At 39.8% G+C, this 72089-nt stretch overlaps 2 protein-coding genes and 1 long non-coding RNA gene across 3 annotated transcripts; all 3 read right to left on the reverse strand.

Moving 5' to 3' along the window:
• Positions 1–11467: 11467 nt before the first annotated feature.
• On the reverse strand, positions 11468–24136 carry LOC108414564. The gene is made up of 6 exons (XM_037540936.1): positions 24000–24136; positions 18176–18481; positions 17889–17915; positions 15225–15332; positions 14949–14989; positions 11468–14594 (listed from the first exon to the last, which is right to left on the reverse strand). The coding sequence occupies exons 1-6, from the start codon at positions 24040–24042 to the stop codon at positions 14382–14384; spliced, it is 738 nt and encodes a 245-aa protein (XP_037396833.1). The 5' UTR covers positions 24043–24136; the 3' UTR covers positions 11468–14381.
• On the reverse strand, positions 24069–33201 carry LOC108414563 (polymeric immunoglobulin receptor-like). The gene is made up of 5 exons (XM_037541228.1): positions 33126–33201; positions 30904–31104; positions 27173–27511; positions 24956–25258; positions 24069–24293 (listed from the first exon to the last, which is right to left on the reverse strand). The coding sequence occupies exons 1-5, from the start codon at positions 33199–33201 to the stop codon at positions 24133–24135; spliced, it is 1080 nt and encodes a 359-aa protein (XP_037397125.1). The 3' UTR covers positions 24069–24132.
• A 2774-nt stretch (positions 33202–35975) lies between these two features.
• Positions 35976–36771, reverse strand: LOC119263997. The gene is made up of 3 exons (XR_005130691.1): positions 36729–36771; positions 36452–36492; positions 35976–36061 (listed from the first exon to the last, which is right to left on the reverse strand). It is a non-coding gene; the product is annotated as an uncharacterized LOC119263997 (long non-coding RNA).
• Between the last annotated feature and the right edge of the window lie 35318 nt (positions 36772–72089).

The following is a 72089-nucleotide window of genomic DNA, read 5'->3' on the forward strand; positions in this document are numbered from 1 at the left end:
TTTTGTGTGTTTAATAGCGATTGAGAAGTTTTGAACCGAAGTATCAGTTTTTATTATATCTGAAAAATGATCCCATCCCGATTCCAAAAATGTTGGAACACTGTGTAAAATGTAAATAAAAACAGAATGCAATGATTTGCAAATCTTGTAGCACCATATCTTGTTCGCAATAGATCATACAGCACATAACAAATGTTGAAAATGAGACCATTCCATGAACAACTTTAACTCATTTAGAACTTGATGGCAGCAACGCTTAAAAAGTTTGTAGCATCCCCTCTTCTTTTAACAATTTAAACACATCAGATGTTGAAAGTGAGAGATTTTACCGTTTTCTGAAATATATTAACTCATTTAGAGCTTGATGGATCTCAGAAAAGTTGGCACAGTCTACCATTGTGTAGCATCCCCTCTTCTTTTTCTTGTGAAGTGAGGAGACCAATTACTGTAGTTCTAGGAGAGGAATGTTGTCCCATTCTTGTCTGATGTAGGATTCTAGCTGCTCAGTTCCGGGTCTATTTTACTGGATTTTTCACACATGTTGCATTGATAGAATCTTTCCAGATGTGTAAGCTGCCCACACCATAGCCACTAATGGAACCCCAGACCATCAGAGATGCAGGTTTTTGAACTGTGGGCTGATAACAAGCTGGATGGTCCCTCTCCTCTTGAGTCTGAAGGACACGACGTCCATCAGAATTTTACATTTTGATTCATCTGACCACAGAACAGTTTTCCATTTTGTCTCAGTACATTTTACATGACCTTCACCCCAGAGAAGACGGCAGCGTTTTTGCATCATGTTGACATTTGGCTTCTTCTTTGCATGATACAGCTTTAAATCGCGTTTGTGGATTAAATGGTGAACTGTGTTTACATTGATTTCTGGAAGCGTTTTTGAGCCCATGCAGTGAATTCCAGTACAGAATCATGCCCGTTTTCAGTGCAGTGCTGCCTGAGGGCCCAAAGATCACAGGCATCCAATATTGACCGCCACCTTGTCCCTTTAATACAGGGCTTTCTCCAGATTCTCTGAATGTTTTGATGATGTTATGCACTGTAGATGGTGGGATATCCAAATTCTTCATTTTTCTGAAATTGTTCCACAATTTTTAGATGCAATTCATCACAGGTTGGCGAGCCTCTGCCCATCTTAGCCTAAGAGAGACTCTGCCTCTCTAAAATGTTCTTTTATACCCAGCTATGTGAGTTAGTTGCAAACTGCTCCTCCAGCTGTTTTTTTGTCAGTACCACTTACTTTTCCAGTCTTTTGTTGCCACTGTCCCAACTTTTTAAAGATGTGTTGCTGCCATCAAGTTCTAAATGAGTTAATGTTTTTCATGAAATGGTAAAATGTCTCACTTTCATCATCTATGTTGCAGATATGTGTTCTATGTTCTATTGTGAATAAAATATGGGTCTATGAGATTTGCAAATAATTGCATTCTGTTTTTATTTACACTTATTGACATTTTACAAAGCATCTTAACTTTTATGGAATTGGGGATGTATTTGGACTATTTTGACAAATTTAATTTGGTGATTACAAAGCTGGCCAGGATAGCTTCATTTTATGATCTAATTGGTCAGTGCATGCTGCTTTAAGGTCTGTACACACTGAAAGTGATGCAAAAAGAAAAGTCAAAACATTTAGTAAGTTTTTTGGTACTAGAAAAGAAGCGTGCCTGAATTTGAGTGCATTGCCAAGGATGTGGTTTTAAGGATGTGACTCAGAGGGCAAGGATAGCCTGGCTGTATTACTAACTAGGCTACTGTAACTAATGTTAACTAAAACAATGAAAACATATTTATCTGACAAATATCTTGTTGGCACATCGTCCACTGAGAAGAAAATATCTTGTGACATAATGTCCTCTTCAGCATCCAACATGATGCCTGTTAGCTCTGTTGGCTTATTAGCTCATCTGAAGAGGCAGCAACTGTTGCTTATCCAACATGAAAACCCACCTCACTTCCCTCTGCTGTTTTTGAACAGTAAAATATCTTCCTCTCTGTGCTGCTGTATTTTTGTGCATCATTAGTGCTCCCACCTAAAAAGATGAGTCTACATCCTTACACTAGTTACAGCTAGCCATTGTTTTTCCATGTGATTAACTGGATATCCATTCATGAACTCATACACACGATACTTGAATATCAAAATTAATCAGAATCATTACTGCTCACAAACCCAAACCAAGCTTCAAGGTTTTTTGCCATATGCAAACAGCACTGTCATACATTGAATTCATACTTGAAGCACTTCCCCAATTAAGAGTCAGCATAGCCCACCAACAGACACCGACTCCGAGGCAGCACTGCGTCCAGACTACACACAATATTACAGAGAGAAACTGTAGTGTTACCAAAAGGGAAACACATATATGTACACAAATATCCATCTACATACACCTCACCTTACATCTCCTTTTTGGAGCTCTTCTCTGGATCCTAAACTTCTTGGCATGTGGTGAATTTGGTTGCACTTCAAGAGTTGCTTAATTAATACGACATAGCTTAATTATATCACACACTCAGTGGTCAACCAAAAACACAACAGTCTCCCTGGACAAAACAAAGTCACATTCATCATTTCTTTTCTAATACTCAGTTAAGCGTTTAATTGCCTTAATGGTAGCGCCAGTCCTGTCAGGTAAGTATTGCACCAGTCTCCTGTTGACTTTATTGCATATTCCACTCTTTTAGCGCCCACTCCTCAACAAACTTTGTCTTTAATGGCAGAAAAGAGCACAGCACTGTCATTCTCACAATCCAGGATGACAGCTGTAGGGTAGAGCAGGGTATTTGTGACATGGCAATAGTTTCAGATGCGAGCAGATCATAGTTTAAAAGCAATCTCCAAAAGCAAAAGGGGCAAGACAAAATCGTAAACGTGAAATGGGCCAAAAGTCAAAACACGGACCCAAAAAGACAGGCAAAGGTACAAAAAAGGGATAAAACAGTCGTAATCAGGTAAACAAAGCAGGGGACAAAAACACGAAACCATGGCAGTCAGAATGAAACGTTCAGTAGTTCTCAAGAAAACAATATATATACTATATATACTAAATCTGTGAGTCACATGACAGTCTACACAGGTGAACCCGGTTAGAATTCCGGGGATTGAGAGTGCTGATAGGAGCGCAGACATTAGTCAGAAGACACGTGAGTTCCCATAGAATCCTGGGCAATGGAGTTTGTGTCAGAGTCCAACTCCGATTGTGACTGAACAGTCAAATGACCTCACGTTGAGCTCTGGGAAAAGGAGTCTGCTTAGGAGTTTGCTGGAGGCATGACAGTATCGAGACCCAGTACTAAATAGGTACCAGTTCCTGATTGGTCTGTACCGAAGTGTGGACTGGACAAAAGGTGCTGTGATCAATATTTATGTAACGTTAGTTCAACCATAGCATCCATACGATTCGGATTGGCTAATCCTAACGTTAACCATATCGAAAGCTGAGCATTACTCTGTGCCGTCCTGTCATAAAGGATAACGTTTCAAAAGTGTGGGCTCACATTACTGAATTCAATAAACCTGCAGCTAAATGCAATATATGTAAAAAGGCTGTTGGGTGTAGAGGGGGTAACATCGGTAACCTCATGAAACACAAACATAATAATCTATAAATCTGAAGCAGGGCAGAGTGTTTGACTGCTTTAGCAAAGCAGCTGCTTGTCCTGCATCCTCAGTGCAGCCTCTCGGCTCCGATGCTGATGGGATCTTGTCAAGTCGAGGTAACACTCACTATCATCATAAAAAAGGTCTGAAGTCATTAACTCAGGACACAGTCAGCGTCTGTTTTAAGTACTTCTAATTTATGTTCCTACATAATAAAGAGTCAAGCAGCAGCGTGAACCACTGAGGGTCCACACAGGATCCCTAAATTACAGGCACACTCCACTGTGTAAATGTAGACCAACTAAGAATTATTATTTTTGCAATAAAATGTAATAATAAAGTAACTTCTGAATCACTTTACATATTTTCATGTGATATCTTTATTTTTTGCAAAAAAAAAAAAAATATATATATATATATATATATATATATATATATGGCAGCAGGAGTATTGATAATACTGGTATGATTAAGCATTATCGATATCAGTATCGGAACCTGCTGTAGGGTGTCTATGCGACTGGATCAGCGGACATAATGGACCACTGGGACAGTTTGAGTGACCATCAAAATCAACATGGACCAGCAGGTTAAGCATGTAAATAAACTCATACAATCTCTGAAATGTGCACCCAGGCCATGGTAGAGTGGACTAGAATGGACAGGAACACTTTACCTGTGCAGTGCGGTCAGTACTGAAACTGTATGAGTTTTTTATTTGAGTGACTGACCTGTGACCTCCAGCTGGACATATGGCATGTCCTCATCAGCTCTGCAGGTGTATTTTCCACTGTCCTCTTTAGTCAGACCTGAGATGAGGAGAGAGAAATTTCTGGAATGCTTTTGGTCGAACATCCAGACTCTGCCTCTGTAGGATTCTGTATCATTAGACACTGCAGTCTGATCTTTAGTCCATGTGACTCTGTCAGGGTTGATCCTGTGTTGGTCTGGGGGACAGGGACAGGGCAGCAGAAAAGACTCTCCTGGAGATCTGACGAACGTTCTCTCACTGTCACTCAGCACAGCACAGCCTGCAGACCCACAAATACAGACACACACATCACCACCATCTCAACACCAACAGCACAGTAACCAGTTCTCTCAGTGGTCTTTACCACTGTTACCCCCTCTGTTCACATCAGCTGGATGTGATTCTGTCACACCGTCTCTCGTTTAGTGTTATTTAATTGGCTGGTTTGATGAAGTTTATCAGTCAGGGTTCTGCTTCGTTCCTGTCATTATAATTCAGCCTCAAAGCTTTTATTGATCTAACATCACAGTAATGATGGAAGCTTGGCTACATTAAAAAACATATTTTTGTAATATTTCTGTATCAGACAGACGGGTAACGCTTTACATTAAGGGTTAATTATTAACTGTTATTACTCATTATTAAAATATCACTGCTTAGTTTATTTCATTTCATCACAATTTTCTTGAACTCTCTACATAACACTGACATAACCATGCCTTAAACATGTCATGTTGCTGGTAATTACCCTCACAGATGCTATAATCATATTATATTATATCATATTATATCATGTTTATGTCACATGATAATTTCTAAAGTCAGGTCATAAAAGATTATGTCATGTGTCATAATGACATTATTAACAGTGATGGTAACATGACACTGTTATTAGGGATGCACTGATATGGGAATTGTGGGCCGATGCCGATATGAAATATCATTCATATTCATCTCTGCTGATGATGATTCAGAAACATTTACAGTCTGAAGGACATTTTCAGTCAACACTGTGGAGTTTACATTACAGAGAAATCTAATATTCAGTTCTGTAGAGTTTGTAACGCAGTTTGTTCCCAGTTATTGAGTAAATAAGCTGGAACTAACGACTGAACGCCGATCAGTAAAGCTTTACAGGAACTGCATGTATATGAAGTGTTCATGGCTCATTCATAAACAGTACAGTAAGGATTCATTACAGTTACGTCCTTTAGAAACATTCATTAATGAGTGATGAACATTTCATGTTATGAACTGGAAACACAGTCAGTGATGCTCAGTGTGACCTTCATGATAATCTATTGAGAACATGAACAGTTTACTGAGTTCACTGTGAGAGAAATCCAGACTACATTCATTATTAATCAGTGTTTATTGACTTTAATGACTAAAATGAAATCCAAACAAACTTCAACATCTACTCTTACATTAAATTCTCCTGTAGCATCTTTTATTAAGTGTGCAGTAATATTACACATCCAGGCTCATCACCTTATGAAATATTAGTGAATATCATCATTGAATTATGTATATAAATGTGAAATGTCATTCATTTGTGTGTCATGTTTTTAAAGAAACATCATTAATAGATCAGTAATAAATGCAACATGGATCTCTTGAATATCATGTGCTTCACATCATTTGTTACCTGAGAATAAGTGATGTGTATTTTAATGGAGTTCATGCTCCACATCACTGAGTGCGTATTCGATTCATCACATTATGGATTCATTATTCATTAATTCATCAATTTAATGTGGGTTTCAAAATGCTGATGTCATTGTAATGGACTGTTAATGTACTGGTTATGAACATATCATGAATGTGTTGTGTACATGTAGTTACTGTACAGCATTACTCAAATATCAGTTAACAGACTCAATTACTTTAAACTCTTAATGAGGCACTATGTATTAACATATCGATATAAAAATAATGATATATAAATAATGTTTAAGGAACACTTAACTAATGCACCAATTCTTTTCACCATAATTAATCATTTGTGACCCAACTTCAGCAGCTCTACTGATCTACAGGACATTCATCTACTGTCAAACATCCACATAAACTGGAGAAACATGTTTACTTTATAAATAAAAGGTTACAAATACATGACGATTAAATTTCACATACCTTCTCATACTTGACCCCCATCAAACAGAAATCCTGATTAATCCTGTTAGACTTACCTGTGGAGACTTGGAGAAAGACGGCCCTGTTATATCTCCCGTTGTTCCCGCACAGATACGCTCCTTCATCTTCCTCAGTGAGGTGGGAGATGATTAGAGCTACAGTTCCTGGTTGATTCTGACTCAGTATCTGAACTCTGCCTCTGTAGCGCCGATTCTGACTGCCGTCCTCTGGAAACACTGAGTGATCAGCTCTGTAGTCGCCTTGTATGAACTTTTTCTTAAATCCCCACTGAACTGTCTGAGGATCTTCCTTTGTTTGTTGTGTGCAGGAGCACGGCAGCTCCACAGAATCTCCAGCAGATCTGGTGATTGTGCCTCCAAAACCTCGCTCTACAGTGCAGCCTGCAGAAACACCACATCACCAAGAACTTGGATTAAGCATTTTTCATCATATTTTAGAATATAAACTCAAGAACAACCACAGTGAACCACATAAAGTGCGCATGCGTGCAGGCTGCCTGTTACAGCAGCTCCCGTTTGTGTTTTTTTTTTTTTCATTTTTCTTATTAACTTTTATCTTTTTAATAGTTTATTTATTTGATGAGGCAAGTTACTGAAGCTGTCCCCTTTTGAAACGCGCTGAAAGTCTTGGTCTGTTTTTTCACCGTGAAAGTGCTTCTTTCACTCTCCTGGTCCGCTGGCCGCTTTGTTTACACATGGGATCAGCTGATCGCGCTGAAGCCGGTCGGCATGGCAACCAGGACAAGTGTGATGAGGATGAGTTCATGGTGACGGTGAAGGACTTTTTCGCATGGTGCGAGCGGAACCACCTGCAGCTCATTGTGACAAAGACAAAGGAACTGGTGGTGGACCTGAGGAGGGACAAGGCACTGGTGACCCCTGTGTCCATCAGCGGGGTCAGTGTGGACACTGTGGAGGATTACAAATATCTGGGTGTGTATATTGACAATAAACTGGACTGGGCTAAGAACACTGACGCCCTCTACAGGAAGGGCTAAAGTCGTCTTTATTTTCTGAGGTGCCTGAGGTCCTTTAATGTCTGCCGGACTATGCTGAGGATCTTCTGTGAGTCTGTGGTGGCGAGTGCTATCCTCTATGCTGCTGCATGCTGGGGAAGCAGGCTGAGGGTGTCAGAGATGCGGACGCTGACTAAGCTGCAGGCCATTATGGACAATGGCTACGACACGGTGATGAGACACAGGAGCGAAATGACCACAGGAGGTCATTCTTACCTGTGGCCATCAAACTCTACAACTCCTCCTTCAGTGTGTGATTCACAAAGTGTGGTTCATCTGCGCAAAACTCAATACCAAACTGTTCATATGTGTAATAATAATCATAATTGTGCGCAAAAGGTACAACTGCGCTCAGAGGTACAATAACTTGAATTGCTTTATACTGGATGTTTCATATTTACTATCACAGTCTTTACTATATTCATAAAAACTTAAATCTCATGCACATATTGCAAATTTCTCTTCATCTTTTTTTTAAATTATTAAAGTGTTTGTTCTTTTACATAAATGTTTGCAACTGTAACAACTGCAATTTCCCTCTGGGATCAATAAAGGATTCTGATTCTGATTCTGATTCTGAATGTGTCAAAACGAGCTATAATGTGTTGAGATACGACAATATATACACACACAACCAGTTCTCTAACTCTACATAGACGCTCCCTTTTTGTCACGTGTGTTTAGTGACAGTGACTGATGTTGAGAAGTGTCTCGGCTCACTGCGGTGAAGATTCAGTGTTAAAGTAAACAGAGTAGCTACTGCAGATTTCTATAAATGAAATATTCGAAAAAATAAAAATGGAAAATGTCCACTTTAAAACAAGCACACAAGGTTCTTTACTGCACTCTACACTGATCAGGCGTAACATTGTGACATGGCTGATCCAAGACCTACAAATGGCATTTTTAAAGCATATAAAGAGAAACGACAGAACTTCTCAGACAAAATTCAAAAATCTCAAAATAGACTTTACAACAAAGCTGAGAGTGAATCTCGCTCAAGACAGGCACAGCAAGCATGAGAGAAAGGGAGCTAATAGAGTTCAGGGGTATCACTTCAGAATAAGAGGACTCTCATCACGGGTTTTACAAATGGCTCAGGTTCTTTAGAGCCGGGTTTCTCAGCCACTGGGCCGTGGACCAAAAGTGGGCCAGAAAGCACACTGTGGTGGTCCTCGGGCCTATACTGATGTGACATGGTCTGCAGTGGACCATCAGTGGCATTTCGTAATAAACGTAAAGTAAAAATGTTTCCACATGGTGAACGATATTAATACAAGTCCTGCAACAGCAGTAAACAAAGGCGCTTCATAGTTTTTTGGCCCAGAAACTAAATACACTCTTCCTGAAGCTTCACTCGTCCGCTTGTGAGCGACTGGTGTAAATTGCATAGCATGAAAATTCAGCTTAATTTACCAGTGTATAGTTACCACTATAAAACAAGCTTACGTCAGTCCAACGGGTTGATATTTCATATTGAGTGAGACATTGTTGCGTATTGCAGGGTAGACAGTCAAGCATTGCTATGTGTGTAAATAGGTGAGTATAGGGAAGAATTTGTGCCACATTACAGTGAAAACTACAGAGAAAAGCATGAAATGCGATGCTTTTCTGTGGTGACGCGCAGAATTTCTGCCAAAATGAAAAGCAAAACCTTTATTATATTATCAGAGCTTTTTATTTACGTTTGATTTCACAAAATGCTGAATTGGTGTCTGAATTGAATACAGTCCACCTTGACGTGTGATCAATACAAGACAAGATCAGAGGAGAAAGAGTCAATAAAGACACGATGATAACAGCATATCTAGAACCTGAACTCTTCTACAGTTCACTGTCTACAGTTCACTACAGTGCAGCAGTGATACACATGAAGAAGAACTCACACAGTCGTGTGGACTCACCTGAAGATTCCTGCAGCACAGAGTAGAGCAGAAACACACAGAGCCACATCTTTACTGAGAGAACGCCGCTGTTCATCTCTCTCTCTCTCTCTGGTTTAGCAGTGTCCACTCTAAGAGAGAGAGAAGTGACACAGACATTTTTAGTCTCCAGCCTACTGACCACATCCTGAGTAAACCTCTGCTTCTTTTTCTGCTGAGAGGCTGAAATAAAGAATCTGCTCATCACAATACAAAGTTATCCAGCAGATGTTATGTGCTGTCATGATAGATTATGTCTAATAATATAACAAACTTTAAAATATAGTAAAATATATTCATTGTTGTAGTTTTTCTCTGTAAAGAAAGTATTTAATGTTAATGAATGTAAAACATTCAAGTAAGTCTCCCTCCTTTAACTCCATATTATCAGTGCATCTATCTATCTATCTATCTATCTATCTATCTATCTATCTATCTATCTATCTATCTATTCTGTTCATTTTCCTAACCTTAAGTTTGTGATATGTCGCCATCTACTGGTCCCTTTTGGAACTTTTTAATTGGACATTTTTAAGATTAAGATTAAGATTAAATGACCCTTATTAGTCCCACGACGGGGAAATTTCACCTCCGCATTTAACCCATCCGTGAAGTGAAACACCACATACACACTAGTGAGCACACTTGCCCGGAGCGGTGGGCAGCCCGATCCGCAGCGCCTGGGGAGCAGTTGGGGGTCAGTCATGTGCTGTCGGCTCTGGGGATCGAACCGGCGACCTTCCGGTCACGAGGCTGGTTCCCTAACCTCCAGCCCATGACTGCCCATTTTTGGACCCTACCTTGATTGTGTAAGGAGTTAATTAACATCTCATCACTCAAATTCCAAAGAAATTCCATTCATTAAAATTTCCATTCAATCAAATACAGCAGAACGAGTATACTCCAAGTACCCATCCATCCATCCATCCATCCATCCATCCATCCATCCATCCATTTTCTCAGCCGCTTCTCCGTCAGGCTCGCGGGGGGTGCTGGAGCCTATCCCAGCTGTCATCGGGAGGAAGGCAGGATACACCCTGGACAGGTTGGCAGTCCATCGCAGGGCAGACAGACAGACACAGAAAGTCATTCACACCCAGGGGCAGTTTAGCACGTCCAGTTGGCCTGACTGCATGTCTTTGGACTGTGGGAGGACCCGGAGGAAACCCACGCAGACACGGGGAGAACATGCAAACTCCACACAGAGAGGACCCCGGTCACCTGGCTGGAGAATCGAACCCCGGCCCTCCTTGCTGCGAAGCGACAGCGCTACCCACCACGCCACCGTGACGCCCTATACTCCAAGTAATTTCTCTTTATTTTGTGATCCTAATTACTGTGTAGTTACATGTTAACAATGCGTGCAACAATAATGTAACTGCTGGTGATGCGTTCACTGTTACAGATGGATTACAGTTGCCCAGCTTATGTAATTATACCAGTTGATCTTATTATATAAGTGTATCTGTTGCAATCAGAAAAGTCTTATTGGAAAAAAAAATCTTTAAATAAGGTCTTATTTACCTTTTAGACTTGTGTAATTACATAAGATAATATATGTTATTATAACTACATGTGCTGTTGCACTTGTGAGTAAAATACATGTGTATTTGCAGAAGCTGTCCTCACCCTCACTCGGGCTGAAGTGACAAAGCTGAAAAAAGCCTGCTGTGAAAGAGTACATTTATGGGCGGAGCTGGGATGGGTCCATTTTGGCTTCGTGTCAAGTCTGTTTACATCAGTATTTCTCAGAAAGTCTAAAGGACTGAAGCCACACCCTTAATATAACTATACCACATTATCATGATTCAGCATTTCTCTGCCAAAACATTCAGTACAGTTACTGCTGAATCTTGAGCAGCCCAGGAGATAGAATGAGGAGTAATGTTGGTGGAACAGACTGTTGTGAAATATGTGAAGGTTTGGATGATGTTTTGTTGACATGGACATGTTACTGGTATAGAGAATTCCACATGAGAAGAACGAGACATGACAACGAGTTTAAGGAAAGTAATGAAAGTGAATATATTGTCTGATCAACAACCACATACAAATAAAAATACATCGCAAACAAATAGTTACAGTTGTGTTCAAGACCTCTTCAGTGCTATAAGGCTGTACTCTGGGCTAGGTGCCTTATTTTTCTCTTTGAATTTTCTTCACTGCAGGTGTTTGAGACCAGGAATGCACTCGACAGGAGCAAGTCACAATGGAGTTTTCTTTCTGGACCATCTGAAGAAAAAACCTTCACCACATAAACAATAAAGAATCAATCATCAATTTCCTTTATAATGTCATTAACTGATGCACAGAAAAACCTGTGGTGTCATTTTTAGTACAATTATACACGTGGACCATAGTGGATGGACATGTTCTCACCACTTCACCTCATCTTCCTCTTGAAGCGTTTCCAGCATTACAAATAGAGTACTACTGAAACGTTCCATGGGACTTCCACATGGTAAGGAGTTGTTCTTATCTTCTTTATTACTAACAAAAAATATTACAGCAGACTCATAATCATGACCTTGGTCACTATGAAGATGCTCAGGTATGGCGTAATGCACAAAGAAGTTACTCCACAGTATTTTGCCAACTGTGTTTGCTTTCTGATGGAACTGCAATGGCATATATTAAGACCTCAGAATAAGGCAGTTCACCAGCATTAAAGATGGCAATGACACAGCTGATAATCAGATCATTTGCCTGCTGTCTTGCTGTGACATTCTAGGAAGAGTGGTTGAGCCAGGGAGTAGATCAGTAGATAGATTCATCTGGGATGACATTGACTTTGAGGGCTAAGTATTCAAGAGTGGCAGGTAGGCTGAAGTCTTCTTCAGGGTAGGTACGTCCAGAAACCTGGTGTTTTTCTGTTACAGTCCACTTTAATGCTGGAAACTCTAGCTTATGTGTTGGTAACATTTGTCACGTTTGGACAGTCTTCTGCGCACGCATGCAGTTACCCACATGTGACCATCTTGCTCTTGGTACAGGGCTGCACCAAGGCCTTGGAGTCCATAACAGAAAACCACTTCAATCCAGTTGGTGCTAAAAATGTCTCTTCCATGTTAGGAAGCGCATATGCATCTTTAATGGTCTGATTGTTAAGCTTTCTGTAATCAACGCAGAGAGGGATTGTACCATTTTTCTCCTTCACAACAACTATTGGTGAGGCTGTCGTGGAAATGTATTGAATTGTGTTGAAATACGCCTTTTGAGCTATTATGCTTAAGGATGATTCTAAATGTCAAAGTGGCCGAGATGTAGCGGGATTGTTTTGTGCCTCAGGAGATAAGTGGAAGTGACCTCACTATGAGAACAGAAACAGAGTGTGAAGATAAGAGGCAGCGAGAGAGGCGTAGCGCCCAGCCACAAGGCTACGGGTCGGATCTGGATGTTCTCGCTGGCTGTTCGCAGTAAACAGGTCGTATAAGATAAACATGGTGTACAATTGAGAATAATGCTGACTAAAGCTTACTGCCATGAAAGGAACGTAAGGGCGGGGGAATGACAGAAGGGTATAAGAAGCACAACACACAGCTAGAAAAGGATATAGGAAAGATATAGGAAAGATATAGGAAAGGAAGAGAGAATCCATTTTTTGTCATGTTCACTTTTTAATAAACTTGTTACTCACTTTGATAGAGACTCAGAGGCTCAAATTCATTTTTTTGTCACGATTTTCCACCACAAACACCACAAAAAGGAACTTTGGGATGCATGGATGGTGTTTGCATTGCAAAGTTCTTTAGGGTGAAGTCTGACTGCTTCAAAAAGGGAATGATGGAAGGGACTTGCCTTCTGTTAAAAGCAGTGGAATCTGAAATATGATTTCTGTGCTTAATCACTGTGGTTTGATCATAGTCAAGATCTCAAACAGGAAAGACTTCAGGAATCTGAAAAATCTAATGTCCTCTTGTTCTCAGCGTTTAAAGGTCAGACTGCATTGCATCCAACAGGCACAGATAGTGGGGAAACTAAGGATTCATCCTCCATACCAGAACTAATTTTCAGTGGGGAAATAGATGAAGCAATGTAAAGCTCTGCTAACCAGTAGTTGGCAGGAAGGTTGATATCATGAGCTGCCTCATTCTTGACAAACCTTGAATTGTGTTCTTCTTGGACTTGTGAGAACATAAAAGCCTGATGCCTGGGACCACTTAAACAGGTGGAATAAGGTGTCCTCCTGCTTGCTTGGGTTAAAAACCTACAGCAACGTTAACCCTTTGTGGATAAGACTGGACACTCCTGGTCTACACTTTAATAGAATTATTTTAATAATCTGGCAAGACTCAACTGTCGCAGATCTACTCCGGTTGACTTTTATTTGGATGTAGGCTCTAGCAAGCAGAATCTGATTGGTTGGTGTTGGGGGTAAGATTCTGGTAGACTGAATCAAATTGGTTGGTCTTGGGGTTTAGGAACTGAATCTGACTAGTTGGATTTAAGTTCTGGCAGGCTGAATCTGATTGGTTGGTGTTGGGGTTTAGCCTCTGATAGACCAATTCGGATTGGTTGGTTTTGGGTTCAGGCTCTGGTAGACTGAATCTGATTGGTTTATGTTGGGGATTAAGCTCTGGTAGACTGAATCTTTTTATTTGGTTTTGGGGTCCAGGCTCTGGTAGACAGAATCTGATTAGTTGGTGTTTGGGTTTAGGCTCTGGTAGACTGATTCCGATTGGGTGGTGTTGGGGGTAAGATTCTGGTAGACTGAATCAAATTGGTTGGTCTTGGGGTTTAGGAACTGAATCTGACTAGTTGGATTTAAGTTCTGGCAGGCTGAATCTGATTGGTTGGTGTTGGGGTTTAGCCTCTGATAGACCAATTCTGATTGGTTGGTTTTGGGTTCAGGCTCTGGTAGACTGAATCTGATTGGTTTATGTTGGGGATTAAGCTCTGGTAGATTGAATCTTTTTATTTGGTTTTGGGGTCCAGGCTCTGGTAGACAGAATCTGATTGGTTGGTGTTTGGGTTTAGGCTCTGGTAGACTGAATCTGATTGGGTGGTGTTGGAGTTTAAGCTCTGGTAGACTGAATCTGATTGGTTGGTGTTGGGGATCAGGCTCTGGTAGACTGGACCCATGCTGATGTTCTGTTTTTCAAGAGGATCTTCATAATCACCATTGGCCTGCAACCAAAGTAACATACACAGGAGAAAATAACTCGCACTTTAGTCATCACATCACATTCATTCATTCATGCAGAATAATTCCTAATGTGTCCAAGACTTGTTTGCTAAATTTCCTTCGGGATCAATAAAGTATCTACCTATCTATCTATCTATCTATCTATCTATCTATCTATCTATGGCATCAAGACTTCCCAACTCTGACTCTGAATGTCTACTGATTTGGAGATTTAATATTAACCACACCTGGCTCTTGGCCTTATAGAATGCTACTGACTTAAGCTGTTACAGTTTAAAACAGTTCGTATTTGGTTATAATGGGAAACAGTTTTAAGACTTTGTTTTTTCTCTCACTTTGTTCTGTGATCTTCTCTCAGTGTTTGTAGATGGAGACCCTGCAAAACAATTCAAGATGGTAATCAAAAAGCTGTTTTCCACAAGACTGGTAGATTTAATTTGGAATAGAGGAAATCTTTCATAACTTAGATGTAATTTATGTTGTTATTAAAGCATTACATTCATATCAAATCTACTTTAATGAGCACAGTTTTCCAGGTCTGAAATAGAGCCTGAACTTGGACTGATACATACAATAATTATGAACTGTGTATATTGTTGTGTGTTAAGTACCTCGTGTCCTATTGTGGATCAGTTTGTAGATCAGTGCTGATTCTCCAATCACTACAATCAGCAGCAGAGCCACGCAGACACTCAACGTGATGAGCAAACCTGAGCAATCTGTAGAAAAGCGAAAGAGATGAAACATAACGGTTACATTAAGAACACATTCAAAGCACGTTCAGGAAGACAAAGAATAAAAGCAGACTTCAGAAAAATCTACAACACACATGTAGCACGCGTATATGTAACACAGTAACTACATTAGCTAATTCACAGTCTTTGTGTAACAGTATATCACAATGGCTCTCACTATGGGGAAATGAAACCCATAGATTTTCTGAGTGTTAAATCTCAGGGGTTGGACCAGTATAAATCTTGTTCTAGGTACGCTAAGAGGAGGGCTTGGACAGAACTGCAATAAAACACAAAGTATTGAGGTAAAGATACAATTATAAATTTATTAACAATTGATTTGGTGTGTGTAATTGTGCGTGTAGTTAGAAAAATAAAACAAAATAAAATAAATAAAATATTAGAGTAAGTGCGGGGGTATGAAATGAGGAGGAACAGTAACAACAATTCAACAGAACCCAACAGTTCAACAGTTTTCCTTCTTTCTTTCTTTAAAAGTCAATGTTCTGTTTCTTAGTCTTCGTTTCCTTTCTTTTGTGTGTAAAATTGTCCCAATGCGTCAGTTGCATGTGGTTTTATCTTCACTACGCGGGTAGGCTGGTGTTTTTTTTTATGTGCGTGCGTGTGTCAAAGGTTTGCTCCTCTTATCTGGGGTCTGTCTCTCTCTCTCTCAACGCTGCGGCTTGTGTGCTCACGCAGCTTACGTCACTCGCACCGTATTCTGGGACATGTAGTCTCGGGGTGGCTCGCCATCTGGGACTCAGAGTTCGCGCGTTTTTCCCAGCAATAAAAAAAAACAACCTGTACGACACAGTACTAACTTCAGTAAAACTGTTTGGAAACCACATGAATCTTAACTCGACTCTGACTCAATAAACAGCAGTATTTTACACTTTATATCGTATATTTACACATCTAAACCAATCGCTAATGCTAATCGCCAGTCGCTAGCGCTAATCGCTACTAGCCTCTGCCTGTTAGCCTGCAACTCAGTTAAACGAACTCCTTAACATCTTATAACTCACACATCTGATACTCCGATTGCTATAATAACCTCTTAACTCTGTTATCAACATTTTAAACATTTTATAACACAAAAATATACACTTTATCACTCCTAATCTCTCTTTATCTGGCACTGTCAGAACTCACCGGAGTTTCTCTTCACAATAGAGCAGCACAGACGAGAGTTTATCCAACTCACGGCTCATATACACTGGAAAACACTGAAATAAGGGCTCTTTATGTCCCTTTTGGAAGGTTTAACAGCATTTTTAACTTTTAATCGGCTCTAGAAACTGGCGACTCTGCACGAGCTCAGAACACACACTCAGTCTGGAAGAGTGCAAGGTAGGGAGTGAGAGGGGGGCGGGGAGAGGGAAATGTGGGAGGAGTCAATGCACAGGCTCTACAGAATGGCTCAGCAAAAGATGCTAATTTCTACAGGGTTACACACACATGAAAAATGGTAAAACTTCACGTTAAGGTCCTTCAGTGACATAGTAACAATGCACCAATGACTGGATGAATATAGCAATTATCAGATATGAATGTTTTCTGTTTTATTACAAATGAAGGAACGTGAGAAAGAATTGGTTGGTTCTGCAAAGTTCACATCAGATAAAATACATTTACTGAATGAACAGACAGATTAAATAAAACTGTAACTAAAATTCATTAATACAGTGACTAAGATGAACTAATATAGTAACTAAGGTTACCTATATTTATTTGGGCAATGCTCTTATCCAGAGTGACTTACAATTTGGTCTTATTTAACAGGCATTAGGAGTCTTTCCCAAGGACTCATTGTTATAGCGTGGGGTGCTGGCCTAGGCAGAGATCAAACCCTACTCTATAATACATTGACTCTTATGTTAATTGATATAATCATTAATATGAACTAATATGGTAACTAGAAGCTGATATATATATATATATATATATATATATGATGTATTAACTTGATTGACCGATTTAAAGGAAAACTAAAATGTTTACATTAAAATTGAAAATAATTTAAATAATAAATTATTTCCACTATAATAGTTAGTTTTCCCTCAGTGATTATTAGTTATTACTAGTGAATAATTTTTCAGCTAACCTTATAGGTAAAATATTAAGTAAAATTAGTTATAGAAGCTACACTTAAAATAGTTAAAAGTTGATATTACATTTAACATGTAAGTTAATCTGAGTTACTGTGTTAATCATAGTTACTATATTGCTTAGTCTTGTTTACTTTATTAGTTAATATTAGTTCTATTAATATTATGTCTGTTCATTCTGTAAATGTATTTTATCTGATGTGAACTCCTGCAGGAACAACCAATTCCTTCCCATGTTCCCTCATTAGTAATAAATCATTAGACATTATTCATTACTGTTAAATGCTATATTCATTAATGAATTGTTGGTGCATTGTTACTGGGTTACCAAGGAACCTTAATGTAAAGTTATCCAAAATGTACATGCACTCACACACACAACACATTTTAAAATGCTTTGAAAAGTCTATATTGCTGTGTTGTAACATCTCACCAGACTGATGCGTGATTTCTGTCTTTTCTGTTGTTGGTTTCATTTAGAAAAACAGAAAAAAGAGGGGTGTGAAATACATATTTCCACATTTCCATAATATTTAAGTTAAAATAATTGTATATCACAAAGTTAAAACATTTCTGAGAATTATCAAAGCAATCTTGCCTGTAAATAAGACCATTATTATTGTTATTATTATTATTATCAGAAAATAGCAGAAATGGTTAATATCAAACACAAACTGTTGCTGTTTTAATGTCTTTACAGTTGACGATAAGAGAACCTACCTTTAAGGCTGAGTCTGATGTTGATGGACTGGTTGTTGTTGATTGAACATCTGTATGTTCCCTGGTCCTGTTCAGTCAGGTTGGAGATCAGCAGAGAGAGATTTGCTGGAAGGTTCTTATTAAACATCTGGACTCTGCCTGTGTAGTTTGCCATCTCATTGGATACCTCAGTCCCTCCTGAGTCTACATGCTCCCATTTCACATTTATAGGTTTGGTGTGTTGGTCAGTGCAGGAGCAGGGCAAGAGAACAGAATCTCCTGGATATTTGTGAATGACCTTCTCCTGAGTCTCTGACAGTTTGCAGTCTGCAGGAACATAAAGCAGCACAGTGTTTCTGTTCTGTTCATTACTATTACATTGTGTGTTTTTATGTGATCGACAGTGATTGAGAAGTTTTTAACTGAAGTATCATTTTATTATTATTTTTATTATTATCTGTAAAATTACACCTTGATCTGCAAAATTCACAGATCTATTATTACAGATTTCAACGCTGGCTTAGTTAGCTTCATGTAATGATCTAATTGGCCAGTGACTTAAGAGCTTTACACATTGAAAATGTTGCAAAAACCAGTCAAAATATCAAATAGATTTTTTGCTACTCTAAATCATGAGTGGCTGAATGTAACTGCACTGCCAAGGAAGTGTTGTTAAGGATGTGACTAAGAAAGCAAAGTTAGCTTGGCTGTATCACTAACAAGACTATCTTCCTTAGTTAATGTTAACTTGGTCCAAAACAATGAAAATATATTTTTCTGACAAATAACCTCCTGGCACACTGAGGAGAAAAAAACTCATCAGCATTCAACCCGATGTTTGGTAGCTCTGTTAACTTATCAGCTCATCTGAAGAGGCAGCCTCAGTAACTATTCCAACATGACAAGCTCAGTTAATTTACAATTAACAATTTCGGTTAATTCCTCCTTAAATTTGGGTGGTGGATCATTCTCAGCACTGCAGTAACAATGACGTGGTGGTGGTGTGTTAGTGTGTGTTGCGCTGGTCTGAGTGGATCAGACACAGCAGTGCTGCTGGAATTTTTAAACCCCTCAGTGTCGCTGCTGGACTGAGAATAGTCCACCAACCGAAAATATCCAGCCAACAGCGCCTAATAGAGTGGACACTGAGTGGACACAGTGTTTAAAAAATCCAGCAGCACTGCTGTGTCTGATCCACTCATACATGCACATATTTCTTTCACACACACACATATATATATATATATATATATATATATATATATATATGTGAATTATGATTTACATAATTCAAATGACCTCTCCATAGATCACCACCTTATCGTGGTGGAGAGGTTTGTGTGCTTGAATGATCCTAGGAGCTATGTTGTCTGGAGCAGCAGCTCCTAGGTGACAGGCCAGACAAAGTGTGAGCCATAATCACTCCTATAAATACAAGAAAACAGGACTTGTGTACCCTGCCCGGATCAGGGTTACTGGGGCCCCACCCTGAAGACAGGCCTGGGGGAGAGGCTCGCCAGCGAGTGTCTGGTGGCCGGGCATTTACTCATGGTGCCAAGCCGGGCCCAGCCAGAAGGAGCTACATGAGTCCCCCCTCCCATCGAACCACCACCGATGGGAGGGGCAGTAGTAGGGGTCGGTGCATTGTGGATCGGGCAGTGTCCGAAGGCGAGGGCCTTGGCATTCTGATCCTCGGTTGCTGAAACTGGCTTTTGGAACTTGGAACATTACCTCACTGGCGGGGAAGGAGCCTGAGTTGGTGCGCGAGGTTGAGAGATACCGGCTAGATATAGTCGGTCTCACCTCAACACACAGCTTGGGCTCTGGGTCCAATCTCCTTGAGAGGGGCTGGACTTTATTCTTTTCTGGAGTTGCCCATGGTGAGAGGCGGCGGGCAGGTGTGGGCTTTCTTATAGACCCTCGACTCGGCGCCTGTATTTTGGGGTTTTTCCCGGTGGACGAGAGGGTAGCTTCCCTACGCCTTCGGGTTGGGGAACAGGTCCTGACTGTTGTCTGTGCTTATGCACCAAACAGCAGTTCAGAGTACCCAGCCTTCCCAGAGTCCTTGGGAGGGGTGCTTGAAAGTGCTCCTCCTGGAGACTCGATTGTCCTACTGGGGGACTTCAACGCTCACGTGAGCAATGACAGTAAGACCTGGAGGGGTGTGATTGGGAGGACTGGCCTCTCTGATCTGAACCCGAGTGGTGTTCAGTTTTTGGACTTATGTGCAAACCACAGTTTGTCCATAACGAACACCATGTTTGAACACAAGGATGTCCATAAGTGCACATGGCACCAGGACACCCTAGGCCGCAGTTCAATGATTGACTTTGTAGTCGTGTCATCAGACTTGCAGCCATGTGTTTTGGACACTCGGGTAAAGAGAGGAGCTGAGCTGTCAACTGATCACCACGTGGTGGTGAGTTGGATCAGGTGGTGGGGGAAGATGCCGGTCAGACTAGGCAAACCCAAACATATAGTGAGGGTTTGCTGGGAACGTCTGGCAGAAGAACCTGTCAGATTGATCTTCAACTCACACCTCTGTCAGAACTTTGACCAGATATCGGGGGAGGTGAGGGACATTGAGTCAGAATGGGCCATGTTCCGCTCCTCCATTGTTGAAGTGGCTGACTGTAGCTGTGGTCGCAAGGTAGTTGGTGCCTGTCGGGGCGGTAATCCTCGAACCCGGTGGTGGACACCCCAGGTGAGAGATGCCGTCAAGCTGAAGGAGACTTACCGGGCATGGTTGGCCTGTAGGACACCAGAGGCAGCTGGCAGGTATCTACAGGCCAAGTGATCTGCGGCTTCAGTCGTTGCCACGGCAAAAACCCGGGTGTGGGAAGAGTTCGGTGAGGCCTTGGAAAGTGACTTTAAGTCGGCTCCGAAAAGATTCTGGCAAACCGTCAGGTGACTCAGAAGGGGAAAGCAGTGTGCCACTAGCACTGTATATAGTGGAGATGGTGTGCTGCTGACTTTGACTGAAGACGTCATTGGGCGGTGGAAGGAATACTTTGAGGACCTTCTCAATCCCACCAACATGTTCTCCAATGAGGAGGCAGAGTCTGGGGACATGGGAATAGGCTTGTCCATTACTGAGGCCGAAGTCGCTAAGGTAGTTAAAAAGCTCCTTGGCGGCAGGGCTCCAGGGGTGGATGAGATCTGTCCCGAGTTCCTCAAGGCTCTGGATCTTGTGGGGCTGTCTTGGCTGACACACCTTTTCAACATTGTGTGGACATTGGGCGTGGTGCCACTGGATTGGCAGACTGGGGTGGTGGTGCCTCTTTTTTAAAAAGGGGGACCGGAGGGTGTGTTCCAACTACAGGGGAATCACACTCCTAGGCCTCCCTGGTAAGGTCTATGCAGGGGTACTGGAGAAGAGAGTCCGGCTTATAGTCGAACCTCGGATTTTGCTCAACCAGTCCACATGTGCTTTGTGGATTTGGAGAAGGCATTCCACTGTGTTCCCCGGGGTATTCTGTGGGAGGTGCTTCGGGAGTACGGGGTACATGGCTCTTTGCTTCGAGCCATTCAGGCCCTGTACAAACAAAGCAGGAGTTTGGTTCGCATGGCCGGCAGTAAGTCAGACTCGTTCCCAGTGAGAGATGGACTCCATCAGGGCTGCCCTTTGTCACCGATTCTATTCATAATTTTTATGGATAGAATTTCTAGGCGCAGTCAGTGGATGGAGTGTGTCCAGTTTGGTGACGTCAAGGTCATATCGCTGCTGTTTGCAGATGAGGATCAGTACCTCCATATCCGAGGCCATAGTTCTCAGGCGGAAAAGGGTGGAGAGCCCTCTCTGGGTCTGGGATGAGCGCTTGCCTCAAGTGGAGGAGTTTAAGTATCTCGGGGTCTTGTTCACGAGTAATGGTACAAGGGAGCGGGAGATCGACAGGCGGATTGGTGCTGGGTCAGCAGTGATGCAGGCTCTTTACCAGTCTGTTGTGGTAAAGAAAGAGCTGAGCCATAAGGCAAGGCTCTCGATTTACTGGTCGATCTACATTTCCACCCTCACCTATGGTCATGAGCTTTGGGTAATGACCGAAAGAACGAGATCGCGAATACAAGCGGCCGAAATGAGTTTCCTCCGCAGGGTGAATGGACTCTCCCTTAGAGATAGGGTGAGAAGTTCGGTCATCTGGGAGGGACTCGGAGTAGAGCCGCTGCTTCTCCACGTCGAGAGGAGCCAGTCCACCCGGGAGGAGACCCCGGGGAAGACCCAGGACACGCTGGCGTGACTATATCGCCCAGCTGGCCTGGGAGCGCCTTGGAATCCCCCCCAGGGAGCTAGTGTAAGTGGCTGGGGAAAGGGAGGTCTGGGCCTCATTGCTTAGGATGCTGCCCCCGTGACCCGAACCCCGGAGAAGAGGAAGATGATGGATGGATGGATGGATGGATGGATGGATGGATGGATGGATGGATGGATAATTCAAATGATTTAAATCATGCAGAATTTTTAGGATCATTAACAATAAACAGTGATTCAGAGTATTCTAGTGTAAAATTCTCAATTAACAAAATTTATAATCACAAAAAACAACCATAAAAAGCAGCATGTCGGCGTCAGGCAGTGAATCCATAACCATTTCATGCAATAACTTTCTATGAGGGAGCTTTTAGAGGTCAATGTCTTGTTTCCATCACCACCACTGTGACCAGTTCTGACTTGTCAAGTTTTTCTACAGGGTGGGCCATTTATATGGATACACCCAAATAAAATGGGAATGGTTGGTGATATGAACTTCCTGTTTGTGGCACATTAGTTTACGGTAGGGGGAAAACTTTTCAAGATGGGTGGTGACCTTGGCGGCCATTTTGAAGTTGGTCATTTTGGATCCAACTTTAGTTTTTTTTCAATGGGAAGAGCGTTGTGTGACCCATCAAACTTACTGAGAATTTCACAAGAAAAAAAATGGTATGCTTAGTAACTTTATTTTTTCATGAGTTTCTAATCCACTTTGGAAGCTGGCACGTTCCCTGAGTTTTTCCAGCAAGATGGTGCACCACCACATTATGGTTGTCAGGTCCGAGCATTCCTAGATGAACAGTTTCCTGGAAAGTGGATTGGTCATCGTGGGCTAAACTAAAGCTGGATCCAAAATGGCCAACTTCAAAATGACCACCATGGTCACCACCCCTCTTGAAAAGTTTTCCCCCTCCCATAAACTAATGAGCCACAAACAGGAAGTTCATATCACCAACCATTCCCATTTTATTTGGGTGTATTCATATAAATGGCCCACCCCGTATTTCTACTGTAATAAATCATTATGATTAAAGAAACAAACTAAACACTGACATCTACTTTTTAACTGCAACCTTTCATAAAGCACTCAAGAGCATAACTAAATACATTTAAAATGAATCAGAGACTAAATAAAGTCTAAATATACTTAAACTGTCATAAGTTGTAACAAAATAATATGTTTAGTATACATTACAGTGTGTTTATGTCAGACAGATATATTAAATACACTTTTGAAAAGTAAACTTTAATGCAAAGTCTTTTTGTGGTCACTGCTTGGAACATTGTTGCAGCTGCCTCGAGCTGTTAGGAACCGATGTGTTGATCTTCATTAGTGATACATGATAACAGCAGCAATGCTGTACAATGTGAACTAAACAGGGCTCAAGATTTATTTACACGCTGTATCATGACTACCATAAATAAAGACGTATAGAGGGCTCAGTCCAAGCCTCTGAACACATTAAAACCTATTTATCAATTCTCATCCAGTCATAACACAGCAGGTGAGCATATCACACAGTATAATCTGAAAACTAACAGTTTTAACAGAAACAGTGTTTCTGTAGTAATACAGTAAGTTTAAATTCAGCAGTTTACCTTTAACAGTGAGGCTGAAGTTCCTGTACTGATTCTGGTTCATCCAACATGAATATGTTCCTCCATCCTCTTCAGTCAGGTCTGAGATCAGTACAGAGAGATTTCCTGGAGAGCTCTGGTCAAACGTCTGAACTCAGCCGCTGTAGCGCTGAAGGAGATCTTCATGGTTTGGTGTTCTCCACTGAACTCGCACAGGTCTGTCCTGCTGGTCAGTGCAGGTGCAGGACAGAAGAACAGACTCTCCTGAGGATCTACTGACTGGAACAGTCTGTTTATTCTCTGACAGAGTGCAGCCTAAAACAACAACAACAACAGAAATAACAACATACACTCTTTAAATGACCATAAACAATAATAATAATCATCATCATCATCATCATTATTATATGCATTACATATTTTTACATAAACAGTAAATTATATATGAATTGCATTTGAAGAGCTTCATTCCAACAATTCTAATATAGCAAGTTTTGTAAAAGAATAACAGATGTGCACATTTTATTTTACTCATAAAGGAGATATTAATCATAACACAGCACTGATATTTCCTATATGCATAAAACTCACAACAACTTATATGAGGAAAAAAAAGGAAAATTATTCAAAGCAGTCTTTATGCATTGGCAACATTTTGCATTATATTGTATTCATAATACTATTATAAATGATATAATATTGTATTTATATTATAGGAAAATATTGCAAAGTTTCTCTGAAATGTAAAAAGATATTTGAAGGTTTTTCTGAGGAAACAGCATCTTTTCCTTCATCTGATTAAAATGAAAATATCAGCTCTTCACTCAAAACCACTTCACATTCCAGAGCTCCAGCTACTGTTACTGTTCTCTTCAGTCTTACAGAGAGAAGCTTCTGGAAACAGATTGGGTGCTGAGTCAGTTACGCTGGTGCAGTGCGGTCAGTACTGAAACTGTATGATGATTTGACCGACTGACCTGTGACATCCAGCTGGACATATGGCATGTCCTTCTCATCAGCTCTGCAGGTGTAGAGTCCAGAGTCCTCTTTAGTCAGATCTGAGATGAGGAGAGAGAAATTTCTGGAATGGTTCTGGTTGAACATCCAGACTCTGCCTCTGTAGGATTCTGTATCATTAGTCACTGCAGTCTGATCTTTAGTCCATGTGACTCTTTCAGGGTTGATCCTGTGTTGGTCTGGGGGACAGGGACAGGGCAGCAGAACAGACTCTCCTGAAGATCTGGAGAACGTTCTCTCACTGACAAACAGCACCTCACAGCCTGCAGACCCACAAATACAGACACACACATCACCACCATCTCAACACCAACAGCACAGTAACCAGTTCTCTCAGTGGTCTTTACCACTGTTACCCCCTCTGTTCACATCAGCTGGATGTGATTCTGTCACACCGTCTCTCGTTTAGTGTTATTTAATTGGCTGGTTTGATGAAGTTTATCAGTCAGGGTTCTGCTTCGTTCCTGTCATTATAATTCAGCCTCAAAGCTTTTATTGGTCTAACATCACAGTAATGATGGAAGCTTGGCTACATTAAAAAACATATTTTTGTAATATTTCTGTATCAGACAGACGGGTAACGCTTTACATTAAGGGTTAATTATTAACTGTTATTACTCATTATTAAAATATCAGTGCTTAGTTTATTTCATTTCATCACAATTTTCTTGAACTCTCTACATAACACTGACATAACCATGCCTTAAACATGTCATGTTGCTGGTAATTACCCTCACAGATGCTATAATCATATTATATTATATCATATTATATCATGTTTATGTCACATGATAATTTCTGATGTCAGATCATAAAAGATTATGTCATGTGTCATAATGACATTATTAACAGTGATGGTAACATGACACTGTTATTAGGGATGCACTGATATGGGAATTGTGGGCCAATGCTGATATTAAATATCATTCATATTCATCTCTGCTGATGATGATTCATAAACATTTACAGTTTGAAGGACATTTTCAGTGAACGCTGTGGAGTTTACATTACAGAGAAGTCTAATATTCATTTCTGTAGAGTTTGTAACGCAGTTTGTTCCCAGTTATTGAGTAAATAAGCTGGAACTAACGACTGAACGCCGATCAGTAAAGCTTTACAGGAACTGCATGTATATGAAGTGTTCATGGCTCATTCATAAACAGTACAGTAAGGATTCATTACAGTTACGTCCTTTAGAAACATTCATTAATGAGTGATGAACATTTCATGTTATGAACTGGAAACACAGTCAGTGATGCTCAGTGTGACCTTCATGATAATCTATTGAGAACATGAACAGTTTACTGAGCTCACTGTGAGAGAAATCCAGACTACATTCATTATTAATCAGTGTTTATTGGCTTTAATGACTAAAATGAAATCCAAACAAACTTCAACATCTACTCTTACATTAAATTCTCCTGTAGCATCTTTTATTAAGTGTGCAGTAATATTACACATCCCGGCTCATCACCTCATGAAATATTAGTGAATATCATCATTGAATTATGTATATAAATGTGAAATGTCATTCATTTGTGTGTCATGTTTTTAAAGAAATATCATTAATAGATCAGTAATAAATGCAACATGGATCTCTTGAATATCATGTGCTTCACATCATTTGTTACCTGAGAATAAGTGATGTGTATTTTAATGAAGTTCATGCTCCACATCACTGAGTGCGTATTCGATTCATCACATTATGGATTCATTATACATTAATTCATCAATTTAATGTGGGTTTCAAAATGCTGATGTCATTGTAATGGACTGTTAATGTACTGGTTATGAACATATCATGAATGTGTTGTGTACATGTAGTTACTGTACAGCATTACTCAAATATCAGTTAACAGACTCAATTACTTTAACCTCTTAATGAGGCGCTATGTATTAACATATAGATATAAAAATAATGATATATAAATAATGTTTAAGGAACACTTAACTAATGCACGAATTCTTTTCACCATAATTAATCATTTGTGACCCAACTTCAGCAGCTCTACTGATCTACAGAACATTCATCTACTGTCAAACATCCACATAAACTGCAGGAACATGTTTACTTTATAAATAAAAGGTTACAAATACATGATGATTAAATTTCACATACCTTCTCAAACTTCACCCCCATCAAACAGAAACCCTGATTAATCCTCTGTTAGACTTACCTGTGGAGACTAGGAGAGGGATGGCTCTGTTATATTTCCCGTTGTTCCCACACAGATACGCTCCTTCATCTTCCTCAGTGAGATGGGAGATGATTAGAGCTACAGTTCCTGGTTTATTCACTATCTGAACTCTGCCTTTGTAGCGCTGATTCTGTCTGCCGTCCTCTGGAAACACTGAGTGATCAGCATTGTAGACGCCTCCTACGAACTTTCTCTTAAATCCCCACTGAACTGTCTGAGGAACAACCTTTGTTTGTTGTGTGCAGGAGCACGGCAGCTCCACAGAATCTCCAGCAGATTTGGTGATAGTGTCTCCAGAACCTCGCTCTACAGTGCAGCCTGCAGAAACACCACATCACCAAGAACTTGGATGAAGCATTTTTCATCATATTTTAGAACATAAACTCAAGAACAACCACAGTGAACCTCATAAAGTGCGCGTGCGTTCATGCTGCCTGTTCCAGCAGCTCCCGTTCGTGTTTTTTTCATTTTTCTTCTTAACTTTTATCTTTTTAATATTTTATTTATTTGATGAGGCAAGTTAGTGAAGCTGTCCCCTTTTGAAACACGCTGAAAGTCTTGGTCTGTTTTTTCACCATGAAAGTGCTTCTTTCACTCTCCTGGTCCGCTGGCCGCTTTGTTTACACATGGCATCAGCTGATCGCGTGAAGCCGGTCGGCATGGCGACCAGGACAATGAACACCCCTGAAGGGTTTTGGAGACGGATGCACAGGGGATGCAGAGGGGGAATAAACCAGTGCACGGGGAAAGCGAGGGAGAGACGGCGGAGGCTTATGGAGAAGAGGGGATATCCCTCCGTCTCCCCTCCGTCATCATGGGCAACGTGAGGTCGCTGGGTAATAAGATGAACGAGCTGACAGCACTAGCCAGGAGTCAGAGGGAGTACCGGGAGTGTCGTCTAATGTGCTTTTCGGAGACATGGCTACACCAGGACATCCCGGATGACAGTGTTTCAATCGTCAGCGTGTGACGTCATTTATTCAACTACAGCACGTCTCCAAACTCAACACCTGAGTTTCTTTATCACAATATCAGGTGACTTTAACCACGTCGCTATGGCCAAAGCATTACCACACTTCACTCAGTATGTGGCCTGTCCCACCAGAGAGGAAAGAACACTGGACCTGCTGTATGCAGGACGCATACCGCTGCTCCCCCCTCCCCCCTCTGGGTAGGTCAGACCACAACTTGATGAACCTCAGCTCCTGTTATGTGCCGCTGGTGAAGAGTCAGCCTGTGACCAAGCGGACAGTGAGTAGATGGTCTGGGGAGACTTACGAGGCACTGCAGGATTACTATGAGGCTAATGATTGGTCTGCACTCTGAGCCACACAGAGAGGACATCGACGGGCTCACAGAGTGCATCACGGACTACATTAACTTCTGTGTGGACTCCACTGTCCCAACCAGGACTGTTAAATGTTACCCAAACAACAAGCCATGGGTAAGAAAGGACATTAAGGCTCTCCTCAACAAGAAGAAGAGGGCCTTCAGAGTGGGAGACAGGGTGGAGGTGAGACTGATCCAGAGGGAACTGAGGACAGCTATCAAGGAGGCGAAGGACAAATATAGACTGATCCACAAGGCCAGTGATGTTGTGGGTGTGGAGCTCAAGACTCATTCTACCGAAATGACCACAGAGCAGCACAGGAGGTCATTCTTACCTGTGGCCATCAAACTCTACAACTCCTCTCTCAGTGTGTGATTCACAAAGTGTGGTTCATCTGCACAAAACTCAATACCAAACTGTTCATATGTGTAATAATAATCATAATTGTGCGTAAAAGGTACAACTGAGCTCAGAGGTACAATAACTTGAACTGCTTTATACTGGATGTTTCATATTTACTATCACAGTCTTTACTATATTCATAAAAACTTAAATCTCATGCACATATTGCAAATTTCTCTTCATCTTTGTTTTAAATTATTAAAGTGTTTATTCTTTTACATAAATGTTTGCAACTGTAACAACTGCAATTTCCCTCTGGGATCAATAAAGGATTCTGATTCTGATTCTGATTCTGATTGTGTCAAAACGAGCTATAATGTGTTGAGATACGACAATATATACACACACAACCAGGCCTCTAACTCTACATAGACGCTCCCTTTTTGTCACGTGTGTTTAGTGACAGTGACAGATGTTGAGAAGTGTCTCGGCTCACTGCGGTGAAGATTCAGTGTTAAAGTAAACAGTGTAGCTACTGCAGATTTCTATAAATGAAATATTTGAAAAAATAAAAATGGAAAATGTCCACATTAAAACAAGCCCACAAGGTTCTTTACTGCACTCTACAGTGATCAGGTGTAACATTGTGACCGCCTCCTTGTTTCTGCGCTCATCGTCTGGATTGATATCCAGTTTTAATTACTTTAATGTTTACCTTAAAAAAAAAAAGTTCATTACAGAAATGTCCTGTGCTTAATGGCCAAGCGCTGAGCTGTTAGATCCTATTGTTTTGAACTAAATATCTCCCAAAATATAAAACTCAGCACTGAACATTAAGAATCATCACTACTGAAACACATTCCGCTTAAAATTAGCTGAAAGCGTCACTGCTAGGCTCAGTCAAAGCCACAGGAGTTTAGTCTAAATTTGAATCAGTCTGGTAAAGAGATTCATATCCAGCTCTGTGAAAAGTCAGCGTTAGAAACTAAGACGGCCAATGTTTTTCTGAGTTATACATCACGGCTGATCCATATAGCATATAAAGAAAAACGACTGAACTTCTCAGACAAAATTCAAAAATCTCAAAATAGACTTTACAACAAAGCTGAGAGTGAATCTCGCTCAAGACAGGCACAGCAAGCATGACAGAAAGGGAGCTAATAGAGTTCAGGGGTATCACTTCAGAATAAGAGGACTCTCATCACGGGTTTTACAAATGGCTCAGGTTCTTTAGAGCCGGGTTTCTCAGCCACTGGGCCGGGGACCAAAAGTGGGCCAGAAAGCACACTGTGGTGGTCCTCGGGCCTATACGGATGTGACATGGTCTGCAGTGGACCATCAGTGGCATTTCGTAATAAATGTAAAGTAAAAAATGTTTCCACATGGTGAACGATATTAATACAAGTCCTGCAACAGCAGAAAACAAAGGCGCTTCATAGTTTTTGGCCCAGAAACTAAATACACTCTTCCTGAAGCTTCACTCGTCCGCTTGTGAGCGACTGGTGTAAATTGCATAGCATGAAAATTCAGCTTAATTTACCAGTGTATAGTTACCACTATAAAACAAGCTCACGTCAGTCCAATGGGTTGATATTTCATATTGAGTGAGACATTGTTGCGTATTGCAGGGCAGACAGTCAAGCATTGCTATGTGTGTAAATAGGTGAGTATAGGGAAGAATTTGTGCCACATTACAGTGAAAACTACAGAGAAAAGCATGAAATGCGATGCTTTTCTGTAGTGACGCGCAGAATTTCTGCCAAAATGAAAAGCAAAACCTTTATTATATTATCAGAGCTTTTTATTTACGTTTGATTTCACAAAATGCTGAATTGGTGTCTGAATTGAATACAGTCCACCTTGACGTGTGATCAATACAAGACAAGATCAGAGGAGAAAGAGTCAATAAAGACACGATGATAACAGCATATCTAGAACCTGAACTCTTCTACAGTTCACTACAGTTCACTGTCTACAGTTCACTACAGTGCAGCAGTGATGCACATGAAGAAGAACTCACACAGTCGTGTGGACTCACCTGAAGATTCCTGCAGCACAGAGTAGAGCAGAAACACACAGAGCCACATCTTTACTGAGAGAACGCCGCTGTTCATCTCTCTCTCTCTCTCTGGTTTAGGAGTGTCCACTCTAAGAGAGTGAGAAGTGACACAGACATTTTTAGTCTCCAGCCTACTGACCACATCCTGAGAAAACCTCTGCTTCTTTTTCTGCTGAGAGGCTGAAATAAAGAATCTGCTCATCACAATACAAAGTTATCCAGCAGATGTTATGAGCTGTCATGATAGATTATGTCTAATAATATAACAAACTTTAAAATATAGTAAAATATATTCATTGTTGTAGTTTTTCTCTGAAAAGAAAGTATTTAATGTTAATGAATGTAAAACATCACTAAGTGTGCCTAAGCTCTGTTATACTATACGCTCACTGATCATTAATGAATACGTAAAATGGACTTTTCAAATTGATGATGGAGTCATAATGGTGTATCTATCTATCTATCTATCTATCTATCTATTCTGTTCATTTTCCTAACCTTAAGTTTGTGATATGTCGCCATCTACTGGTCCCTTTTGGAACTTCTTAATTGGACATTTTTGGATCCTAGCTTGATTGTGTAAGGAGTTAATAAACATCTCATCACTCAAATTCCAAAGAAATTCCATTCATTAAAATTTCCATTCAGTCAAATACAGCAGAACGAGTATATTCCAAGAATCCATCAATCCATCCATCCATCATCTAAGCCGCTTCTCCGTCAGGGTCGCGGGGGGTGCTGGAGCCTATCCCAGCAGTCATCGGGCGGAAGGCAGGATGTCTTAGGACTGTGGGAGGAAACCGGAGAACCCGGAGGAAACCCACGCAGACACGGGGAGAACATGCAAACTCCCCACAGAGAGGACCCCAGTCACCCAGCCGGGGAATCGAACCCAGGCCCTCCTCGCTGTGAGGTGACAGCGCTACCCACCACGCCACCGTGCCGCCCTCTACTCCAAGTAATTTCTCTTTATTTTGTGTCCCTAATTACTGTGTAGTTACATGTTAACAATGCGTGCAACAATAATGTAACTGCTGGTGATGCGTTCACTGTTACAGATGGATTACAGTTGCCCAGCTTATGTAATTATACCAGTTGATCTTATTATACAAGTGTATCTTTTACAATCAGAAAAGTCTTATTGAAAAAAAAAACGTCTTTAAATAAGGTCTTATTTACCTTTTACACTTGTGGAATTACATAAGATAATATATGTTATTATAACTACATGTGCTGTTGCACTTGTGAGTAAAATACATGTGTATTTACAGAAGCTGTCCTCACCCTCACTCGGGGCTGAAGTGACAAAGCTGAAAAAAGCCTGCTGTGAAAGAGTACATTTATGGGCGGAGCTTGGATGGGTCCATTTTGGCTTCGTGTCAAGTCTGTTTACGCCAGTATTTCTCAGAAAGTCTAAAGGACTGAAGCCACACCCTTAATATAACTATACCACATTATCATGATTCAGCATTTCTCTGCCAAAACATTCAGTACAGTTACTGCTGAATCTTAAGCAGCCCAGGAGATAGAATGAGGAGTAATGTTGGTGGAACAGACTGTTGTGAAATATGTGAAGGTTTGGATGATGTTTTGTTGACACGGACGTGTTACTGGTATAGAGAATTCCACATGAGAAGAACGAGACATGACAACGAGTTTAAGGAAAGTAATGAAAGTGAATATATTGTCTGATCAACAACCACATACATATAAAAATACATTGCAAACAAATAGTTACAGTTGTGTTCAAGACCTCTTCAGTGCTATAAGGCTGTACTCTGGGCTAAGACCTTCACCACATAAACAATAAAGAATCATCAATTTCCTTTATAATGTCATTAACTGATGAGCAGGAAAACCTGTGGTGTCATTTTTAGTACAATTATACACGTGGACCATAGTGGCTGGACATGTTCTCACCACTTCACCTCATCTTCCTCTTGAAGCGTTTCCAGCATTACAAATAGAGCACTACTGAAACGTTCCATGGGACTTCCACATGGTAAGGAGTTGTTCTTATCTTCTTTAGTACTAACAAAAAATATTACAGCAGACTCATAATCATGACCTTGGTCACTATGAAGATGCTCAGGTGTGGCGTAATGCACAAAGAAGTTACTCCACAGTATTTTGCCAACTGTCTTTGCTTTCTGATGGAACTGCAATGACATATATTGAGACCTCAGAATAAGGCAGTTCACCAGCATTGAAGATGTCGATGACACAGCTGATAATCAGATCATTTGCCTGCTCTTCAGCCTGGTCATGCTTTGACATTCTAGGAAGTGTGGTTGAGCCAGGGAGTAAATCAGTAGATAGATTCACCTGGGATGACATTGACTTTGATGGCTAAGTATTCAAGAGTGGCAGGTAGGCTGAAGTCTTCTTCAGAGTAGGTACGTCCAGAAACCTGGTGTTTTTGACATCTGTTACAGTCCACTTTAATGCTAGAAACTCCAGCTTATGTGTTGGTAACATTTGTCACGTTTGGACAGTCTTCTGCGCACGCATGCAGTTACCCACATGTGACCATCTTGCTCTTGGTACAGGGCTGCACCAAGGCCTTGGAGACTAGCGTCTCTATGCAGAATGTAGAGTATCTGAGGATTGGAAAACCTGTACACTGGGGCAGTAGTTAATTTCTCAATGAGTGTGTGGAAAGCTTCACATTGGTGTGTCCACTTTCCATCCAAAGGCTTCTTGAGATCAGCAGAGGAAGCTGGTTTGGATGCTCATGTTTTTCAGTGGAATACAGCCAGCTGCCAGGTCATTGAGAGGCTCTGCAATTTTAGGATAATCTCTGACAAATCATCTGTAATATCCTGTTAATGCCAAATAGGACTCTGTGCACATTGTTATTTATCAGCTTTGGCAAGGTTATCAGCACAGAGATCTTCCCTGGGTCAGTTTTTAGTACATCCATAGAGACAATGTGTCCCATATATTTGACTGATTTCATGAAAAATTAATCTGCAGAGAATTTTAAACCAAACTCATATAAAAATTTCAAGAGGCACTCGAAAAAACCAACGAGGTCATCAAGAAACGCAATAACTTCTTTGAGCTGCCTGCTGCATATACATTTTCCATGATGCGCTGAAATGTACTAGGTATGTTAGCATTCTCCCAGAATTTCCATTGGTGTTAGGAATGCTGTTTTAGGCTTGTCCTTCTCTTCAACCTCATCCTGATAGTAGCCAGATTTTAAGTCCATAACAGAAAACCACTTCAATCCAGTTGGTGCTAAAAATGTCTCTTCCATGTTAGGAAGCTCATATGCATCTTTAGTGGTCTGATTGTTAAGCTTTCCGTAATCAACGCAGAGAGGGATTGTACCATTTTTCTCCTTCACAACAACTATTGGTGAGGCTGTCGTGGAAATGTATTTAATTGTGTTGAAATACGCCTTTTGAGCAATTATGCTTAAGGATGATTCTAAATGTCACAGTGGCCGAGAGGTAGCGGGATTTTTTGTGTCTCATGAGATAAGAGGAAGTGACCTCGCTATGAGAACAGAAAGAGAGTGTGAAGATAAGAGGCAGCGAGAGAGGCGTAGCGCCTAGCCAGAAGGCTACGGGTCGGATCTGGATGTTCTCGCTGGCTGTTCGCAGTAAACAGGTCGTATAAGATAAACATGTAAGCGAATGGTGTACAATTGAGAATAATGCTGACTAATGCTTACTGCCAGGAAAGGAACGTAAGGGCGGGGGAATGACAGAAGGGTATAAGAAGCACAACACACAGCTAGAGAAGGATATAGGAAAGATATAGGAAAGATCTAGGAAAGGGAGAGAGAATCCATCTTTTGTCATGTTCACTTTTTAATAAACTTGTTACTCACTTTGATAGAGACTCAGAGGCTCAAATTCATTTTTTTGTCACAATTTTCCACCACAAACACCACAAAAAGGAACTTTGGGATTCATGGATGGTGTTTGCATTGCAAAGTTCTTTAGGGTGAAGTCTGACTGCTTCAAAAAGGGAATGATGGAAGGGACTTGCCTTCTGTTAAAAGCAGTGGAATCCGAAATATGAATTCTGTGCTTAATCACTGTGTTTTGATCATAGTCAAGATCTCAAACAGGAAAGACTTCAGGAATCTGAAAAATCTAATGTCCTCTTGTTCTCAGAGTTTAAAGGTCAGACTGCATTGCATCCAACAGGAACAGATAGTGGGGAAACTAAGGACTCATCCTCCATACCAGAACTAGTTTTCAGTGGGGAAATAGATGAAGCAATGTAAAGCTCTGCTAACCAGTAGTTGGCAGGAAGGTTGATATCATGAGCCGCCTCATTCTTGACAAACCTTGAATTGTGTTCTTCTTGGACTTGTGAGAACATAAAAGCCTGATGCCTGGGACCACTTAAACAGGTGGAATAAGGTGTCCTCCTGCTTGCTTGGGTTAAAAACCTACAGCAACGTTAACCCTTTGTGGATAAGACTGGACAGACCTGGTCTACACTTTAATAGGATTATTTTAATTATCTGGCAAGACTCAACTGTCGCAGATCTACTCCGGTTGACTTTTATTTGGATGTAGGCTCTAGCAAGCGGAATCTGATTGGTTGGTGTTGGGGGTAAGATTCTGGTAGACTGAATCAAATTGGTTGGTCTTGGGGTTTAGGAACTGAATCTGACTAGTTGGATTTAAGTTCTGGCAGGCTGAATCTGATTGGTTGGTGTTGGGGTTTAGCCTCTGATAGACCAATTCTGATTGGTTGGTTTTGGGTTCAGGCTCTGGTAGACTGAATCTGATTGGTTTATGTTGGGGATTAAGCTCTGATAGACTGAATCTTTTTATTTGGTTTTGGGGTCCAGGCTCTGGTAGACAGAATCTGATTGGTTGGTGTTTGGGTTTAGGCTCTGGTAGACTGAATCTGATTGGTTTATGTTGGGGATTAAGCTCTGGTAGACTGAATCTTTTTATTTGGTTTTGGGGTCCAGGCTCTGGTAGACAGAATCTGATTGGTTGGTGTTTGGGTTTAGGCTCTGGTAGACTGAATCTGATTGGTTGGTGTTGGGGTTCAGGCTCTGGTAGACTGAATCTGATTGGTTGGTGTTGGGGTTCAGGCTCTGGTAGACTGGACCCATGCTGATGTTCTGTTTTTCAAGAGGATCTTCATAATCACCATTGGCCTGCAACCAAAGTAACATACACAGGAGAAAATAACTCGCACTTTAGTCATCACATCACATTCATTCATTCATGCAGAATAATTCCTAATGTGTCCATGACTTGTTTGCTAAATTTCCTTCGGGATCAATAAAGTATCTATCTATCTATCTATCTATCTATCTATCTATCTATCTATCTATCTATCTATCTATCTATCTATCTATCTATCTATCTATGACATCAAGACTTCCCAACTCTGACTCTGAATGTCTACTGCTTTGGAGATTTAATGTTAACCACATCTGGCTCTTGGCCTTATAGAATGCTACTGACTTAAGCTGTTACAGTTTAAAACAGTTCATATTTGGTTATAATGGGAAACAGTTTTAAGACTTTGTTTTTTCACTCACTTTGTTCTGTGATCTTCTCTCAGTGTTTGTAGATACAGACCCTGCTAAATCAATTCAAGATGGTAATCAAAAAGCTGTTTTCCACAAGACTGGTAGATTTAATTTGGAATAGAGGAAATCTTTCATAACTTAGATGTAATTTATGTTCTTATTAAAGTATTACATTCATATCAAATCTACTTTAATGAGCACAGTTTTCCAGGTCTGAAATAGAGCCTGAACTTGGACTGATACATACAGTAATTATGAACTGTGTCTATGGTTGTGTGTTAAGTACCTCGTGTCCTGTTGTGGATCAGTTTGTAGATCAGTGCTGATTCTCCAGTCACTACAATCAGCAGCAGAGCCACGCAGACACTCAACGTGATGAGCAAACCTGAGCAATCTGTAGAAAAGCGAAAGAGATGAAACATAACGGTTACATTAAGAACACATTCAAAGCACTTTCAGGAAGACAAAGAATAAAAGACTTCAGAAAAATCTACAACACACACATGAAAAATGGTAAAACTTCACGTTAAGGTCCTTCAGTGACATAGTAACAATGCACCAATGACTGGATGAATATAGCAATTATCAGATATGAATGTGTTCTGTTTTATTACAAATGAAGGAACGTGAGAAAGAATTGGTTGGTTCTGCAAAGTTCACATCAGATAAAATACATTTACTGAATGAACAGACAGATTAAATAAAACTGTAACTAAAATTCATTAATACAGTGACTAAGATGAACTAATATAGTGACTAAGGTTATCTATATTTATTTGGGCAATGCTCTTATCCAGAGTGACTTACAATTTGGTCTTATTTAACAGGCATTAGGAGTCTTTCCCAAGGACTCATTGTTATAGCGTGGGGTGCTGGCCTAGGCAGAGATCAAACCCTACTTTATAATACATTAACTTTTATGTCAATTGATATAATCATTAATATGAACTAATATGGTAACTAGAAGCTGATATATAGAAACTGATATAACTTATATTAACTGATGTCTTAACTTGATTGACTGATATAAAGGAAAACTATAAAATAATTTGAATATTAATTTAAAACGTTTACATTAAAATTGAAAATAATTTAAATAATAAATTATTTCCACTATATATATATACATAGTTAGTTATTACTAGTGAATAATATTTATTTTTTCAGCTAACCTTATAGTTAAAATATTAAGTAAAACTAGTTATAGAAGTTAAACTTAAAATAGTTAAAGGTTGATATTACAGTTAACATGTAAGTTAATCTGAGTTACTGTGTTAATCATAGTTAGTATATTGCTTAGTCTTGTTTACTTTATTAGTTAATATTAGTTCTATTAATATTATGTCTGTTCATTCTGTAAATGTATTTTATCTGATGTGAACTCCTGCAGGAACAACCAATTCCTTCCCATATTTCCTTCATTAGTAATAAAGCCTTAGACATTATTCATTACTGTTAAATGCTATATTCATTAATGAGTTGTTGGTGCATTGTTACTGGGTTACCAAGGAACCTTAATGTAAAGTTATCCAAAATGTACATGCACTCACACACACAACACATTTTAAAATGCTTTGAAAAGTCTATATTGCTGTGTTGTAACATCTCACCAGACTGATGCCTGATTTCTGTCTTTTCTGTTGTTGGTTTCATTTAGAAAAACAGAAAAAAGAGGGGTGTGAAATACATATTTCCACATTTCCATAATATTTAAGTTAAAATAATTGTATATCACAAAGTTAAAACATTTCTGAGAATTATCAAAGCAATCTTACCTGTAAATAAGACCATTATTATTATTATTATTATTATTATTATTATTATTATTATTGTTATTATTATTATTATTATCAGAAAAAAGCAGAAATGGTTAATATCAAACACAAACTGTTGCTGTTTTAATGTCTTTACAGTTGACAATAAGAGAACCTACCTTTAAGGCTGAGTCTGATGTTGATGGACTGTTTGTTGTTGATTGAACATCTGTATGTTCCCTGGTCTTGTTCAGTCAGGTTGGAGATCAGTAGAGAGAGATTTGCTGGAAGGTTCTTATTAAACATCTGCCTGTGTAGTTTGCCGTCTCATTGGATACCTCAGTCCCTCCTGAGTCTACATGCTCCCATTTCACATTTACAGGTTTGGTGTGTTGGTCAGAGCAGGAGCAGGACAGGAGAACAGACTCTCCTGGATGTCTTTCTCCTGAGTCTCTGACAGTTTGCAGTCTGCAGGAACATAAAGCAGCACAGTGTTTCTGTTCTGTTTATTACTATTACATTGTGTGTTTTTATGTGATCGACAGTGATTGAGAAGTTTTATTATTATTTTTATTATTATCTGTAAAATTACACCTTGATCTGCAAAATTCACAGATCTATTATTACAGATTTCAACGCTGGCCAAGTTAGCTTCTTTTATTGATCTAATTGGCCAGTGACTTAAGAGCTTTACACATTGAAAATGTTGCAAAAACCAGTCAAAATATCAAATAGATTTTTTGCTACTCTAAATCATGAGTGGCTGAATGTAACTGCACTGCCAAGGAAGTGTTGTTAAGGATGTGACTAAGAAGGCAAAGTTAGCTTGGCTGTATCACTAACAAGACTAGCTACCTTAGTTAATGTTAACTTGGTCCAAAACAATGAAAATATATTTTTCTGACAAATAACCTACTGGCACACTGAGGAGAAAAAACCTCATCAGCATTCAACTCGATGTTTGGTAGCTCTGTTAGCTTATCAGCTCATCTGAAGAGGCAGCCTCATTAACTATTCCAACATGACAACCTACCTCATTTCCCTGTTTTTTATTTATTTATTGCACTCTATTCAGTTTTGACAATCATCCATTTTAATCTCACACATCAGGCCAACATACATGAGATTTTAAGAAGGATTCTCTACGTCCACAGGGGGGTCCAAAGTTTCCAGAATTTATCCATTTGGTGACGTAGATCGTAGGTCAGTTTTTCCAGAGGAAGCAGAGTTGTAGCTTGGGAAAGCCACTGCTCAACAGATGGTGGAGAGGAGCCGGCCCATCGAATTAGGATACATATTTTTGCCAGAAATGAAAACATTAGAAACAAAAATTTGCTATCAGTATCAAAAATACGCTCCGCTCCTGTTCCCGAAAGAGACAGGGCAGGGGACTTCTGAAATCGCGTTTGAAAGATTTTTTCTACCGTCATATGTACTCTTTTCCAGAAAATGCCATTTTTTTACACTGCCAAAAAGCATGAAAAAAAGTCCTTTTTTAGTTACCATTTAAAAGTTAGATCTGTCTGGAAGCATCTTCTGCAAGGTGTAAAGTTTATCCTATTCATACATTTAAAATGAAGATTGTGAACACCAGAACAATGGGGACACAGATCTTTACAAATATTGCACCAGTCCTCTTCTGTGATTGGTTGGCCTAAGTCCTTCTCCCAAACTCCTCTCAGACTGTCTGATGATGGTTTAACATGCTTTAGCAAAATGCCATGGATTAGTGAAATCAACCCTCTAGCCTGGTCTTTCTTAACTAGCAACCCTTCAAGGTCAGTTAATTCCTTTCTTAATCTCCCATCCTTAATGGCTGAGGTGACCAGGTGATGAACCTGAAGATATTTGAAAAAGTCTGACCTGGGTAACTCGTATTCTTCTTGCAGTTGTGTGAACAATTTGAGCAAACTACCAGAAAACATGTTACAAATGTTTTTGATCCCTCTGTCAAGCCAAGCTGAGAGTCCAGAGTTATTCAGCTCAGAAGGTAAATCTGGGTTGTGGGCCAGGGGGCACAATGGTGAAAGACGGTAAGCAATCAGGAGGAATAGGGCTACATGCTTCAATTTCCATAGAGACCCAGCGAGAGTCCAGCCCATTTGTACACCAGCTGATCATATGCTTAATTTGAGATGACTAACTATAAAATTGCGTATTAGGCACACAAGCATCCCCTTCCTCCTTCGCTCTCATATCTCTGGAGAATTTACGTCTTGGCCTTTTATTATTCCATACAAATTTTGAAAAAAGAATTCTCTAAATCGTTGAAGAGCATTGTGCATGAATTGCAAGGGATTGACTGAAATAAATAAAGTAAGCGAGGGAGGATATTCATTCTTATAACATTCACCCTGCCAAATAAGGAAAAAGGAAGTAAGTTCCATAATTTAAGATCCCGTTTTATATTATGGATAAGTGGAAAATGATTTTTGTCAATAAGATTATTGTGGTCTGAACTAATATGAGTACGTAAGTATTTAAAACCCTCTAGTGCTAATTGAAAGGGGGATGTGTCACGCCTTGGGCGTGAAGAAGCGAACACTAAGTTTTACATTAGTGATATGAACTTCCTGTTTGTGGCACATTAGTTTATGGGAGGGGGAAAACTTTTCAAGATGGGTGGTGACCATGGAGGCCATTTTGAAGTTTTTTTCAATGGGAAGAGCGTCATGTGACCCATCAAAGTTACTGAGAATTTCACAAGAAAAAAAATGTGCTTGGTTTTAATGTAACTTTATTCTTTCATGAGTTTCCAATCCACTTTCCCTGAGTTTTTCCAGCAAAATGGTGCACCACCACATTATGGGTGTCAGGTCCGAGCATTCCTAGATGAACAGTTTCCTGGAAAGTGGATTGGTTGTCGTGGGCTAAACTAAAGCTTGATCCAAAATGGCCAACTTCAAAATGATCGCCATGGTCACCACCCCTCTTGAAAAGTTTTCCCCCTCCCATAAACTAATGAGCCACAAACAGGAAGTTCATATCACCAACCATTCCCATTTTATTTGGGTGTATCCATATAAATGGCCCACTCTGTATTTCTACTGTAATAAATCATTATGATTAAAGAAACAAACTAAACACTGACATCTACTTTTTAACTGCAACCTTTGATAAAGCACTCAAGAGCATAACTAAATACATTTAATATGAATCAGAGCCTAAATAAAGTCTAAATATCCTTAAACTGTCATAAGTTGTAACACAATAATATGTTTAGTATACATTACAGTGTGTTTATGTCAGACAGATATATTAAATACACTTTTGAAATGTAAACTTTAATGCAAAGTCTTTTTGTGGTCACTGCTTGGAACATTGTTGCAGCTGCCTCGAGCTGTTAGGAACTGATGTGTTGATCTTCATTAGTGATGCATGATAACAGCAGCAATGCTGTACAATGTGAACTAAACAGGGCTCAAGATTTATTTACACGCTGTATCATGACTACCATAAATAAAGACGTATGGAGGGCTCAGTTCAAGCCTCTGACCAAATTAAAACCTAGTTATCAATTCTGATCAGTCATAACACAGCAGGTGAGCATATCACACAGTAAAATCTGAAAACTATCAGTTTTAACAGAAACAGTGTTTCTGTAGTAATACAGTAAGTTTAAGAACAGACTCTCCTGAAGATCTGGAGAACGATCTCTCACTGTAACTCAGCACCTCACAGCCTGCAGACCCACAAATACAGACACACACATCACCACCATCTCAACACCAACAGCACAGTAACCAGTTCTCTCAGTGGTCTTTACCACTGTTACCCCCTCTGTTCACATCAGCTGGATGTGATTCTGTCACACCGTCTCTCGTTTAGTGTTATTTAATTGGCTGGTTTGATGAAGTTTATCAGTCAGGGTTCTGCTTCGTTCCTGTCATTATAATTCAGCCTCAAAGCTTTTATTGATCTAACATCACAGTAATGATGGAAGCTTGGCTGCATTAAAAAACATATTTTTGTAATATTTCTGTATCAGACAGACGGGTAACACTTTACATTAAGGGTTAATTATTAACTGTTATTACTCATTATTAAAATATCAGTGCTTAGTTTATTTCATTTCAGTAGTTACAGTTTCAGTTTCCTTTATTAAATTAAAAAGATTTACAATATCTGCCCTGCGATGGACGGGCGATCTGTCCAGGGTGTGTCCTGCCTTCTGCCCGATGACTGCTGGGATAGGCTCCAGCACCCCCCGCGATCCTGACGGAGAAGCGGCTTAGAAAATGGATGGATGGATGGATTTACAATATGACAAATTAAGAAGATCCAATTCATACAAGTTCATACAAGCTCAACTATTTAAAATACATTCAGAGAAATACAAAAGCACATCATTTATCACAAACACAGAACTGAATGCTGAAAAATTACACTCACACAATTACACAACACTTCTGCATCCAACTGACATTCATTTCAAATACATATATTCATTAAACATGCGTACATAACATTCAGAGAACCAGTATTACAGTAAATAAGCACATCATGACTTATGCAAAGACTGAAATGTAACTTAAGCTCTAGCAAGAAACACATTAATTATGAAATAAAGTTATTTTTAAATAAGTTCACCAAATATTCTTGAAAGCAATAATCTATATCTTAACTTGATTTAATGCATAGATAAAGTTTACAGAACTGAAGTTGAGTTAAACAGGTTTCTTCAGATTTCCTAACATGGATTAGAATGAAAAGGCAGTGTCTAATATTTTCATCATGATCATCGCAAAATATAACTGCAATTTATTGCTGCAGTATTTTGAAGGGTTTAGACACATGAATCTGGGTTTAGCTCTGTAAGTATTGGGATTTCAGCTCTGGTTGGGATTTCAGCTCTGGTTGGGATTTCAGCTCTGGTAAACTGAATCTGATTGGTTGGTGTTGGGGTTTAGGCTCTGGTAGACTGAATCTGATTGGTTGGTGTTGGGGTTTAGGCTCTGGTAAACTGAATCTGATTGGCTGGTGTTTGGGTTTAGGCTCTGGTAGACTGAATCTGATTGGTTTATGTTTGGGTTTAGGCTCTGATAAACTTAATCTGATTGGATGGTGTTGGGGTTTAGGCTCATGTAGACTGGCTCATCTGATCAGTTGGTGTTGGGGTTTAGGCTCTGGTAGACTGAATCTGATTGGCTGGTGTTTGGGTTTAGGCTCTGGTAAACTGAATCTGATTGGTTGGTGTTTGGGTTTAGGCTCTGGTAAACTGAATCTGATTGGCTGGTGTTTGGGTTTAGGCTCTGGTAAACTGAATCTGATTGGCTGGTGTTGGGGTTTAGGCTCTGGTAAACTGAATCTGATTGGTTGGTGTTGGGGTTTAGGCTCTGGTAGACTGAATCTGATTGGTTGGTGTTGGGGTTTAGGCTCTGGTAAACTGAATCTGATTGGCTGGTGTTTGGGTTTAGGCTCTGGTAGACTGAATCTGATTGGTTTATGTTTGGGTTTAGGCTCTGATAAACTTAATCTGATTGGATGGTGTTGGGGTTTAGGCTCATGTAGACTGGCTCATCTGATCAGTTGGTGTTGGGGTTTAGGCTCTGGTAGACTGAATCTGATTGGCTGGTGTTTGGGTTTAGGCTCTGGTAAACTGAATCTGATTGGTTGGTGTTTGGGTTTAGGCTCTGGTAAACTGAATCTGATTGGCTGGTGTTTGGGTTTAGGCTCTGGTAAACTGAATCTGATTGGCTGGTGTTGGGGTTTAGGCTCTGGTAAACTGAATCTGATTGGTTGGTGTTTGGGTTTAGGCTCTGGTAAACTGAATCTGATTGGCTGGTGTTTGGGTTTAGGCTCTGGTAAACTGAATCTGATTGGCTGGTGTTTGGGTTTAGGCTCTGGTAAACTGAATCTGATTGGTTGGTGTTTGGGTCCAGGCTCTGGTAGATTGCAGCCATGCTGATCTTGTTCCGGGCTCCAGAAGGATTATTTTCATAATCATCATCAGCCTGCAACCACAGTAAGAAACACAGGAGAAAAAAAACAAACCTTAGTCTTCACATTATGTTCATTTATTCATACAGAATAATTGCCAATGCCATCATTAAGCCAAAGGTTTCCATCTCTGGCCCTGAAGATCTACTGACATGGAGATTGTAGGATAAATACACTTGACTCTAATAATCAGATGCTACTAAAGTCCTTGGTTGTCTGGATCGTGTGTGTTAGATTATGGTTGTATCTAAACTTTTCAGGGGAGGATTTTACCAGAAACAGAGTTGGGAACCTCTATATTACACCTACAATAAACCAACTGGTTTAAATAAACCTCCATCTATCAGAACACCATCTATCAGACCTCCACTATACTGTAGAGTAGTTAATATATAAGCCTGGGCTTTTCGGTTAGAGGTTTCATTTGCCTTTTTGGATTGTTTTGGATTTGATCTGTGCCTGTTTTCTGACAATGAGCTTGGATCACGTTTCAAACAGTAAAAGTTTCAAACAGTAAAGTGTTCTTCATTATTGCAGCAGGGTTATGGGTTTTCACAGCCTTGCATTAAAGCCCACACACCTTACATGGCTTGGCAAACCTTGTATTTCAAAACCCAGAGTGCTTCATTGTTCTGCTGAACATGATCTGGGCAAGTCTTTAGTGCTGCACTATTACAGTTAAGCTTCAAGAACATTTAGACACCAACACTGAAAACGTTCAGGAATGTACAGATACCTGGTTTTCTGGTCGTTTGCCGCTTCCACGCTGGATTACAGTTGAGGATATTATGTCATCCTGAAGAAAGCCATGAGTTGGCACATGTTAGTAAAATAATAAACATTTTATTTTCAACTTCTAATAATAAATAATGTTTAGACCTGACATTTCCATACCTCGTTTCTTCTCTGTCTTGTTTCTTTTTCCTTACTCTTTTTTCTTCCTGTGGAATTTGAACATAAGCTGTGTAAAGGCTGCATATGTGTGGTACATTTTCCTGTGTGTGTTAGTGCATCCGCACTTATTCATACCTTTTCCATATTTACAGTAGATCCAAGCAGCTCCTCCCAGCAGTAAGAGCAGGATCAGTAAGAGCGCACAGACGATGATGATTAGCGTCCAGGATTCCAGTTTTACGGTTTCCCCAGTGTCTTCTGGAAATACAGCATGTTTGGGCTTGTTTACTTAAAAAAACAGGGTTGTGCTGTAATTTCACAGTAATTCTCTCGTTGAAAAGTGGAGAAAGTTGCAGAAAGTGCGGCTGTATACCGTATGTGTGTGAGAGGAGATACTTTAGCACGATGTGAATTTGATAAGAAAAAGGTATTGTAGGGCTTATTTTGCTTTGTGGAAAGAAAATAATAAAAGAGATGGAGAGATTTCCTTATGTAACTAAACCCTGTAATTACATTTGAAATAGTGCAGTCAGTGAATTTCTAACTTCTGTAACATGCAAATAATCAGCCTGCATATTTGGTATGAATGCTGAATTGTCGTACCTTTGATTTAGGAACACTATGTGTTGTACTGCATGGAGCTTGTGTGTAATTACTTATTTGTGGCAGAATATTTTAAATGAAATAATGAGTTATACTGTTGTAAGTACTATGTGAGGACCTATTCTCTCATTCATTATTCTTAAGGGTCTATCTCGAAAAACCTAAGTTTTTTAAAATAAAGGACTGTAAATATGTTCAAGGTTTATTCTTATTATTTCAGTACAATGTCAATTATTTCATAAAACATCTTATGTCAGGTTGCGAGAACCGACATAAGCACTTAATAAATGTTCAAGTAGTGCTTCATAAACAAATTATTCAGTGCTTATGAATGCGTAATGAAGTCCTTATGTAGGTAGCCTTCAAATAAAGTGTTACCAAACAATGTATAAAGGCTCTGAAATGATGGAACATTAATGTATTGAACCTGGTGCAGATATGCATACATGGTCACTCACAGTCATTCCATATAAACTGCATTTTGATGAACTATTTAAATATTAATATTTAGATAATGTAGGCTGTGATAGAACAGGATCTGCCAGACTAATACTTAATCTTATTGCTCTATTTGTCGTCTTACACAACACACACACACATTCTGTCTGTTTTAGCAACCCTTACTCCTAAATCTCTTTGTTTCAGTTACATGCTAGCTTGGATATTTTACACACTATCAGTTTAATCTCGTCACAACACTGAAAATATTGCTTTGATAAAAAGTAGGATTTTAGAAGAAATTATCTACATTTTTGCACTTTTTTGCACATTTCCACTGCACCAATAATTCATCTTGCACTGAACATGCTATTTTGGTTTACCCATACTCTTTGGATAGCTACAGCCTTGTGACAGTCTACACTATCCTCACTAGAGCTAGGTATGACAGACGGTGATTCCTCTTTCTAAACGCAAAGTGATGGTGAGGTACAGAAGAGTATTGGTGCAGGACTGGACTTCAGTCCTAGAAGGCAAGGTTTCCCAAAGAGATATCAGTAACATATGAAAAAGAAGGACAGGGGTACACAAAGGAGTCAGGGGAGGAGTATTCCCAGCCCGGTGCATGTGCTGGTTTCTCTACAGCTCCAGAGGGTCAGTCCAGGGTGTCCATGCTAATGTCAGTTCTTGGCCGGTTTGAATGAGGAATGAGAGGAGAAACTGTTTCAAGAGCTTTGGAATCTAAGAACCTCCCTTACAAGATACAGTCTAGCTGAAGCAAGCATTGAACAGGATGCATCAGCCACACCTGGAACACCAGGTTTCCTGAAATCTGATAACCACAGCCGTAGTGTACCCTCAAGTCCTTCAAGACCAGGTTACTCAAATTGCCCAGATGTCAGTGCAGGCAGAGTCCACTACACCTGAACGAAGAACCAGGGATGTATCAATCTGAGCCACTGACTCCAGTGTTCTGAGGAGAGGATATTGAGAACTACCTGCTTGGCTACCTGAGCGACTGGCAAAAACCTGGGCCTACAGACTGATGCCTTTGCTGACAGGCAAAGCATTAGAGGCTTACACAGGCATGGACGAAGAGCTTTCCATATTCATATCCAGGCCTGATTAAAGCTCTTCTGGAAAAGTTCAACATCGTTGCTGAGACCAACCATTGACAATTCAGAGGAACAGCAATACATGCAGGTGAAATGCCAAAAGAAACCTATCACTGAGTGAAAGTCCTTTATCGCCACTGTATGAAACCAGAGTCATGCAGCAAGGAGGAGATTGGACAGTTTACCAAGTGATGTTCACACCTGGGTCCAGGAGCATGAGCCAGCCAATGGACTAGAGGCTGCACAGGTAGCCCAACAGTACCTCAACTCTTGTTGTGGACCAGCCCAATCTTCAACAGCCTCACTCATGCAGTCACAGCAATCTTGCTCATTCAGAGAAAGGCCATGATAAACCAGATGTACCAGATGATGGGTGGAAGGACGCACAACCATGTTTGCTGGTGGGAAGAGAGACTGTGTCCAACAAGTCGTAGACACTGATGGACAGAACCTCCAGAGACTTTATGGAACTAACTATTGGTAAACGACCAACCTTTGCATAGCCATGGTGGACACAGGGAGTGCTATTTCATTGGCCAAAAGGGATTTTGTGCCAATTAGACTTACAAACGTTTAGGGTATACATGGTGATGTGAAAGTGTATCCTACTGCTGATATCACGCTTACAATTTCTGATAATGTTTCTTTTGTGCAAGTTGTTGCTGAGCTACCAAAAGACATTACATAGGGAATTGCAAGCAATTGCATCCATCCACATTTATTTGAGCAGGTGAAGAACAATAAGCATTGCTAAGCTGTAAGGATAGATACATTGTTGAGAAGGTCATCTTTCATTTACTAGATTCCTGTGATAATTGTTTGGTTGTACCTTCCAAGTGTAGGTCCCTCATTCTGCCCCTAGCACACACCATCACATGGGCAGACCTGTGTCAACAGAAAAGGTTACTTCAGGGTTAGCCATGAGTTTTACTGGCCTTCAATGTATGTAGGTGTCAAGAAGTATTGTAGTTCTTGTCCAGAATGTCAGAAAACCAGTTATAACCACCACTCAGACCAGAATATCAGTTCAGAATATCTAATATCTAAAAATTTGTGCCAGACACAGGGAAGGACTGGAACACATGGTTACCGTTTATTCTCTTTGTTTACCAAGAGGTACTGCAGGTGTCTGGATTTTCCTCTTTTGAACTTGTGTATGGATGGTCAGTATAAAGACCCCTGGACTGATTATGTCATCAATGGGAGGCCAAACCTTAGGATGGTCATACCCAGGGTACAGTTACATCTTGCAAATGAGAGACTGCCGGAAATCATACAGGGACAAGGCCTGTCTGCATCTGTAGAAAGCCCAAATAAAGCAGAAGAGTTGATATGACCTGAAGGCATGAATTAAAGTGTTCAAGCCAGGTCAGAAAGTCCTCCTACTACTTCCAACATCCACAAACAAACTTCTAGCTAAATGGCAAAGGCCATTTGAAGTTTTGACAAAGCACAGTCCTGTGATGTATGAGGTCCTCCGTCCTAAAAAGGTAAGAAGACACAGATTTATCATGTGAACCTCATCAAGGAGTGGAAGAAGTGAGGGGATCCATAGATGGCAGTGATGGTCCAGCATGTAGAAGGAAACACCAATCTGGAAGAGGCCTTACAGGGTTCCAGAGATTGGTGAAAACCCCTTAAGGCAAAGATCCATACAATGCTGGATTTGGGTGTCATAGATCCTTAAGGAAGTAAATGGTGCAGTCTGACTGTCAGTGTTCTAATGTATTGCTATCTTAGCCATAAGTTGCTACCATGGGAGTAAGGTATTCTAGAGTGGAGAAGGAAGCTCTTGTCATTAAGTGGGCCTTGGACAGTCTCCAGTATTGCCTGTTAGGTAGAGAATTCAAAGCACTAACATGGATGAATACTATGAAGGACTACAACTTGTGGATCACAAGGTGGTAATGTTTGTCTTCCATCTCCATCACAGGAAAGGAACTCGGAACGCCCTGGCAGATTTTCTTTCGCATTTGCCCCACTTTAGCAATCCAGGAGAGGTGATGTGATAGATCGGGTCTGCCAGACTAATACTTCATCTTATTTCTTTAGTTATTGTCTTACACACTACTCACACACATTCTGTCTCTGTTTTAGCAACCCTTACTCCTAAACAGCCTCCTTATTTCAGTTACATGCCAGCTTGGTTATTTTCCGCAGTATCAGTTTAATTTTGTCATACAACTGGGTTTGTTATTCAGAAGACAGATATTTCTAATACCACATGCAAAGGTTGATACAAGGCCGCAAAAGGGGTTACTCTCTCATTCCTTGAGCAGAGAGAGAGGGTGATATTGTGGACCACTCACTGAGAATACTGCTTTGACAAAGAAAAGGATTTTAGGAGAAATCCTCTAAAAACTATATATACACTTTGTAAACAGCATAATTTTCCATTCATTTTTCTATTTTGTTAAAGTTTTGCATTTTTTGCACATTTGCATTGCACCAGTAAGCACTCCTGAATGTGCTTTTGGTCCACCCAAATTCCTTAGATACCTACAGCCATTTGATAGCCTACATTATCCTTGCTAGAGCTAGGTGTGACATAGGCCTTTTTCCCTCTTTGAACAGCTGTCTAAATATTAAATTGGTTTAGGATGGTTACTTATAAAATTTAATATCATGGTATTTTCAAACATTTTACAGGTATGTTATAAGATGACAAAGTTAAAAATGTTAAAATGAATGAATTAATGGTTTCTTCATGTCCTTATTTTTATGACTCTTAAGTAAATTAGTTACATGTAAACCATCAAGGACTGAATACCATGAGTAAAATACAGAAAATTAAATATTACTAAAACAGGAAATGGTATGTCAGTATCACAGTATAGATGATATATCACCCAGCACTATGCCAAATAATTGGCTTGGAAATTTAATGTTGTGTCTGGGAAAGATCATGGAATAATCACAAAATTCCATTGTTTAAAAAAGTGTACAAACTCAGATTAAAGCAAAAGTAAACTTTAGGTACCACTTTTTTAGTATGAAACATCTCATGAAGTTCAGGGGTCTCTGCTTCACTTGTGATTAGCTGGTTAATGTGTGGTATTTCTAGTCTCCCATCCAAAAATGACAGATGGCAATTACAACATGAGAAACGCAGTGAAAGACTTTAAAGAAGTTAAAGGCTTCAAAGAAGAACATTATATATATATAAACAAAAAAGTCTGTATAAAAAGAAGATGGACATTAAGAAATATTTACAGTGTGTTCTCTGTAGAGGGTGTTAACTTATTTTCACTTACAAAGTCAAGAAAACATTACATTTGATGTTGTGCTAAATCGATATCTTGTGTTTGGTCACAGTGATTTTTAACAAATGTTAAACCATGTGTCAGATGCATTGCACCATAATTCAGGCATATCAGGCATCTCTTCAGCTTTAGTGACAAAAAAATACTGCAAAATCACCAAATGATGGTAGTTATCAGTTTAAGGAATGCTGCAGCATGAAAGAGTAGGGAAAAGTTAAGCTGCAAAGTCTTTAACAGTCTAAGTCAGTTTACCTGTAATATTGAGTGTGATGTTGATGGACTGGTTGTTGTTAATTGAACATCTGTATGTTCCCTGGTCTTTTTGAGTCAGGTTGGAGATCAGTAGAGAGAGATTTGCTGGAAGGTTCTTATTAAACATCTGGACTCTGCCTGTGTTGTTTGTCGTCAATACCTCAGTCCCTCCTGAGTCTAAACGCTCCCATTTCACATTTCTAGGTTTGGTTTGTTGGTCAGTGCAGGAGCAGGGCAGGAGAACAGAATCTCCTGGAGATCTGATAATCAGTTTGTCTTTACTCTCTGACAGTGTGCAGCCTGAAGGAACATAACGCAGAATATTGTTCTGTTCAATACAGTAGCATTATCTGATTGAATAATATCAGTTCAATCATGAGAAGTCTTGAGTTTGAATCAAAGAAAACATTTCTGATACAGCTGTATTTTCATATTGCTTCATGTTGCACATCTGTACTTTGGTTATTACAGAACTGACCATTTAGGCTCCATTGTTTTAATATAATTGGCCAACTTGTGCTATCCTTTAGGTCTTTACACACCGACAGAGATGCAAAAGTGTCAGCATATCTTCAGGTACCAACATTGGGTCCTCTGCTTTTGGAGATGTTAGTCCCACATCTGATAAAGCAGGGGGCAACGTGTGGGTTGCTGGGACTGATTCATCAGTTTAATGAAGAGTTTGTCTACAGGAGGCAGATATATGATCTTTCTGTTTCAAGGCACAAAAATCTACCACTTTATGTCACCAAGACCAAGAAACTTACTGTGGACTTGTGAACAGAAATGATCTTACTTCTATAAGTATCAGTGGCTTTGCTGTGGAAATTGTCAGCAGTTTCAGATTGCTGAGTGCGCAGCTGTCAGACTCCCCTGACTTGGTCCCACAACACTAGCAGCATTCATGAAAAGGCTGAGCAGTGACTGTTCCTCCTAAGGAGACTAAAAAGCTTTGGTGTACATGATAGTCAAGGTGCTGCTGCATCTGGCCCTGCTCTCACTTTGTATTAACATCTGTCTTGATTAATTTTTTAGTGAGTCTCAAATGAGTCGCCATGACCATGTCATAGGATTTTATCATGGGAGGCACAGTACCCCATACATTTCCTTCATCAGTTCCACGCTGTGTGTGTTTGACAACAGTGTCCCATAAATCCTTGTTTGTCTCTGCTGTGCTGAGAGTTGATTAATGTAGTCCTTTGACACTGTTGAGGATGCAATGAGATGCTTCAGCACTACAAATGTAGTGTGGTCATATGCATCCCCAATCACCTCTAAAAGTTGTTTGAGTGATTGGATCTCAGTGCGTCTCAGAGACACACTGTACCCTGTCCACACCGTAATGCTATACACTTATGATTGTGTAGAGGATGCATCACTCAAGACGCATGACAATGCTAAGTGTAAATGAAGCTGTATTGTGTGTTCTGACTGTTGACTTGGCAACCTGACTGCCCAGGATCTTAGACCCCAACAAAGAACTGTCTATACTGCACCTAAAATCAGGCACAGACCTCCTTCAACTCCAGGACATTTGTGCATCCTGATGTTGGACAAGGGCTCAGTCCATAATCTTGGCATCATCTCATACCGTTCTACCCACTCTCCTCTAGCGAATGCCTCAGAAGTATATATCATAGACCACCCACTTCACAAACAGCAAACACTGATTCATTGCCATCTCACTTTAAACCACAGTCCTGTCTTATTTTATTGTATCCTACAGTTGAATTTGGTCCATGCCTTTTTCCACTGCACTTGTACCACAGCCTAGCATGTTCATTGCACATTACATCTCATGTTTATATGCATATATACTTTATTTTTCCTCATATTCAATACCTACCATTTTGCCCTGTTCCTATTTATTCTTGTCATCTACCTCACACCATATCGCTGGTCACTTGTACTGTTTACCTTTATTTTTTGTTACTCGCTATCCAATGTTTTTCCTAGAATGAACAAGACCCTTCTAAGATATGCAGTACCTCCCTCCCCATCAGCCCATCTACTTCATTTTTGTCTTTTTATCTGTTGCCTCATGATGCTGCAGTATAAGAATTTCTTATAAGTTTTTTTGATTGCCATGTATTCTTAATACATTTGACAATAAACAAATCTGGGTTTTGAAATGATTGGCTGAGTGAGTCAAGGTTTGCAAAAATTGAACAGGGGTCTAATAGAACAATGTCATATTTTGTTTGAACATGTCAAAATTGTTTGATGTGCAAGTTAAGTTGAAATTTATTGACATAGAAATAAATGTACAAATACATCACATTCAGTGTGTAAAGCCTTTGACACAGCTAGAGTGCTTATGATAGTTTCAAGAACGGTTCAATCATATCACAGTATAATCTGGTAAGGATGAATACACAAGTACTTTGAAGGTTTCAATGAGTTTACCTTTAATGTTGAGTCTGATGTCGATGGACTGTTTGTTGTTGATTGAACATCTGTATGTTCCCTGGTCTTGTTCAGTCAGGTTGGAGATCAGTAGAGAGAGATTTGCTGGAAGGTTCTTATTAAACATCTGGACTCTGCCTGTGTAGTTTGCTGTCTTATTGGATACCTCAGTCCCTCCTGAGTCCACATGCTCCCATTTCACACTTACAGGAGTGGTGCGTTGGTCAGAGCAGGAGCAGGGCAGGAGAACAGACTCTCCTGGATATTTGTGAATGTCTTTCTCCTGAGCCTCTGACAGTTTGCAGTCTGCAGGAACATAAAGCAGCACAGTGTTTCTGTTCTGTTTATTACTATTACATTATCTGTTTAATGGGGATTGGCTAATGTCAGCTCTCTAATGAGAATTTTGGAGTATAAACTGAGAAACTTTTTGTTACAGTTGGAAAATTGTATCTTGATACAAGAATTATATGGATATATATTGGATTTTATATATAATATATATTGGATTTTTGGATTGCTTGTATTCTGAATACATGTCAATAACTCATTGATCTTGAGTTTGATTGTTGCCATGCCAATACCTGAGACAACAGTGTCGAGTGAGTGCATGTTGCTTTAGAATGTTTGCAAAAATTGGTTGAATAAAAAAACTGCTCACACTCAGTGAGTAAAGACATTGAATTCACTGAATTACAGCTTCAGTTACTGTAGAATCACTGGAGAGCTGATGATAGTTTACCACAGTGTGATCAGGTGAAGATACACAATTATTTTACAGGTCTGGGTCAGTTTACCTCTAATGTTGAGTTTGATGTTGATGGACTGTTTGTTGTTGATTGAACATCTGTATGTTCCCTGGTCTTGTTCAGTCAGGTTGGAGATCAGCAGAGAGAGATTTGCTGGAAGGTTCTTATTAAACATCTGGACTCTGCCTGTGTATCGTGGTGTCTCATTGGATACCTCAGTCCGTCCTGAGTCCTCACGCTCCCATTTCACACTTACTGGTTTGGTGTGTTGGTCAGAGCAGGCGCAGGGCAGGAGAACAGACTCTCCTGGATATTTGTGAATGACTTTCTCCTGAGTCTCTGACAGTTTGCAGTCTGCAGGAACATAAAGCAGCACAGTGTTTCTGTTCTGTTTATTACTGTTGTAGTATGTGTTTATGTTTTTGTGTGTTTAATAGCGATTGAGAAGTTTTGAACCGAAGTGTCAGTTTTTATTATATCTGAAAAATGATACCATCCCGATTCCAAAAAAGTTGGAACACTGTGTAAAATGTAAATAAAAACAGAATGCAATGATTTGCAAATCTTATAGCACCATATTTTGTTCGCAATAGAACATACAGCACATAACAAATGTTGAAAATGAGACCATTCCATGAACAACTTTAACTCATTTAGAACTTGATGGCAGCAACGCTTAAAAACTTTGTAGCATCCCCTCTTCTTTTAACAATTTAAACACATATCAGATGTTGAAAGTGAGAGATTTTACCGTTTTCTGAAAAATATTAACTCATTTAGAGCTTGATGGATCTCAGAAAAGTTGGCACAGTCTACCATTGTGTAGCATCCCCTCTTCTTTTTCTTGTGAAGTGAGGAGACCAATTGCTGTAGTTCTAGGAGAGGAATGTTGTCCCATTCTTGTCTGACGTAGGATTCTAGCTGCTCAGTTCCAGGTTTTGTTTACTGGATTTTTCGCACATGTTGCATTGATAGAATCTTTCCAGATGTGTAAGTTGCCCACACCATAGCCACTAATGGAACCCCAGACCATCAGAGATGCAGGTTTTTGAACTGTGGGCTGATAACAAGCTGGATGGTCCCTCTCCTCTTGAGTCTGAAGGACACGACGTCCATCAGAATTTTAAATTTTGATTCATCTGACCACAGAACAGTTTTCCATTTTGTCTCAGTACATTTTACATGACCTTCACCCCAGAGAAGACGGCAGCGTTTCTAGATCATGTTAACATTTGGCTTCTTCTTTGCATGATACAGCTTTAATTTGCGTTTGTGGATTAAATGGTGAAGTGTGTTTACATTGATTTCTGGAAGTGTTTTTGAGCCCATGCAGTGAATTCCAGTACAGAATCATGCCCGTTTTCAGTGCAGTGCTGCCTGAGGGCCCAAAGATCACGGGCATCCAATATTGACCGCCACCTTGTCCCTTTAATACAGGGCTTTCTCCAGATTCTCTGAATGTTTTGATGATGTTATGCACTGTAGATGGTGGGATATCCAAATTCTTCATTTTTCTGAAATTGTTCCACAATTTTTAGAAGCAATTCTTCACAGGTTGGTGAACCTCTTCCCATCTTAGCCTAAGAGAGACTCTGCCTCTCTAAAATGCTCTTTTATACCCAGCCATGTGAGTTAGTTGCAAACTGCTCCTCCAGCTGTTTTTTTGTCAGTACCACTTACTTTTCCAGTCTTTTGTTGCCACTGTCCCAACTTTTTAAAGATGTGTTGCTGCCATCAAGTTCTAAATGAGTTAATGTTTTTCATGAAATGGTAAAATGTCTCACTTTCAACATCTATGTTGGAGATATGTGTTCTATGTTCTATTGTGAATAAAATATGGGTCTATGAGATTTGCAAAAAATTGCATTCTGTTTTTATTTACACTTATTGACATTTTACAAAGCATCTTAACTTTTATGGAATTGGGGATGTATTTTGACTATTTTGACAAATCTGTAATTTGGTGATTACAAAGCTGGCCAGTGTAGCTTCATTTTACGATTTAATTGGTCAGTGCATGCTGCTTTAAGGTCTGTACACACTGAAAGTGATGCAAAAAGAAAAGTCAAAACATTTAGTAAGTTTTTTGCTACTAGGAAAGAAGAGTGATTGAATTTGAGTGCATTGCCAAGGACGTGGTTTTAAATACGTGACTCAGAGGGCAAGGATAGCCTGGCTGTACTAACTAGGCTACTGTAACTAATGTTAACTAAAACAATGAAAACATATTTATCTGACAAATATCTTGTTGGCACATCATCCACTGAGAAGAAAATATCTTGTGACATAATGTCCTCTTCAGCATCCAACATGATGCCTGTTAGCTCTGTTGGCTTATTAGCTCATCTGAAGAGGCAGCAACTGTTGCTGATCCAACATGAAAACCCACCTCACTTCCCTCTGCTGTTTTTGAACAGTAAAATATCTTCTTCTCTGTGCTGCTGTATTTTTGTGCATCATCAGTTCTCCCACCTAAAAAGATGAGTCTACATCCTTACACTAGTTACAGCTAGCCATTGTTTTCCCATGTGATTAACTGGATTTCCATTCATGAACTCATACACACGATACTTGAATATCAAAATGAATCAGAATGCACATCATTACTGCTCACAAACCCAAACCAAGCTTCAAGGTTTTTTGCCATATGCAAACACCACTGTCACACATTGAATTCATACTTGAAGCACTTCCCCAATTAAGAGTCAGCATAGACCACCAACAGACACCGACTCCGAGGCAGCACTGCGTCCAGACTACACACAATATTACAGAGAGAAACTGTAGTGTTACCAAAAGAGAAACACATATATGTACACAAATATCCATCTACATACACCTCACCTTACATCTCCTTTTTGGAGCTCTTCTCTGGATCCTAAACTTCTTGGCATGTGGTGAATTTGGTTGCACTTAAAGAGTTGCGTAATTAATACGACAAAGCTTAATTATATCACACACTCAGTGGTCAACCGAAAACACAACAGTGTCCCTGGACAAAACGAAGTCGCGTTCATCATTTCTTTTCTAATACTCAGTTAAGCGTTTAATTGCCTTAATGGTAGCGCCAGTCCTGTCAGGTAAGTATTGCACCAGTCTCCTGTTGAGTCCTGTTTATTGCATATTCCACTCTTTTAGCGCCCACTCCTCAACAAACTTTGTCTTCAATGGCAGAAAAGAGCACAGCACTGTCATTCTCACAATCCAGGATGACAGCTGTAGGGTAGAGCAGGGTATTTGTGACATGGCAATAGTTTCAGATGCGAGCAGATCACAGTTTAATCTCCAAAAGTAAAAGGGGCAAGACAAAATCGTAAACGTGAAATGGGCCAAAAGTCAAAACACGGACCCAAAAAGAGAGGCAAAGGTACAAAAATGGGATGAAGCACAAAGTCGTAATCAGGTAAACAAGGCAGGGGTCAACAACACGAAACAATGGCAGTCAGAATGAAACGTTCAGTAGTTCTCAAGAAAACAATATATATACTATATATACTAAATCTGTGAGTCACATGACAGTCTACACAGGTGAACCCGGTTAGAATTCCAGGGATTGGGAGCGCTGATAGGAGCGCAGATATGAGTCAGAAGACACGTGAGTTCCCATAGAATCCTGGGCAATGGAGTTTGTGTCCAACTCCGATTGTGACTGAACAGTCAAATGATCTCACGTTGAGCTCTGGGAAAAGGAGTCCGCTCAGGAGTTTGCTGGAGGCATGACAGTATCGAGACCCAGTACTAAATAGGTACCAGTTCCTGATTGGTCTGTACCGAAGTGTGGACTGGACAAATGGTGCTGTTATCAATATTTATGTAACGTTTGTTCAACCATAGCATCCATACGATTCTGATTGGCTAACCCTAACGTTAACCATATTGAAAGCTGAGCATTACTCTGTGCCATCCTGTCATAAAGGATAATCTATAAATCTGAAGCAGGGCAGAGTGTTTGACTGCTTTAGCAAAGCAGCTGCTTGTCCTGCATCCTCAGTGCAGCCTCTCGGCTCCGATGCTGATGGGATCTTGTCAAGTCGAGGTAAAACTCACTATCATCATAATAAAGGTCTGGAGTCATTAACTCAGGACACAGTCAGCGTCTGTTTTAAGTACTTCTAATTTATGTTCCTACATAATAAAGAGTCAAGCAGCAGCCACAGCTTCATCAGTGGATAGCAGTAGTCAGTAGTCAGACATGCTTGCATGGCTTCATGATGCTGTCAGTCTGTACTGCTATAAAGATGTTTACTGTTCTGATGCAAACAGTGCAGCATAAGTGTGAACTGAGTGTGAGTGGTCCTGAGAAGCAGGGGTAATTAATTTTGCAGTTACCACCCCCTCCCAGAGGCACATTATCAAACATCATCATACTTGCTTGGTATAAAGTTGAGAATAAAAACATCGCTGCTGACACTAGTGTGTAAGAGCCTGAACCACTGAGGGATGGATGAGTTCACACAGAATCCCTAAATTACAGGCACACTCCACTGTGTAAATGTAGACCAACTAAGAATTGTTATTTTTGCAATAAAATGTAATAATAATGTAACTTCTCAATCATTTCACATGTTTTCATGTGATATTTTTATTTTTTGCAAAAATATATATATGGCAGCAGTATCAATAGGAGTATTGATAAGTATTGGTATTATTAAGCAGTAGCAATATCAGTATCGGTACCTGCTGTAGGGTGTCTATGCGACTGGATCAGCGGACATAATGGACCACTGGGACAGTTTGAGTGACCATCAAAATCAACATGGACCAGCAGGTTAAGCATGTAAATAAGCTCATACAATCTCTGAAATGTTCACCCAGGCCACGGTAGAGTGGACTAGGATGGACAGGAACTCTTTATGGAAATGCAACTAAAATGCACTTTCCTGTACATTTCAAAAGAAATATATTTGAAATTGTATTTAATATTTTAGTCTGCTGATAAAACTTGATAAAACAAGAATTAATGTAATTATTTCATAATGTACCAAAGCACACTTTAACAAAAGCATATTTAAATATCCTCAACATTTTAGCTGCAATGTAACTCTAACTAGTATTAGAATAGAATTGGTAGTACAATTATGTCTTGCTTAGGTTGCTGAAGTTAACTCCACTTCAACAGACGTTGTTCCAGTTTAGAACAGAAAAGCTCTTCCAGGCTCATACGACTTATTTCAACATTACTTAGATATAATTCGCTCATCATTGATTCATGACAGCAGCAACAGTAAAAGCACCAACCAGGGCTCAGGTTTTGTTTACAACTTGTATCATTCCTTTCACAGGTGGAGACCTCCATCTGTCCAAGCTTCTAAAAATCTAAAACCTGTTGGTCAATTCTGATCCAGTCGAAACACAACAGGTGAGCAAATCACACAGTATAAATGTTAAAAACCCTAACATTTAAAAAAAAGTTGCTGTATTATTACAGACCTTATGCAGAACTAGTAAAGGACTGATACAGGACTAATATTATAATGAACGAATCCTTCTCCCAAATGCTTTAGCCGTTCTTCATACCTTGATTACTTCTGCTAATAATATTATTGATTCTAGCTTTGTTTTTAGTCTCATTCAGCAGATGTATGAATGTGAGAGAGACAGAAATCAGCAGTTTACCTTTAACAGTGAGGCTGAAGTTCCTGTACTGATTCTGGTTTATCCAGCATGAATATGTTCCTCCATCCTCTTCAGTCAGGCCTGAGATCAGTACAGAGAGATTTCCTGGAGAGCTCTGGTCAAACGTCTGAACTCGGCCACTGTAGCGCTGAAGGAGATCATCATGGTTTGGTGTTCTCCACTGAACTCCCACAGGTCTGTCCTGCTGGTCAGTGCAGGTGCAGGACAGAAGAACAGAGTCTCCTGAGGATCTTCTGACTGGAACAGTCTGTTTATTCTCTGACAGAGCGCAGCCTGAAACAACAACAGCCTTTGACTGACCAGAAAATACATTATATATTATAGACATTACACATGTTTACATAAAATTAATCATAAATTAAATGCATTTGAAGAGTTTCATTCCAATAGTTTTGAATATAGTGAGATTTTTATTGGGATAATAGCTGTTGTTGAAAAACTCAAAAAGATGATATTAATAATAATACATCACTGTTATATTTATTTATTTATGAAGCTCACAACAACTTATGTCATGAAAAAAGGCAATTCTTGAAAATAAAATATTGTAAAATTAGTCGAAAAACCTAAAGAGATTTTTGAGAAATTTAGAATTAGGAGTTAAAGTAAATTTTTTGACCATCAATTTCATACACTTTACCATACACCTCACGTCTAGAACAGCAACTGTTGAACATTTTCATTTTTTGAGTTCTATAGAAAATTATTTTGAATTTTTTTTATATTCTGTAAGAATAAGAAAAAGTGCTAACATGTTTATCTTTTTAAGAATATTTAGTTGCTGAATGTGTTTATTTCTTAATATAACAACAAAAAACAACAACAAAAAATCTTTTCATATCAAGTGTCATTAAAGCACTAAAGCGGGGATCTGGCGCCCCTGATCAGGTGGCTGGCTCTGTGTGAACAGTGAGCGCTGCAGGAGAGGAAACAGCGTCTTTTCCTCCATCTGATTAAAATGATATGAGCTCTTCACTCAAAACCACTTCACACCAGAACACTCGCTAAACTCAGCCCCGCCCGCTTTACCAGCCGCTGTAGTCTGAGTAATTCTCCTGTAGCTCACAGCCAGCGGGCAGCCGCTCTCATTTACTCTCAGTAACACATGTGAACTGCAGCTGGAGTTCAGATCCACACTGTGGCCTCAAACACACAGTTAGGAATAGAGTCTCACAAGCTGAGCCACATCACACTCTTCACTGAGGCTACTGTGCAGAACGGCTACTGGGCACTAATGCTGACCAGCTGAGCGTTGAACTCCACCAACAAACATCTGTCTCTCCACAGAAGAGCACGGCTTCATAAAAGTAGTAAATGTGTCCGATTTTAAACGACTTTTTCTGTTTTCAGAGATTTTATTATCTACATTGTGTTCAGTGATGAAAACACTTTCCAGCTGTTTAATCACAGCAGTCACATCTGCACCAGCATCACATTCCACAGCTCCAGCTACTGTTACTGTTCTCTTCAGTCTTACAGAGAGAAGCTTCTGGAAACAGATTGGGTGCTGAGTCAGTTACGCTGGTGCAGTGCGGTCAGTACTGAAACTGTATGATGATTTGCCCGACTAACCTGTGACCTCCAGCGGGACATATGGCACGTCCTTCTCGTCACCTCTGCAGGTGTAGAGTCCAGAGTCCTCTTTAGTCAGATCTGAGATGAGGAGAGAGAAATTTCTGGAATGCTTTTGGTCGAACATCCAGACTCTGCCTCTGTAGGATTCTGTATCATTAGACACTGCGGTCTGATTTTTAGTCCATGTGACTCTGTCAGGGTTGATCCTGTGTTGGTCTGGGGGACAGGGACAGGGCAGCAGAACAGACTCTCCTGAAGATCTGGAGAACGTTCTCTCACTGTCACTCAGCACAGCACAGCCTGCAGACCCACAAATACAGACACACATCACCACCATCTCAACACCAACAGCACAGTAACCAGTTCTCTCAGTGGTCTTTACCACTGTTACCCCCTCTGTTCACATCAGCTGGACGTGATTCTGTCACACCGTCTCTCGTTTAGTGTTATTTAATTGGCTGGTTTGATGAAGTTTATCAGTCAGGGTTCTGCTTCGTTCCTGTCATTATAATTCAGCCTCAAAGCTTTTATTGATCTAACATCACAGTAATGATGGAAGCTTGGCTACATTAAAAAACATATTTTTGTAATATTTCTGTATCAGACAGACGGGTAACGCTTTACATTAAGGGTTAATTATTAACTGTTATTACTCATTATTAAAATATCAGTGCTTAGTTTATTTCATTTCATCACAATTTTCTTGAACTCTCTACATAACACTGACATAACCATGCCTTAAACATGTCATGTAGCTGGTAATTACCCTCACAGATGCTATAATCATATTATATTATATCATATTATATCATGTTTATGTCACATGATCATTTGTGATGTCAGATCATAAAAGATTTTGTCATGTGTCATAATGACATTATTAACAGTGATGGTAACATGACACTGTTATTAGGGATGCACTGATATGGGAATTGTGGGCCGATGCCGATATTAAATATCGTTCATATTCATCTCTGCTGATGATGATTCATAAACATTTACAGTCTGAAGGACATTTTCAGTCAACACTGTGGAGTTTACATTACAGAGAAATCTAATATTCAGTTCTGTAGAGTTTGTAACGCAGTTTGTTCCCAGTTATTGAGTAAATAAGCTGGAACTAACGACTGAGGTCGCTGGGTAATAAGATGAACGAGCTGACAGCACTAGCCAGGAGTCAGAGGGAGTACCAGGAGTGTAGTCTAATGTGCTTTTCGGATACATGGCTACACCAGGACATCCCGGATGACAGTGTTTCAATCGTCAGCGTGTGACGTCATTTATTCAACTACAGCACGTCTCCAAACTCAACACCTGAGTTTCTTTATCACAATATCAGGTGACTTTAACCACGTCGCTATGGCCAAAGCATTACCACACTTCACTCAGTATGTGGACTGTCACACCAGAGAGGAAAGAACACTGGACCTGCTGTATGCAGGACGCATACAGCTGCTCCCCCCTCCCCCCTCTGGGTAGGTCAGACCACAACTTGATGAACCTCAGCTCCTGTTATGGGCCGCTGGTGAAGAGTCAGCCTGTGACCAAGCGGACAGTGAGTAGATGGTCTGAGGAGACTTACGAGGCACCGCAGGATTACTATGAGGCTACTGATTGGTCTGCACTCTGTGAGCCGCACAGAGAGGACATCGACGGGCTCACAGAGTGCATCACGGACTACATTAACTTCTGTGTGGACTCCACTGTCCCAACCAGGACTGTTAACTGTTACTCAAACAACAAGCCGTGGGTAAGAAAAGACATTAAGGCTCTCCTCAACAAGAAGAAGAGGGCCTTCAGAGTGGGAGACAGGGTGGAGGTGAGACTGATCCAGAGGGAACTGAGGACAGCTATCAAGGAGGCGAAGGACAAATATAGACTGATCCACAAGGCCAGTGATGTTGTGGGTGTGGAGCTCAAGACTCATTCTACCGAAATGACCACAGAGCACCACAGGAGGTCATTCTTACCTGTGGCCATCAAACTCTACAACTCCTCTCTCAGTGTGTGATTCACAAAGTGTGGTTCATCTGCGCAAAACTCAATACCAAACTGTTCATATGTGTAATAATAATCATAATTGTGCGCAAAAGGTACAACTGCGCTCAGAGGAACAATAACTTGAACTGCTTTATACTGGATGTTTCATATTTACTATCACAGTCTTTACTATATTCATAAAAACTTAAATCTCATGCACATATGGCAAATTTCTCTTCATCTTTGATTTAAATTATTAAAGTGTTTATTCTTTTACATAAATGTTTGCAACTGTAACAACTGCAATTTCCCTCTGGGATCAATAAAGGATTCTGATTCTGATTCTGATTCTGATTGTGTCAAAACGAGCTATAATGTGTTGAGATACGACAATATATACACACACAACCAGGCCTCTAACTCTACATAGACGCTCCCTTTTTGTCACGTGTGTTTAGTGACAGTGACAGATGTTGAGAAGTGTCTCGGCTCACTGCGGTGAAGATTCAGTGTTAAAGTAAACAGTGTAGCTACTGCAGATTTCTATAAATGAAATATTTGAAAAAATACAAATGGAAAATGTCCACATTAAAACAAGCCCACAAGGTTCTTTACTGCACTCTACACTGATCAGGCGTAACATTGTGACCGCCTCCTTGTTTCTGAGCTCATCGTCTGGATTGATATCCAGTTTTAATTACTTTAATGTTTACCTTAAAAAAAAGTTCATTACAAAAATGTCCTGTGCTTAATGGCCAAGCGCTGAGCTGTTAGATCCTATTGTTTTGAACTAAATATCTCCCAAAATATAAAACTCAGCACTGAACATTAAGAATCATCACTACTGAAACACATACTTGAGTTCCACTTAAAATTAGCTAAGAGCATCACTGCTAGGCTCAGTCAAAGCCACAGGAGTTTAGTCTAAATTTGAATCAATCTGGTAAAGAGATTCATATCCAGCTCTGTGAAAAGTCAGCGTTAGAAACTAAGGTGGCCAATGTTTTTCTGAGTTATACATCACGGCTGATCCAAGACCTACAAATGGCATTTTTAAAGCATATAAAGAGAAACGACTGAACTTCTCAGACAAAATTAAAAAATCTCAAAATAGACTTTACAACAAAGCTGAGAGTGAATCTCGCTCAAGACAGGCACAGCAAGCATGACAGAAAGGGAGCTAATAGAGTTCAGGGGTATCACTTCAGAATAAGAGGACTCTCATCACGGGTTTTACAAATGGCTCAGGTTCTTTAGAGCCGGGTTTCTCAACCACTGGGTCGTGGACCAAAAGTGGGCCAGAAAGCACACTGTGGTGGTCCTCGGGCCTATACTGATGTGACATGTTCTGCAGTGGACCATCAGTGGCATTTCGTAATAAACGTAAAGTAAAAATGTTCCACATGGTGAACGATATTAATACAAGTTCTGCAACAGCAGTAAACAAACGCGCTTCATAGTTTTTGGCCCAGAAACTAAATACACTCTTCCTGAAGCTTCACTCGTCCGCTTGTGAGCGACTGGTGTAAATTGCTTAGCATGAAAATTCAGCTTAATTTACCAGTGTATAGTTACCACTATAAAACAAGCTTACGTCAGTCCAATGGGTTGATATTTCATATTGAGTGAGACATTGTTGCGTATTGCAGGGTAGACAGTCAAGCATTGCTAAGTGTGTAAATAGGTGAGTATAGGGAAGAATTTGTGCCACATTACAGTGAAAACTACAGAGAAAAGCATGAAATGCGATGCTTTTCTGTAGTGATGCGCAGAATTTCTGCCAAAATGAAAAGCAAAACCTTTATTATATTATCAGAGCTTTTTATTTACGTTTGATTTCACAAAATGCTGAATTGGTGTCTGAATTGAATACAGTCCACCTTGACGTGTGATCAATACAGGACAAGATCAGAGGAGAAAGAGTAAATAAAGACACGATGATAACAGCATATCTAGAACCTGAACTCTTCTACAGTTCACTACAGTTCACTGTCTACAGTTCACTACAGTGCAGCAGTGATGCACATGAAGAAGAACTCACACAGTCGTGTGGACTCACCTGAAGATTCCTGCAGCACAGAGTAGAGCAGAAACACACAGAGCCACATCTTTACTGAGAGAACGCCGCTGTTCATCTCTCTCTCTCTGGTTTAGCAGTGTCCACTCTAAGAGAGAGAGAAGTGACACAGACATTTTTAGTCTCCAGCCTACTGACCACATCCTGAGAAAACCTCTGCTTCTTTTTCTGCTGAGAGGCTGAAATAAAGAATCTGCTCATCATAATACAAAGTTATCCAGCAGATGTTATGAGCTGTCATGATAGATTATGTCTAATAATATAACAAACTTTAAAATATAGTAAAATATATTCATTGTTGTAGTTTTTCTCTGAAAAGAAAGTATTTAATTTTAATGAAAGTAAAACATCACTAAGTGTGCCTAAGCTCTGTTATACTATACGCTCACTGATCATTAATGAATACGTAAAATGGACTTTTCAAATTGATGATGGAGTCATAATGGTGTTCATGAATGACCCCTGAAAGCTCCATGTTCATGTAATTACTGTAAGTCTCCCTCCTTTAACTCCATATTATCAGTACATCTATCTATCTATCTATCTATCTATCTATCTATCTATCTATCTATCTATCTATCTATCTATCTATCTATCTATTCTGTTCATTTTCCTAACCTTAAGTTTGTGATATGTCGCCATCTACTGGTCCCTTTTGGAACTTTTTAATTGGACATTTTTGGATCCTACCTTGATTGTGTAAGGAGTTAATTAACATCTCATCACTAGAATTCCAAAGAAATTCTATTCATTAAAATTTCCATTCAGTCAAATACAGCAGAACGAGTATACTCCAAGTATCCATCCATCCATTTTCTAAGTCGCTTCTCCGTCAGGGTCGCGGGGGGTGCTGGAGCAGTCATCGGGCGGAAGGCAGGATACACCCTGGACAGGTCGGCAGTCCATCGCAGGGCAGACAGACAGACATAGACAGTCACTCACACCCAGGGGTAATTTAGCATGTCCAATTGGCCTGACTGCATGTCTTTGGACTGTGGGAGGAAACCGGAGAACCCGGAGGAAACCCACACAGACACGGGGAGAACATGCAAACTCCACGCAGAGAGGACCCCAGTCACCCGGCCGGGGAATCGAACCCAGGCCCTCCTCGCTGCGAAGCGACAGCGCTACCCACCACGCCACCGTGCCACCGTCCAAGTAATTTCTCTTTATTTTGTGTCCCTAATTACTGTGTAGTTACATGTTAATAATGTGTGCAACAATAATGTAACTGCTGGTGATGCGTTCACTGTTACAGATGGATTACAGTTGCCCAGCTTATGTAATTATACCAGTTGATCTTATTATACAAGTGTATCTTTTACAATCAGAAAAGTCTTATTGGAAAAAAAAGTCTTTAAATAAGGTCTTATTTACCTTTTAGACTTGTGTAATTACATAAGATAATATATGTTATTATAACTACTTGTGCTGTTGCACTTGTGAGTAAAATACATGTGTATTTGCAGAAGCTGTCCTCACCATCACTCGGGGCTGAAGTGACAAAGCTGAAAAAAGCCTGCTGTGAAAGTGTACATTTATGGGCGGAGCTTGGATGGGTCCATTTTGGCTTCGTGTCAAGTCTGTTTACGCCAGTATTTCACAGAAAGACTAAAGGACTGAAGCCACACCCTTAATATAACTATACCACATTATCATGATTCAGCATTTCTCTGCCAAAACATTCAGTACAGTTACTGCTGAATCTTGAGCAGCCCAGGAGATAGAATGAGGAGTAATGTTGGTGGAACAGACTGTTGTGAAATATGTGAAGGTTTGGATGATGTTTTGTTGACATGGACATGTTACTGGTATAGAGAATTCCACATGAGAAGAACGAGACATGACAACGAGTTTAAGGAAAGTAATGAAAGTGAATATATTGTCTGATCAACAACCACATACAAATAAAAATACATCGCAAACAAATAGTTACAGTTGTGTTCAAGACCTCTTCAGTGGTATAAGGCTGTACTTGGGGCTAGGTGCCTTATTTTTCTCTTTGACCTTGTCATTTTCTTCACTGCAGGTGTTTGAGACCAGGAATGCCCACGACAGGAGCAAGTCACAATGGAGTTTTCTTTCTGGACCATCTGAAGAAAAAACCTTCATCACATAAACAATAAAGAATTATCAATTTCCTTTATGATGTCATTAACTGATGAGCAGAAAAACCTGTGGTGTCATTTTTAGTACAATTATACACGTGGACCATAGTGGATGGACATGTTCTCACCACTTCACCTCATCTTCCTCTTGAAGCGTTTCCAGCATTACAAGTAGAGTACTACTGAAACGTTCCAAGATGTTGATGACACAGCTGATAATCAGATCATTTGCCTGCTCTTCAGCCCGGTCTTGCTGTGACATTCTAGGAAGAGTGGTTGAGCCAGGGAGTAGATCAGTAGATAGATTCATCTGGGATGACATTGACTTTGATGGCTAAGTATTCAAGAGTGGCAGGTAGGCTGAAGTCTTCTTCAGAGTAGGTACGTCCAGAAACCTGGTGTTTTTGACATCTGTTACAGTCCAATTTAATGCTGGAAACTCCAGCTTATGTGTTGGTAACATTTGTCACGTTTGGACAGTCTTCAGTGCACGCATGCAGTTACCCACATGTGACCATCTTGCTCTTGGTACAGGGCTGCACCAAGGCCTTGGAGTCCATAACAGAAAACCACTTCAATCCAGTTGGTGCTAAAAATGTCTCTTCCATGTTAGGAAGCGCGTATTAGAGTGTTAAGCTTTCTGTAATCAACGCAGAGCCGTAGCGCCTAGCCACAAGGCTACGGGTCGGATCTGGATGTTCTCGCTGGCTGTTCGCAGTAAACAGGTCGTATAAGATAAACATGTAAGCGAATGGTGTACAATTGAGAATAATGCTGACTAATGCTTACTTCCATGAAAGGAACGTAAGGGCGGGGGAATGACAGAAGGGTATAAGAAGCACAACACACAGCTAGAGAAGGATATAGGAAAGATATAGGAAAGATATAGGAAAGGGAGAGAGAATCCATTTTTTGTCATGTTCACTTTTTAATAAACTTGTTACTCACTTTGATATAGACTCAGAGGCTCAAATTCATTTTTTTGTCACAATTTTCCACCACAAACACCACAAAAAGGAACTTTGGGATTCATGGATGGTGTTTGCATTGCAAAGTTCTTTAGGGTGAAGTCTGACTGCTTCAAAAAGGAAATGATGGAAGGGACTTGCCTTCTGTTAAAAGCAGTGGAATCCGAAATATGAATTCTGTGCTTAATCACTGTGGTTTGATCATAGTCAAGATCTCAAACAGGAAAGACTTCAGGAATCTGAAAAATCTAATGTCCTCTTGTTCTCAGAGTTTAAAGGTCAGACTGCATTGCATCCAACAGGCACAGATAGTGGGGAAACTAAGGACTCATCCTCCATACCAGAACTAGTTTTCAGTGGGGGAATAGATGAAGCAATGTAAAGCTCAGCTAACCAGTAGTTGGCAGGAAGGTTGATATCATGAGCCGCCTCATTCTTGACAAACCTTGAATTGTGTTCTTCTTGGACTTGTGAGAACATAAAAGCCTGATGCCTGGGACCACTTAAACAGGTGGAATAAGGTGTCCTCCTGCTTGCTTGGGTTAAAAACCTACAGCAACGTTAACCCTTTGTGGATAAGACTGGACACTCCTGGTCTACACTTTAATAGAATTATTTTAATTATCTGGCAAGACTCAACTGTTGCAGATATACTCCGGTTGACTTTTATTTGGATGTAGGCTCTAGCAAGCGGAATCTGATTGGTTGGTGTTGGGGGTAAGATTCTGGTAGACTGAATCAAATTGGTTGGTCTTGGGGTTTAGGAACTGAATCTGACTAGTTGGATTTAAGTTCTGGCAGGCTGAATCTGATTGGTTGGTGTTAGGGTTTAACCTCTGATAGACCAATTCTGATTGGTTGGTTTTGGGTTCAGGCTCTGGTAGACTGAATCTGATTGGTTTATGTTGGGGATTAAGCTCTGGTAGACTGAATCTTTTTATTTGGTTTTGGGGTCCAGGCTCTGGTAGACAGAATCTGATTGGTTGGTGTTTGGGTTTAGGCTCTGGTAGACTGAATCTGATTGGGTGGTGTTGGAGTTTAAGCTCTGGTAGACAGAATCTGATTGGTTGGTGTTGGGGTTCAGGCTCTGGTAGACTGGACCCATGCTGATGTTCTGTTCTTCAAGAGGATCTTCATAATCACCATTGGCCTGCAACCAAAGTAACATACACAGGAGAAAATAACTCGCACTTTAGTCATCACATCACATTCATTCATTCATGCAGAATAATTCCTAATGTGTCCATGACTTGTTTGCTAAATTTCCTATGGGATCAATAAAGTATCTATCTATCTATCTATCTATCTATCTATCTATCTATCTATCTATCTATCTATCTATCTATCTATCTATCTATCTATCTATGGCATCAAGACTTCCCAACTCTGACTCTGAATGTCTACTGCTTTGGAGATTTAATGTTAACCACATCTGGCTCTTGGCCTTATAGAATGCTACTGACTTAAGCTGTTACAGTTTAAAACAGTTCATATTTGGTTATAATGGGAAGCAGTTTTAAGACTTTGTTTTTTCACTCACTTTGTTCTGTGATCTTCTCTCAGTGTTTGTAGATACAGACCCTGCTAAACAATTCAAGATGGTAATCAAAAAGCTGTTTTCTACAAGACTGGTAGATTTAATTTGGAATAGAGGAAATCTTTCATAACTTAGATGTAATTTATGTTCTTATTAAAGTATTACATTCATACCAAATCTACTTTAATGAGCACAGTTTTCCAGGTCTGAAATAGAGCCTGAACTTGGACTGATACATACAGTAATCATGACCTGTGTATATTGTTGTGTGTTAAGTACCTCGTGTCCTGTTGTGGATCAGTTTGTAGATCAGTGCTGATTCTCCAATCACTACAATCAGCAGCAGAGCCACGCAGACACTCAATGTGATGAGCAAACCTGAGCAATCTGTAGAAAAGCGAAAGAGATGAAACATAACGGTTACATTAAGAACACATTCAAAGCACTTTCAGGAAGACAAAGAATAAAAGCAGACTTCAGAAAAATCTACAACACACACATGAAAAATGGTAAAACTTCACGTTAAGGTCCTTCAGTGACATAGTAACAATGCACCAATGACTGGATGAATATAGCAATTATCAGATATGAATGTGTTCTGTTTTATTACAAATGAAGGAACATGAGAAAGAATTGGTTGGTTCTGCAAAGTTCACATCAGATAAAATACATTTACTGAATGAACAGACAGATTAAATAAAACAGTAACTAAAATTCATTAATACAGTTACTAAGATGAACTAATACAGTAACTAAGGTTACCTATATTTATTTGGGCAATGCTCTTATCCAGAGTGACTTACAATTTGGTCTTATTTAACAGGCATTAGGAGTTAAACTTAAAATAGTTAAAGGTTGATATTACAGTTAACATGTAAGTTAATCTGAGTTACTGTGTTAATCATAGTTACTATATTGCTTAGTCTTGTTTACTTTATTAGTTAATATTAGTTCTATTAATATTATGTCTGTTCATTCTGTAAATGTATTTTATCTGATGTGAACTCCTGCAGGAACAACCAATTCCTTCCCATGTTCCCTCATTAGTAATAAAGCCTTAGACATTATTCATTACTGTTAAATGCTATATTCATTAATGAGTTGTTGGTGCATTGTTACTGGGTTACCAAGGAACCTTAATGTAAAGTTATCCAAAATGTACATGCACTCACACACACATCACATTTTAAAATGCTTTGAAAAGTCTATATTGCTGTGTTGTAACATCTCACCAGACTGATGCGTGATTTCTGTCTTTTCTGTTGTTGGTTTCATTTAGAAAAACAGAAAAAAGAGGGGTGTGAAATACATATTTCCACATTTCCATAATATTTAAGTTAAAATAATTGTATATCACAAAGTTAAAACATTTCTGAGAATTATCAAAGCAATCTTGCCTGTAAATAAGACCATTATTATTGTTATTATTATTATTATCAGAAAATAGCAGAAATGGTTAATATCAAACACAAACTGTTGCTGTTTTAATGTCTTTACAGTTGACAATAAGAGAACCTACCTTTAAGGCTGAGTCTGATGTTGATGGACTGCTTGTTGTTGATTGAACATCTGTATGTTCCCTGGTCTTGTTCAGTCAGGTTGGAGATCAGTAGAGAGAGATTTGCTGGAAGGTTCTTATTAAACATCTGGACTCTGCCTGTGTAGTTTGCCGTCTCATTGGATACCTCAGTCCCTCCTGAGTCTAAACGCTCCCATTTCACATTTATAGGTGTGGTGTGTTGGTCAGAGCAGGAGCAGGGCAGGAGAACAGACTCTCCTGGATATTTGTGAATGTCTTTCTCCTGAGTCTCTGACAGTTTGCAGTCTGCAGGAACATAAAGCAGCACAGTGTTTCTGTTCTGTTCATTACTATTACATTGTGTGTTTGTATGTGATCGACAGTGATTGAGAAGTTTTTAACTGAAGTATCATTTTATTATTATTTTTATTATTATCTGTAAAATTACACCTTGATCTGCAAAATTCACAGATCTATTATTACAGATTTCAACGCTGGCCAAGTTAGCTTCTTTTATTGATCTAATTGGCCAGTGACTTAAGAGCTTTACACAATGAAAATGTTGCAAAAACCAGTCAAAATATCAAATAGATTTTTTGCTACTCTAAATCATGAGTGGCTGAATGTAACTGCACTGCCAAGGAAGTGTTGTTAAGGATGTGACTAAGAAGGCAAAGTTAGCTTGGCTGTATCACTAACAAGACTAGCTACATTAGTTAATGTTAACTTGGTCCAAAACAATGAAAATATATTTTTCTGACAAATAACCTACTGGCACACTGAGGAGAAAAAACCTCATCAGCATTCAACTCGATGTTTGGTAGCTCTGTTA

Source organism: Pygocentrus nattereri, chromosome 9 (assembly GCF_015220715.1).
Source record: "Pygocentrus nattereri isolate fPygNat1 chromosome 9, fPygNat1.pri, whole genome shotgun sequence".
Lineage (NCBI taxonomy): Eukaryota > Metazoa > Chordata > Actinopteri > Characiformes > Serrasalmidae > Pygocentrus > Pygocentrus nattereri.

Excerpts from the sequence above, each read along its gene's own strand:
- LOC108414563 (XM_037541228.1), bottom strand. The coding sequence starts at position 33,201 with ATGTCAAAGCATGACCAGGCTGAAGAGCAGGCAAATGATCTGATTATC. Across the intron at positions 31,105-33,125 it reads CATCGACATCTTCAATGCTG|CCTCTCAGCAGAAAAAGAAG; the intron begins GTGAACTGCCTT and ends TCTTTATTTCAG. Across the intron at positions 25,259-27,172 it reads CCCTCTCCTAGTCTCCACAG|GCTGTGAGGTGCTGTTTGTC; the intron begins GTAAGTCTAACA and ends GTGGGTCTGCAG.
- LOC108414564 (XM_037540936.1), bottom strand. The coding sequence starts at position 24,042 with ATGAACCAGAATCAGTACAGGAACTTCAGCCTCACTGTTAAAG. Across the intron at positions 18,482-23,999 it reads CTTCAGCCTCACTGTTAAAG|ACTGCAAACTGTCAGAGACT; the intron begins GTAAACTGCTGA and ends ATGTTCCTGCAG. Across the intron at positions 14,595-14,948 it reads AGAGAAGATCACAGAACAAA|GCCAATGGTGATTATGAAGA; the intron begins GTGAGAGAAAAA and ends CTTTGGTTGCAG.